Here is a 71,401-nt window from a genome sequence, read left to right as displayed (position 1 = left end):
ACGACGACAACCGTGTTTTTCATCAATTTTTCAGCGTCAGCAAAATAATTACATGTTTTTGTGATAAGCTGTGATATGCTGTGGTGTTCCTGATTGTTCGTCTTCATTCTTTGTGAACTATCATTAAACGTGAGTGTATAATTGCAAGACTTTTGGTGGGTGTCTGTTGCTTCAATGAACGCGAGTCTGCAAAATTCTGCACTGTGTTTTAAGCTTACTGACTGACTACCAATTCGTCACCGTCTGCACAATGTGTCGAGTTACCTATAAACCAGATCACCTAAAAAGCATTAATAACAATCAGTTAAAGCCATCAGCTGAGCTTCAGGCTTGCCTCGATGAACTTGATCTTTTTAAATATACTAAGCCTAAGAAAAAAACCATACGTGGATGCCGTGCTGGGCGATATAAACAACGTCAAATCAATGTTGTTAATTCTCACCGCTATCAACCCTCTCAACACAGCATTAAGAGAGGTGTAGACTTTGATAATCTTGTCAAAATCCAGCCTGCAAGCTGTCTTCCCACGGACAATACAGTTCCGGTAGTAGGTGGTCAAATGTGGTCACCTGATGGACCGAACCCCACACCCTTTCCCACAGCCAACCAAGAGGAAAAGGCGACAGAAAGCCAACTCCCAGTTATCTTCATGACTAATGCCCAATCACTTGGTAACAAGTTTGATGATATTAGTGTGGTATTTGATCAGAACAATGTTGACATCGGCGCACAGTGGGCCAGGTCAACGTCAAAGTATGCCAAAACCCTAGATAGGTGACTGTCAATGTTCAAACTTTTTTCATGCGATTTGGAAAGAGGATGAACATATAAATATTTTCTGAAAATATTTCACCCTTAGTTTATTCTTAAAGGTGATATTTTTTATAATAAACATGCAAAATCGCCACAATCTGCTTCTCATTTATAGAAAAATCATGATTTGGGGGGTAAAACTTCATAACTTTTTAAAGACAATTTTGATGCATCTGTGCTTTTACAGATACCTGAGAAACTATTTTTAGAACATAACACTGGGATATGAAGAATATGAAAACCGTCAGTCAATAAATATTTTTGCTTAAACGTCCCCAAAACTAAGGAAAAATCACGTTTTATCAAATTTGATCCCGAAAGTTTAGATTTCCGTTGATTTCCGCCTTAAAACTTATACAGTCACCTGCAAAAAAGATTAATCTTTGTGTTGGTACCAAATTTAGCTGCGATATTCTGCGATCTTCTGCAGTGGAGTCAGTTTTATGAGGCCCTTTGCCAGTTAAATAGGCGACAAAATCGTTTAAAAGTTCATGTGAAAAGAGATATGCATCCTACCGCTTACCGTGCTGCAGTGTACAAACAGCCACACCTTGTTCTATAAATAGACTGATGGGAGACCTAACCGCATAAGTTTTAAATACACTGGCTGAAATTGCATCGTTTACCTGTGTGAAGGATCATTTTAAGCTTTTGTCATGGCTTATAATCATGTTTTATCCAGGAAACAATTATGTCATTTATTCATTCGATTCATTTATTCACACGTGATTTCACATTTAATTGCAATATTTTCAAAATCATATATACGTATAGACAAAATTGAAGCATTAACAACAACATAAATAATTTAATTAAGTAGGTACATAATGAAATGTATTTGAAGCATAATACAAAATTGCATTTAATTTGCATTAATGATATTGATGTATCGAACAGAGTCAACAGACATTGCATGAACTTCTTAATTAGCCATCAATGCATAGAAAGTTCCTTTTCAGAAGAACTTTATCAACAGGCAGTTTCAACGTCAAAAACGTTTCTTTACAAACTGAGAAAAATGTGGAATAAGAGTTCGCAAACGGAATACGCATCCCTCGCGAAGAACAAGGAAATGGCTCGATGGATAACTGACCTTTTCTGATGATGTTAGCAACTTTTTAACACAAAAAGAAACTCAATTACATACAAGAACCCCGCGGTCTGCCAGTTTTAAACGTGATATCTAGATTTGGGATTAGTCTACTCTAAGGGATCTGGAATGAGCGTTTTGAGCGTTTCGACAGTATTTTTTGTTTGATCAAAATTATTTGATATCAGAAGAACATTCTTCATATTCAGAATGCAAATTCGATATGTCTGATGTTCTTTAATGTCCCACAATAAATACTGTCCAAACGTTCATATCCCATCCCTTAATAAAATTCTAATTCACATTTCAGTAAAAGACCTGATTGCGAAGCGTCAAAAGGCTTTCATTTCCGGCTCTGATCAAGAGTGGCGTAAACTGAGAAACGAGGTCAAGCGTAAAATTGAGAAGGCGAAAATAGATTACCATGCCAATAGAATCAGAGGTCTACAAAAAACGGAGTCTAAAAAATGGTATCAACAAATAAAAGAGGTTACTAACTCCGGCAGATCTGAGCTCAGATTGGACATCCCAGGTGTTTGTGGTGATGATGAGAAGGGTAAGGCTGATGCGGTTAATGACATGTTTGCTAAAGTATCTGCGCATGTACCGCCATTGGATACATCTAAGCTACCTGCGTATTTACCAGCCAAAGACCCTGCTCCCAAACTGCACCCTTGGGAGGTTTATTCTGAGTTAAATAAAATTAACCCCAACAAATCTGGTGGATCTGATCGTATCCCTGGTAAAATCATCAAGGAATTTGCCTATGAGATGAGCATCCCCTTGACAAATATTCTTAATTCCTCATTTGCTGAAGGTATCGTACCAAGTCAATGGAAACAAGGTATCGTTGTGCCTATACCAAAACAACGACCCCCTACTCTCGACAAGTTACGGCCAATTTCTTTGACCTCAATCTTCGCCAAAGTAGCTGAGGGTTTTGTATCAAGATGGGTAATTGACGATATCAGCCACAAGTTAGACATTAGGCAATTTGGAAATGTAGCAGGCGTGTCAACTAATCACTATCTAGTCAATATGATGCATTACCTTCATAATGGTGCTGAAGTGAGTCACAATACCGGAATGATTGTCCTGACTGATTTTTCTAAAGCCTTTGATTTGGTCAACCACACCATTCTCATCACCAAAATAATTCAAATGGGTGTGCGTAGGAACATAGTACCTTGGCTTTGTGACTTTCTTCAGCAACGACAGCAATGTGTACGATACAACAACATGCTTTCAGACTTTGTGCAACTCACAGCTGGTGTACCGCAGGGCACCAAGCTTGGCCCAATTGGTTTTCAAATCCTCATCAATGATGCTGCCGATGATGCACATGCAGAAGTCTGGAAGTATGTTGATGATCTCACATTTGCTGAAAACTCTACTAGTGATAGCAATAGTCATATCCAGGAAGATCTGAATAAGTTCGCAGACTGGGCAGCTACTAATGGCCTAAATCTTAATGCCAAGAAATGCCAGGCACTTGAGGTTAATTTCAGTAAAACCAAACCACATCATGCTGACTTGAGCATTGGTTCTGACAAGCTTGAATATGTTGACAAAGCCAAAATCCTGGGTATCTGTATTCAAAGTGACCTGAAATGGCAATCTCAGGTTGATATTATGATCAAGAAAGCTAACACTCGTCTTTTTATGCCTAGATCCCTGAAAAGATTTGGCTTTGACCAGGATGAACTTACGGTCATTTACAAAAGCTATGTCAGACCAGTACTCGAGTATGCTGATGTGGTTTGGCATTCGGGGCTCACATGTAAACAAGCTGGTGATCTTGAGCGCATACAAAGAAGAGCAATTAGAACCATACTTGGCTATAAATACATCTCATATTCAAAGTCAATACAACAGTGCAATATTAAAAAACTAGCAGACAGAAGGGTTGAGCATTGCCGAACTTTTGCCAATGGACTGAGTGACAGTGTAAGAACTTGTCATTTATTACCCCCACCAGAATCGCGGTCCATGGCAGAAGTTTGCGCAATGCTCATGATCATACACAACTCAGGGCCAACACGAAACGTTTCAAACAGAGCCCGATCCCCTTTTATGTCACACTTTTAAACATGCATTAATTGCCCCCATGCACTTGCTTTTATCTAAATTCAATTTGTACACATCCATGTCAGGGGGGTGCGCCTGTCGGGTGCTGCATGTGTCTCATTTCGCATGGTAGCTGGGAGTAGATGCCGGACTTGTCTCGAGTGGGGGTCGCTTTGGGTCATCCCTAGGTCACATGGTTTGGGAGTGCAGAGAACATTCCTTGGCCGTGTCGCGTGCGGATGATTTGAGGTGGCCTCCGCTTGGGATGGGTCTGGTGTTTGTTCCTGGCTGTTGTGTGGAGTGATGCGCGTGTGGCGGCTGACGGGTGCATCATTCTGATATGGATGTACACTTTTTTCATTATGGTTTTATCCTGCTGGCAGGTTTAAATTTTGATTTTTAGTGCTTTTTAACCAAATCTTTTGGTGATTTTTACATTGTAATTGGCCTATTTTATTTGTGCAAATTTCATATATTTGTGTCCGTGTAATATTTTCCATGTCATGTTTATTTATACTATAATGTGCAATACTTGTGTAATTATAAATGTTTTAAATTTTGTGTGTTTTTCTATGTATATTTAATTATAATTATTTGTAATATTTCTCTGTAATTTGGCCCATGGCCACGAATGTGAAATAAAAATATATATATATGAATAAATCCAGGCAGTGACACACAGTGATGATGGGCACACCAAGTATTGCGATGTCAGCAGAAAGAGTTCATGAGATAAGTCAAAGATAAGTAAAGGGTAGCAAAGTTGGAAGTCGAAGGAGTAAAATAAGGTTAATGGTTAAGTAAACAGAGCACATCGGTGTCCTTTGTCTTGATTGCGTGTTGTGTGGGTGTGTGGGGGTGTGGGGGGGGGGGAGTGTACACGACGAACGCATTTGGCTTGAATATGAGCTAAGTGCAACTTTCAAAAACCGACTTGAAGCCACTCAAGCGCCCATAACTCGACCAAATGATATCGTAGAGCAACAAAAGAGGTATCAAAATGCGCAGGAGACAGCTGCGCTTTATATACATTAAATAAATTTTTGCTATATATTTCAGTTCCCGATATATCTGACCATCTGAGTTTATGTGATTTGTTTAGGATTAGCAAGATGGATAACAGTGATGAATAAGCCTTGTGAATATCCACAAAATGTTCAGAAGAGTCTGGAGAATCTTTTCAACCATGATGTCAAATTTGTAACTCGCATGTTCTTTTCCGTTTTGTCATTTTTTACACAAACATGTCACATTTTAACTAGCTATTTCTGTAACATTAATTAATGGAGCAGAAACATCATATTTGGTGTGCAGAATACATGACACGTAGATATCTAATATTTATGAACAAAATCATTACTCAATTCTGATTTTCAACCAAAATATGTGATATTTACATGTGATATATTTTTTGCGTCATGGAAAGTATATTACGTGTAATTTACTAAGATGGATGTAATTTCTTGCATAACAAAAGTTTGAATTTAATTTATATCATCAATATCTTTTTTAATTTTAAGCTTTTAAGGGAATTCAAAGAGAAGACGGTTTCCATGAAAACGGCAATTTTTGTCAATTTTACTGGGAAATTTGCTCAACTTTACATGGGAAATTTGCTTAAAAACAGCATAAATGGCCGCTAAATGTGACGTTTTTAAGTAAAAAATGACAAAACTCCTTAAATAGCGTGACCGTTGGCATGGAAATGGAATAGAACCCTTTGCAGAAACGGTTCTCTCGACTCTTTTATACATTTTGATATATGATTTGTCGATTTGAAGCATCTGTCCCACGAAACCTTTAAATAGAATTTGGCTTCATGGCTCCTATACTGTTAGATTCCTATTTAAATGTTAGTTTTCACTGATCACATTGTCCCCTTTTAATTTAAATGAATAAAATTTCATTCCAGAGCCTACAAATTCTTGTATCAGCTCGCCGATCATAATATTATTACATGTATTATTGCGCGGAGCTTCACGCATAACATCAACTGTGCGAAGAATAGCGATATGCGCACAATTTGTTCGGCACTGATTCGATGATACGTGTACTCATGATTGTTGTTAGCAACCCCTCAATCGGTGATCTACGAATAAACCCGGATTTCATATAGCACTTAAATTTTTACTGTAATAAAGGCTTAGTCGAAAGCCAAGAATTTTCTGCTTTACAAATGCTAAATTCCGCTTTTCTCCGCTTTGTAGTTTATATCACATTTCTGACATAATAAAATTTCACAAGAATCTTACTTTTTAGTCGGGCGCGCAAAGGATTGTGGGATACTCGAGTGTTGTACGGTAAATCTATGACGGATTTTACTTAAATATGTTGATGAATTTTGAAGACCCATTTCATTTAGTATTTTATTTATTTCTTTTCAATTGTATTTTTTTTTTTTTTTTAGGTCATTTTGCTTATTTTTTAAATTTTTTTCTCAGAAATGTGTTTTCCGCTTTACCTCCGAATTCCGCGATTTTCGCGGAATTTCCGCAACGCGGAGAATTCTTGGCCTTAGACTTTAGTCTTTCACGGTGTTACACCGATGGGCATTATAATCATGCAAAAAGTAGAAATTCGAGAAAAATTGAGGGCGTCGTTGTGGAGGAAATCACACATAACTTTAATTAACTGATATAAATATAAGTTAGTGGGGTTCACTGTCGAACCCCAACGATTACAGATTGTAACAATATTACTTATTAACATACTTAACATTTTGTTATGCCTGGAGCGTTTTTAAGTTGCAAAATAAAAAACAACTATTGGCAAATGGTGGTCATAGACCACAAACTTAGCTGGGGCATGTTGGTGTTGTATAGGTATCTGACCCCTGCAAAATGTTCCAAAAATGCTCCCCTGGTCATGAGGTTTGTTGTCACCGAGTTTTGAGTCCTGTACTCCTTACAGATAGATGTCCAGGAAATGCAATTCTAAGATTTGACCCCAGATTACCTTCATATCCATAATTCCCCCCTGGTCATGAGTTGTCACCGAGTTTGAGCCCTCTACCTCTTACAGATGTACAGATAACGCAATTCTAAGATTTGGCCCCAGAATGATGTCCTTTGACCTGGCCCTGCAAAATATTCCAACATGTTCCCCTGGTCATGAGGTTGTCACCGAGATGTGACATTCCATATGCAGAACTGAGAACAGGGAATACCACATACATAACTTATCATTTAGTTTTGTTACTGCATGTCATGACCTCAATTAAACAATCATAGTGCAAAATGTGACCTCCAGTTACAGAGTATGAGTTTTTTTGTACCCAAATTGTCAAAGGTTATTCAATGAATATACAAATACTAGAGCCACATCGTGGTGATAGTCTACTGATAGACTTAAAATTAAGTCGGGGGAGGTAGACCCCAGTTGACATTTGACACGACTCCTGCAAAATGTTCCAAACTGTTCCCTGGTGATGAGGTTTGTTGATCGGAGCAACTTTAAATTTGACCTGACCTTTGACCTGGGATGACCTTTTCGGTTTCATACTCCCCGAGGGTCAGGGATTATTTTCCGCAAGTTACAGCCCAATCGGAGCAGCTTTAAATTTGACCTGACCTTTGACATCGGATGACCTTTGCAGTTTTGTAAGATTAATTTCCCCGAGTTACAGCCCGATCGGAGCGACTTTGTATTTGACCTGACCTTTGACCTCAGATGACCTTTGCAGTTTCATACTCCAGGAGTGTCGTGGATCATTATCCCCGAGTTACAACCCAATTGGAGCAACTTTAAAAATTGCATTATCGGTAAACAACCACTTCACATTGCATTATGGGTAGGCTTACACAACCACTTCCATACCCAGACTAACAGACAGAAATGACAAATCTCTACCATTCGCAGACCATTCGGACAAAGTTTGAAATTCAAAAATAATTTGCAGCAATGAATTCTGGGTAGACAGTATGGTGCATGTTCTCTAGTGACTGCTAGAAGTATGTGTTAGTTGAACTGCTAATCACGGTTTATTCAAAAATAATTTGCAGCAATGAATTCTGGGTAGACATTATGGTGCATACTTGAACTACATGTATTCTCTAGTGATTGATAGAGGTATGTGTTTTTGCTTGGTTTATTTGTGACAGACAGACAAAGTCTGCCTGCTTATTGTATAGATATTGGGGTTCAAGAACTGTGCTCTATAGATGAGCAAAACGACATGTGCATTTTCAATTTGTTGGCAACGGAAGCAGAAACACAACAGATTCTAATACCTAGGTGGGGGATGGAGCTAGGTAATTACCCGGCCAGCAACAGAAAATCCTTGAATCTAATAAATTCGCTACGTATGTCTTGTTCACGATTGAGCCACGTGCAGTTTGGGCCCGACCTAGTGCGTGGGGCAAAGGTCAAATTGGGAAAGATCGTTGGTATAAAGATTCTTCACGGACATATCATCCGTTCTAAAGCAAGGTAATAGTCAAATGTATTGAATACATTAAATATACATGAATGAGAGTGTGGGGAAACTAAGGGTGGTGCAATAATTATGTGTACCCCGGGGTGAATTCTCAAAATGGTCTGCCAAAATCGCTTGCCCCCCCTTTGGCCGTGCCAAAAACCTTTGCCTCCCCTTTCGACATGCCAAAAACCTTTGCCCCCCTTTGACGTGCCAAAAATCTTTGCCCCCCTTACACATGCAAGATTTTGGGAACCCGAATTTGAAAACCTTAAATTGTCTTAACATATATTGCGAGCGCAGCGAGCAGGAAATTTTGCATATTTGAACGTGTTCGTAACGTTTTCCTACGCCTTTTTAGGGCGTATATAGAAACGGTGCCCAAAATATCTGTGCCAAAAATTGCTTGCCCCCCCTTTCGACCTGCCAAAATCGCTTGACCCCCCTTTCGACCTGCCAAAAATGCTTGCCCCCCTTTGGCCTGCCAAAAATCTTTGCCCCCCTATAATTCACCCCCAGGGTACACATAATTATTGCACCACCCCTAAAGTGGACCCAGATCAAAGTTTATATCAAAATCACGATTGGGAAGTCGCAATAACGTTGGTGACGGTATGAATTGATGAATCGTGAGAGGGTAATTGATGGAACTGGGTTACGAATAGCATGAATAGGGTTGTGCATCATGCAATTAATTAATCTGGTCATGGATATTACCTTCAACTTATGTGGAGGTAAAAACCATAAAAGAAAGAAGAAGCTGCACAGACCATTGTGACAAATTCAGCCAAAATGCTCCTAAAAGTAACCGGTCTGGCCTAAATGCAACCCGTCCATATATTTTATGTGTAAACTTAGTTTTCTTGTATCGGTGCTCTTATTAGTGTCTAGTTATCAGTGGACAAAATTTCTAAAATGGGAAAATTGCAAAATTGCTCGGCTGATACCAACATGCAATTTTAAAGCTGACATTTTCCGAAATAAAGATGATAATTGTGGCCCAAAAGGTCAAATGGAAGATAAACACACATATTTGGGCATCCGACGACAAAGTAGCCCGTCTCGGACGTACTGACCATGCTGACGGACTCTTTTTTACACACTGGGACTGTATACCAACACTTGTTTCCCGATGTACCAAAACTCTCTAATATATCACCATAGTGGTATTGAGTGCAAACATGATTTTTGTATTAGAATAGTGTCTCGTCATGTTGAAATTAGCAACATTTGCATGGTTTTAGCAAAATATCTATTATATTTGGTACATATAAGTTTTTATATACCAATTTTGCGAGTGCGAACTCACATTATGAAATTATAGCGCCATAATGTCAATAATGTTAGTAATTTTTTTTTTATTGAGATCAACGAAGAGAAGAGACCTATCGAGGAGAGAAATGGGCCATTAAGAGGAACACGGAGCAGAAGCTCAAACCTCTCAAAAAACTGTAGAAGTTTAGAAAAAATGTATGATTGGCGTTTGTTAAAGAGACAAGAACACATGCTTATGGATAAACATTAATGAGAATCAAGACATCTTCAAACATATCAAAAACAAGAAATGGATAAATTTGCACTGAATTAATGGAGGCCGATAAGGCGTACACACTTAAAAATAGGTAGTCAAAAATGACCCTTAAGTAGTCATTTTTGACCCCATATGCAGGGTCAACTATGCACCAAACCCATTGAAGTCATTTTTGACCCGGTACATGAAGTCAAATATTTGACCCAAATTGTAGTTAAAAATGACGACATTTAGGGTCAAAAAATGATTTGACCCCTAACAGAGTCAGTTGAAAAATAACCCTATTAATGTCAAAAAATAACTATATCCGGGGGTCATGATTAGAAAATTACCCCTAACGTAGTTGAAATGACTACATTCAGGGGTCACGGTATAAAAATGACCCCGGAACGTGGGTCAAGAAATGACTATATTTGGGGTCATTTAAATATGACCCTTTTAGGGGTCAATTTAATATGATGTCAACAACTGAAAATGACCTCTAAGGTGGTCAAATTTGACTTCATCAGGGTTATTTCAAATTGACCCCCTAAATTAGTCAAAATTTTGACTACCTATTTTTAAGTGTGTAATGTCTAGAGTGTCATGGGGTAACCTGCCCCACCCCTGACTCGAAATGCCAGGGCAAAATTGACCAAAGTTGTAATGTGCATCATCCTTTGGCCTGATTTGAGGTCGCAATTGTCGAAATTATGAACAATATTAGCATTAAAGTGGCTGGGAATGCCCAATGAGAGCATGGAATAGACATGTGGAGCCCCGTATACGCTGAACGCCATACGTCAAACGTCGAGCTGTAATTCACCCTTCCGACATCTTATTCACAGTATAGTTGTATGCCATACAACCAAGAATTGCATTGGATAAGCATTCTTGCATAAGCAGTAGGGTGATTCACAAAAAATGAAATTGGTATTTTTCAACGGGACACCCCCTCATTTTGTTCATTTTGATAATAAAATCATACCTGCAAAATATGAAAAAATTCAAAAAAGTTTAGGGGTGCTACCGGTCAATGAACTTTTGTACACAAAGTCAATGGGATTTATGAGCCATTTTCTTTACAACACAAAAAAGCCATGTTAATTGTCCCTGATTGTGCCAAAAATATTTGATCATAGTGTGAGTAATGTCCTTAAAATAAATGCTAAAGAAAATTGTAAAAATGTTAACCCGCTTTCCAGACAATTGCATTTTTGTGAAAACTGTTACATTTGGGGCAAGGCAGTTGCTGGAACAGCCAAAATATTATGGTACTTGGCTAATATAAAGTTGTGTTTATGGGGCTCTAGTTCTTTCCTTTTTTTTTAAATGTATGTAGGTTTGTAACTGTAAATTATGTTATTCAAGTGTTGAATGTGTGTAGGTTTGTAATTTTATGTAAGTGTAGTGTAATGTTTAATGTGTAATCCAGTAGTAAATGTGTCTTAGCCACTCTAGCTCTTGTCACAAGTACCTTGCACAAGGTGTAGTTTTGAACTGGCCACTATCCAATGTTGTGACCCCAATTTATATACATTTCTTTTCAACCATGGTGAATCTAATCCTTCCTGTGGTCATTCAATTCAAACAATACAAATCTTCATCAGGTATGGCCATAATGACCACCCCTGATACAGATGTATGGATTTTGATAGTTACTATTACATAAGATTTCAAAAGCTGGTATCACCATTGGGGTAAACTAATATGTGAAGAATTTTAATCTTTTTTTTATCAACAGTTCAGTTCAATAAGGTATAAATTTGGGGTGCCTGGTGGGATTCAGGGATATCCCAGGGTATTCTTTTCTTGAGCTACACTCCCTCTGTCACTTTTGAAACATTTTTATTATTACAGTCAACTATGAACTTTAATTTGGTAAAAACCCATGTTTTCACAAAGTTAGGTATATCATTGAACATTTACTTCAGTTTTGCAAGCCTGGTAGACTTTTTAGGCCCTGAAATAAGTGTTTGAAATTTTTGACAAAAAATCCCATTGACTTTGTGTACAAAAGTTCATTGACCGGTAGCACCAACTAAACTTTTTTGAATTTTTTCATATTTTGCAGGTATAATTTTATTACCAAAATGAACAAAATGAGGGGGTGTCCCGTTGAAAAATACCAATTTCATTTTTTGTGAATCACCCTAATAAGCAGGCTTGTTCTTTATTGTGCACAAAGGTATCCGAACATAATAATAAAAAAGCCATTTCTTAAGGGCTGGGGTATGAACGTTTGGACAGTATTTATTTTGGGACATTAGAGCACATCAGACATATCGAATTGCATTCTGAATACGAAGAATGTCATTCTGATATCAAATAATTTTGATTTTTGAAATTCGCAATTTAATACACATTTTATGGCAAATCATTAAAATTGATATTTTTGATATTTAACAGTACTTGAAGTAAACTTTATAAATCTGATGATTTATACTTAAAGTGTATGTAGGTGGGATGAAAAGCCGACGATCAATTGAAAATTTTGACCTTTCGTATTGAAGATATGGATTTTTTCCCAAAACACCAAAAAAAATTAGGTCTTTTTGGGAAAAAATCCATATCTTCAATATGAAATGTGAAAATTTTCAATTGACCGTCGGATTTTCCTTCCTGCTACATACACTTTAAGAATATATCATTAGATTTATATAATTTACTTCGAGGACTGTTATATATCAAAATTTGAAAAATATCAAATTTTTATAATTTGTCATAAAATTTGTATTATATTGTGATTTTCAAAAAATGAAAATTATTTGATATCAGAAAGACATGCTTCGTATTCAGAATGCAATTCGATAGGTCTGAGATGCTCTCATGTCCCACAAAAAAAATACTGTCGAAACGCAATAAACGCTCATTTTAGATCCCTTAATGACACTAAAACTAAATTAAAAAATAAAATAGTTGTTGATAGATGGAGAATTATTTTCTGCGTATTTTGATATTTCATTCGGCACCACTATCTGTAAATTGCTGAATCTGAAAGAAAACTAAAGAAAGAGGCTATCAGAACAAAGCAAACAGTTCTCCCTCAGTGGCTGATTTAAGCTGTGTTGCTTTAATTGTTTTCTGCAAGGTTCAAAGGTCCGGTGGGTAGAATAGTACTGAAAAGGTTATATATGCCCGTGCATGCAAGAGGACATTCTATTTATGCCTGCATTTATGATTCTTGAAAAGTTTCATTAAATTTTGCCCGTTTTGGCCACAGCAAGAGATCAAAAGTCAAGGGCCCTAGCTGCCAAAATTTAATATTTGGGAATACAATTTCTATAGAATCAGGACTACGAATTGGTGCATTACACATTCTCAAAATACAAGTAGGTCATTTAGTATGGGTCCAGGGCCCCCAATGTTAGATATAAGCGTATCATCAAAGCTGGCTCTAAAACTACAAAGGACCCCGTATGTGGGCCGTGATGCACTTAAGCCTGAAGGTGTTTCCCCTTAGATTTGAATTTTGCCAATTTTGGCCCGGATACCCAAGATCAAGAGTTCCCGGGGGCCCAAATGTCAATACAAAGGGCCTGTCGTTTCTCAATAACTATTCATGCGTTCCAAAGGTCAAATATTATAGGTCCCCGGGGCCTAAAATGTTTTTAAAAAGTAATTTAAAGCAATAACAGTTCATGGTTCGGCACTTGGGCAGTGTACCTTTACATGGGTATATGAGCCTCATAATGTCAAATATTATTGGGTACAGAGCCCAAATGGGCCCAGACCCAGGGCCCCCAAAATGTGCCTCCCTCCCAATTGCCCTGTGCACCTTCCTTTTTAGACCTAAAACACCATGTTTTGGGCCAAAATAGGGTAAAATTACATAATTTTGCCCGCGCGAAGCGCGCACTGGCCCTATATTATATAGCAAAATTCACCTTCAGTTTTTTGCCTGCTTCACCCGTAAATGTCATAGTAAAATCGAAAACAAAATATGCCCGACTCTCTCTAAATTGTTATGCTTCTGCCGCAATCTTATACGTAATCAAATTAAATTAAGCCACTTGAGTGCATATATGCCTTCCTTACAGTGAGTTTGGGGCCCTCCAAATTTGGCCGGGCCCAAGGCCCCCAAAAAGGCAAATCCGGCCCTAAGGTGCATAGGCGTAGATCCGGGGGTGTGGGGATGGGAATAAATCCCCCCTTTAGCACCATATTTTAACAGTTTAGTTTCAAAATGGCAACATTTTTCGCGCGCTTCGCGCGCATTTGTGTCATAAACATAATTTGTCGCCAAAAAGTCCTGGATTTAAGATTTTTTCCAACCCCATTCCCCCAAATGTCAAAATTCACGCGTACCAACGTATTGGCTTCGTATTCCTTGAGATCAGATTATAATGACCATTAATCTGGGATTTTGCTTGCTTCTTGACTATCAAGCAAAAACAGAAAAGGAAATATTCCTTGTTCTTTAGTACCGTTTAAACATTCATAAATCTGATAAACCCTCGAATTGGGTATAGACTAGTGTGAAATTGCAAATTGCGAAAATTAACCGAAATAATATAGGCGTACATCAACTTTTACTTATGAAATGGAATGAATGTTTGCGCAGTACGCGCACGTATCTCATAACATTGGGCCGAACTAATGATCACTATCAAATTTTGTTCTTACTCTCCTCCCGACAAAAATTCAGGTACGTTCCTGATTTTAACTCTTTACCATTGGGCCCCAGGATATTTTGCTGACAGGGCCCTTTTCCTTAAATCCGCCTCTGTAAATCAGCAATTAAAGATCGCATTGACAGGAACAAATGCCACCAGATTGATTGGGAAAACGTAACTTCCCTCGTAGGATCTTTGAAGCAATTCATAATTAAAAGACCCAGACTGAGTCGGGACAAAGGGTTATACCTTGACCATGTCTGGGACAACCACCTGGTCCTCAGAATCAAGGCGCTACAACATCTTCTTTTACGTCATCTTAATCTGTGACATAATCGGAGGTATCTCAACATCACTAGGAACTAGCAGCAACAAATCTTCAGATCAATAACATCTGCTGAAAACGCCGGTTGAGCCAGCGAAAGCACTCCGGTGAGAATACTATAAATTTGAGTAGCGTAGAAGCTTTTAAGCAAAATTAAAATTTTGCTTCCTATCTTCAAGTTTGCTGTCGATTACTGAATGCTAGAATTTGAACGTTCAAAATGGTAAAGGGTATTTTGGCACACCCTGTACATGTATTATATTCGTGGTCCCACTTTTCACACTAGGCTTATTGCGTGTGTACTTTGACTTTTATATATAATTTACTTTGTATACAATAACCGCATAATATCAATATTAAAACTAGACTTTTGACACTAGTTAGATAATAAAAGTTCAGTTTTGAGTATCTACTACCATGGCATAGAAGATAATGCTCATTTTGTACCTGCCTATTATTTGCGACACTATAGTAAATGTTATTGCAAACAGACAACCTACTATTTTGGCGCCTAAATAGACAGACCGTTTCAAAATGTCAAAAACGTGAAAAATTATTCTTAAAAATAGGATGATAGGAACATGAACAATTATCTGTGAAGATTTCACTGCATTTAAATGTGTTAAATGTAATATATATATTTAACATGTTTGAGATATTTTTTTGATTACATTGCAATATGTTTGTAGGCTACATTAACGCGTACTTTGACTTTGTAAATGTTTGCAGTGTATATTGCGCTTATGAACTTAAACTATATAGTATGTGGCACGAAACTAATGGATGTTCAGCTCTCTCTTATTTGTCTGGCTCTAGCTCTGCCTCGTCTCTTGCCACACATATATGACATCCACCCACCCCATCCCACTCCACCCCCGTGTATCGAATGGGGACACACAATTCTAGCCTAAAATCCACCAATTACGGACATTTGTCTGTCCAATGTCATGTCAACTGGGGATAGTAGAAAGGCCACATCGCTCTATCTGCTCTAAGATATACCGGTAGGCCTACATGCAACAGTTTTGGACAAAGCTTCTTATGGTATTAAAATGTGTCTAAACTCTCTGATCTTTTCATTTTACTCAGCTGTTATTTCTGAAATTGACATGAGCTGAGATATTTGTGTTGAAAATGAAGTTTTTGTGATTTTTTAATTTTAAAACAGCTATAACTTTGAAAGCAAATAAAGTATGAACTTCACATTTGTGTATTCAATATTCGTTAACAGAAAAATGCATCTTTATTTCTTGATGCAATTTTTGGACGGAAATGCATTATTTTGATGATATTGTTCACTTTTGACCATAAAAGGTTAATTACACATGCTAAAAAGGTGGATTAAAAAAATAAATTGAAAATATTTAAAATGAAAAAAATGATTTGAAAGTGTACAATGTACATCCAAAGAGTCAATAATGACAATTTCCTGAAACTAAAGGTTTTGACCCATGACCTCTTCAAAATCAAAAATTAACATAAAATGTTCGTTTTGGCAGTTTGTCATTCTTGGCTATAACTTGTTTTGCCTTTTTCATCCCAAGTATGGTGTTTTTGCTATACAAAAGTTGTCATTACAATTTAAATAATTTATACAAACTGGTACTTCAGTTTGAGGGGAGTCGTAGAAGTCGCATGTGTGACGTTTACCATAACAACAACCATAAATGCAATTTTTTTTGTAATTTTCACTGAAATAAGTGACATCAAAATCGACTGAAAACTGGCGGGATATGTGATTGCTATTGTAACTGATCAACCTGTGACTTCTGCAACTTCCTAAAATACTGCAAATTGCAATTAAACTTTTGTATAGCAACAAAACAATGAAAAGTATGAAAAGACAAAAAATGCCATTTGACCCCAAAACAAATATTTTATGCTGACCTTTGATTTTTAAGAGGTCATATTTAAAAAGCTTTGGTTTCAGGAAGTTGTCATGACTGACTATTTGATGCGCACATTCATAATAATACATGGGTATGCTTTTTATTTTAAATATCTTAAATTTTACAATTTTGTTTAAATTACTTTTTTGATCAAAATTGCACAATTGAACACAAATCACCAAATAATGCATTTGCCTTCAGATTCTCATCAAGATTATAAAGATGCAATTTATTTGTTAATAAATATTGAATATACAAGTCATATGTATTCTCCACAGTAAATATGAAGTTCATACTTATTTTGCTGTCAAAGTTCTACCTATTTTCATATTCACATTAGTTGGTAAAACAGCATTTTTCAACCCAAATATCTCGAGCCCTATTACATTTTCAAAAAATTTGTTCATAAATGTCATCCATTTAGAATAAAAAGATCAGAGTGTGTAGGTTAATTTTAACACAATTAAAAGCTTTGTCCAACAATGTTGTACAAAAACTTAAATCACATCCAGCTCAATACATTAATATTCTTGTCAAATAAATACATTTTCATTCTAAACACAAAAAATGGGCATTTTTGGTTTAAAAAAATGATACAAATCATGAGAAAATCATGTTTTAACCGACATTTTGCTTCAATATGATATGATGGAATATTTGTGTTTACTATTATATACATCTATGAAAATATATGACGCACTCTGTTATTCAGAGCACAAATTAAAGTTGCAGTCAATTTTTTCCATTGTTATGACTACACGAATTAACACTTACTAGTATTTTGTGTGTTACCTGTGTAAGAGTTTCAACTCTATGTCAAGTGTAAGAGATTCGTTGCATGGTGGGGAATTCCCCAGCAGTGTAATCACGTCATAACACGTCATAACTGCAATACATGTATATACACGGACCGTATACTGTATACGTATATAGCTGACCGTTGTGTGTGCAAGACGAAATAAATGCCAATTCACAAGATTTCTTCGATATTCCGGGTATTATTTGCAGAGATTGTTATTATAAACATTCAGGTGGAAACCTTATACAAGGTAGGTCTCAAAATGTGTGATCGTTTTGCATTGAAAACATGGAATATGAATGAAAATGAGAAATCAAAGGTTGCACCAGAATTGTGATTATAATATGCTCATGCACTGACTTACCACAACACACTGTCATTCCGGGCCGTCATTGACTGGGGATGGATAAATGGCGAGTTAAGTGACGGTAAGTTATGGGCGAGTTACTGTTAGACCATTGGGTGAGTTACTGTTAGACCATTGGGCGAGTTACTGTTAGACCATTAGACGAGTTAATGTACTGTTAGACCATTGGGCGAGTTACTGTTAGACCATTGGGTGAGTTACTGTTAGACCAATGGGTGAGTTACTGTTAGACCAATGGGCGAGTTACTGTTAGACCATTGGGCGAGTTACTGTTAGGCCAATTGGCGAGTTACGGTTAGACCATTGGGTGGATAATTATTAGTCCGAATAATCAGACCCAGAACAAAATATTAATTTCTGACATGATCGTGTACTGGGTCTGAACTGTTTCCATATGAAATCTTGATGGCAAATTGGACAATAGAAGCACATGGTTCTACGTGACAGCTTTTAATCCCTATTCAGGTTACGTGAATCACGCTATTGTGGACCATCCTTCTGATACTTGAGTGTTTGGACAAGCGGAACGGTTTTTTGTCTACCTCTCTGTTTGTAAACAAACCAGGAGGTCGAAATCGTCCTCCTCGCCGAATACGAAAGTCAGCGTAATAGTACGGCACTGGATAATTATATGCTAAGATGGTGGTGGTGTAGTGCAGGAAAGCAGTTATACTGTAGCTTGGGGTGGGTTAAGGTGTGGTGGGCAGGGTAGAGCATGGGAGTTGGTAATTTTGGTGTCATTCAGGGTCATCTGCGGTCAAATCACTATAGATTGGCGCAGGTTTATGAAATTTGTTGGGAACGAACACTGAAGCAAGACAAAAAATGTCAAGGTCATTTTAGGACCATCCAAGGTCAAATCGCCATAGATCGTTGTATGTTCATGACATTTGGTGGGAATGATTACAGAACGAAGACAAGAAATGGCATGGTCATTTTGGGGTCATTCTGACTATATGACTAAACTAAGCATCAGACCTCTATCAAAAAGAAAAAAAAAAAGTTGTTTTGTGTGGGGGGGTGCAGGGGGGTGAGATTCACTAAACCCAAATAGCTTCTTGTGTTTTCATGGCACAGATCATGGGAATCAATAACATCAATATGATCAAATTAACTTTTACTGTAATTAAAGCTCTTCCAGGTTAGTCTAAAGTTCACGTATGCTGTACACCATTGAGTATTACAATTAATCAAAAACTAGAAATTCAACTTCAAAAAATTTTTTAATTTAAATTACAAATTAAATTCGCCAAATGGTCTAACCATAACTCGCCAATTGGTCTAACAGTAACTCGCCCAATGGTCTAACAGTAACTCGCCCATTGGTCTAAAAGTAACTCGCCCAATGGTCTAACAGTAACTCGCCCATTGGTCTAACAGTACAGTAACTCACCCAATGGTCTAACAGTAACTCGCCCAATGGTCTAACAGTAACTCGCCCTTAACTTACCGCCACATAACTCGCCAACTAACCATTCCCTCATTGACTGATACGTGAACTTTAATATAAGAGTTAGTCACAATAAGGGACCGTTCACAAATACTTGTAAGGGGGGGGGGGGCCTGATGCAAAAAAAGTTATCGCGAAAAATTTTCGGGGCCCCCCTTTACAGACCTCGAAAATTTCAGGGCCCCCCTTTTTCGACATGAAAATTATCGGTCAACCCCATAGAAAAGCATATAAACTCCATTTTCCCAGGAAAAATCGTGGTCATTTTTTTCAGGCCCCCCTTAGGAGGGTGAAAAAATTTCCGGGCCCCCCTTTTTGCATCAGGCCCACCCTACAAGTGTTTGTGAACGGTCCCTAATTCATTGTATTATTAATTTAATTAAAGGCGCAAGCAAGGTTTTAAACTGTTTATCTGAAAAACGTAACAATACATTTATATCGCTAGAGCACTACCATTAAATCTGATTACTGTTAACAATTAAAGGGCTGTGCAATAATCATGACGGGGGGGGGGGGTAAACCGGCAAGCAGGTTGAAATGTAGGCCCTATAGAAACATATGTGTAAATAGTAATAGGTAATTCCACTTTTTTAAACCATCATAAAATATATTTAGGCTGACAGAATCAACACCTTTTTCATTCCAAGGATTCTACAGGGCCAATAACAAAAATACAATATAATTTATGGGCTTTCATCTGGTACCAAAATCTTGTTGGGACGAGGTTGGTCAGACTATCGTTCTTAAGTATCAAATAATAATAAGGGCTCTGCAATAATTATGAGCCGGGGGTAGCATTTCCAAACGGCATGCCCCTCTTACTGTTTTGATCTGCCAAAAATAATTGTTGGGCCCCTTTTAACGTGCCACAATTTAACCCTCCCACATGGCTCAAAATTATTGCTAAACTACCTTTTGCCAACTTGATTGCTAGGTATCATCGTCGACATCATCATCATCACCAATGACACCATCATAAAAATAATATTATTAGTTTTCGGTAATTTTGTTGATTTTTATTTTATTTTATAGGTAGCAGAGATGTCTGATTCTATACCAGTGAAGCAATTTGCCGACGATGACCTTATCCAATGTGGCATCTGCCACATTGATATCGAGCATCCAAGAAGCCTCCTTTATTTACACACGTACTGCTTAAGATGCCTAAGAGAATGGAACAAGAATAGAAAAGATGAAGTCATCTGTCCTCTATGTCGTGAGCCAACACCTCTTCCAGCTAATGGCGTAGATGGTTTGAGAAGCAACTTCTTTGTCACAAAGCTGAAGGACAGGAAGGCCTTAAGTCGTCAGTTAATGGATAAGGATGTGAAGATTATGTGTACGTCTTGTGATGTCTCAGATGGCAATGAAGCGGTGGCCAGATGCTTGGAATGCGATGACTTCCTCTGCAAACGTTGTTTTCAGGTATTTATTTACATTCATCGTTATATCAGTTACACGTAGTAAAATATACCAATCAGTGGCGGCGGAAGTATTAAAGTTTAGGAGAGGACGAACATATTTTGTGCCTGTTTTTATGTGGTAAGGGTGGGGGGGGGGGATAGAGTTACGCAATCTAATGTTCAGATAATCGGTAGGCCTATATTTTAAGAGAATAGATGGGTATAGCTATATATTTTACCTTTATGCAAATTAATTGCTAAGTTTTAGGTAAAAAGAAGCTATGTTTTTGCTATGCAAAAAATGCGTATAGAGGTTGTAATATGGGTGGTTGTGAAGAAATTCCAACCAAATGGCCATTAATTCCGTGTAGGAATAAAAGACACTTGAGTTTCTCTATTTTTGAGAAACTTATAGAAAGCTATCGTAGGACGCGTTTCGATTAATGGTGATCAAGGCTTAGTTGATCTTTTTATTAATCTCATCAGCTACATTTTGCTCAGCTTAATTTTAAGATCACCTAGTATTTTGGTATATTTGTCCACAGTAGAAACATGGATCTGCATACCTAATTAACTTAGGTCTAAAGTGCCTAACTTTTTGACATTTGCAGTTTGGTCCATTTTTAGTGACAGAGATTTTCTCTAAAATGGCAAATGCAATGTCTATTATGACATTGTGAAGGCCTATGCTAATATTTAGTGACAGAAATCATGTTCTACTATGAAAATTAAGCATGAGTGGTTTTGATTTCATTAAAATGGATGTCTTTTCTTTATTAGAAAAGAGTAGACCTATTACTGTGAACAAATATACCAAAATACTAGGTGATCAATAAATTAAGCTGAGCAAAATGTAGCTGATGAGATTAATAAAAAGATCAACTAAGTTTTGATCACCATTAATCGAAACGCGTCCTACGATAGCTTTCTATAGTTTCTAAAAAATAGAGAAACTCAAGTGTCTCTTTTTTTCCTATACGGAATTAGTGGCCTTTTGGTTGGAATTTCTTCACAACCACCCATATTACAACCTCTATACGCATTTTTTGCAAAGCAAAACTTAGCTTCTTTTTACCTAAAACTTTGCAATTAATTTGCATAAAGGTAAAATATATAGCTATACCATTCTTTTCTCTAAAAAAATATAGGCCTACCGATATCTGAACATTAGATTGCGTAACTCTATCACCCCCTTACCGCCTGTTTTTATGGGACATTTGTGTGTGAAGTGCGCCAAAATGTTCCAATTTCAGGCTATTATAGGAAATATGAAGAGGCACAGGGCAATTATTTTGCCTTATTTTTCTTCTACTAGGATTTTTAGGGGAGACGTCCCCCATGAAAAAATTAGTTTCACCACGCTTTTCCCGCCTATGATACTGATGTGTGTTTCACTACGATATTGCATATCAGAGTGCACAAATGAATCACCAACATAAGAACGCCAACACTGTTCATTACCTACCAACGTCTTCCTTTGTCTCGGTATCTTTTCTCTATATTTTTCTGTCACATTTTCTAGGTTTTTTTTGTACCCGATTCCGCCAATCGTCCGTATGCTTGGTTTTTTTTATCTCCTCTCCCTTTCTTCATTTGACATTTCAGGGGCACAAGTCTTTCCGCCTGACGAAAAATCACAGTGTTTACACAATTGTGGAGTTGAGGTCAGGAGAGGTCAACTTGATTAAGAAGTCCAGAGTAGATCATTGTCAGGAACACCCCGGTCAGGTACTATGGTTCTATTGTAAATCATGCGACGTTCCAATATGTAGGGATTGTACCGTGGTGGAACATCCAGCAGGAAGTCATGATTTGGTGAAACTGAATGCAGCTACATCAGGACAGAGGGAAGAGATCCAGAAGTGGGTTGCCAATTGTCAGATGGTAAAGAAAGAGGTTGATGAGGCCTTTAAGGATGTCCAACAAAAGCGGCAGAATCTGGAGTCTAGTTGTAAAAAAGTGTATCAGACCATTGATGAAGCTAAAAGGAAGATTAAGGAATCATTCCTTGACAATTTGGAGAAAGATTATGCTGATTTGAAGAAGAACATAGATGATATGATGTCAGCCCGTGAGAAGTCTGCGTCTGCCCATGAGGATGAGCTCCAGATGCTGAATTCGCGTCTGAATACAGCTCTTGAAATGGCGACACAAGTTTCTTCTGAAGGATCAGATTGTGACGTAGCATCAGCCTATAAATCCCTTCTCGCAACCTTGATGCAGTTGGCGAAGATCAAGACACCTTCTGTCGATTTGGGAGAAGTGACATTTGTGGAAGAATTTGCACCGAAGAAAAGTGGTAGCATGATTGGTAGGATAGAAGAAAAACAGATTACTCGCAAAGAACAGGGGAGGTCAACTCGTAAATGGAATGCAGAGCAATGGAATGCACCATGGAAAATGGTAAAGAAGTTTGGCGATACTGGCGAAGGAAAACTGAAGGATGCTAGAGGCGTCGCAATTAATCAAGACGGTGATGTAGCTGTGGTAGATTATAACGCATCAAGAGTGTACATCTACGACATCAATGATTGGAAGATGAAAATAGCTATTGATACCATCAAAAGTCTGCACTCAAATCCATCACATTTCATATCAGAACCTGAAGAGGTCGCTGCAAGTCAAGACAAATACGTTGTTTGTGACCGTACCTACTTCCCCACTGTTTATGATAGTTGCGGTAACTACCTCACGCAATTCCAAGTAGAAACAAAATATAAAGAAAAACGCACACTGGCTATTGCTTCCAATTCTCAAGGTCAGGTGTTAGTAGGTCATTACCAGGCAAATCATATCGGTGTATACAATCTCAATGACGGTAAGCTCGTATCTTCCTTTGATATCCCATTCCGTGCGTGGTACATAACAGTATCCTCAGATGATAACAAAATCATCATAAGCGCAGGTGGCTCTGCAGGTGTTCGAGTCATAGATTCCAATGGTAGCACCATCCACGTCTTGCGTCCTCCCACAGATGTCACATCTGCTTGGTCTCCACATGGTGTCTGCACCAGTGGTGAAGGTGAAGACGAAGAGATATTGGTCTGTAATTACCACAACACGGCAGGAGTGTATCGCTTCTCTCTTACTGGCAAGTATCTGAGCTGCGTAACTACAGCTGTGAGCGGCCCGCGAGGCATTGCGTTTACAGATAACGGAAGGATCGTTGTAGCAGAGGCAACCTGTGTCAAAGTGTTTGCTCCTTGCACCTAAATACTGGATTAAAAATAAATATCATCTCTCCAGTAAACATGTATATACTATACTGTACTGAACTATAATATTAAGTAACAGATATTCCTGGGTCCCAACTGGTGTGTGCACTATTGGTGAAGGTGAATACGAGGAGATATGGAGTGCTGCCGAAATGAATACATAAATCTTCAACATACTTCGATCCTACCTGAACACCAACGCAAGTTGAGGCAACGTCGGATAACTTCGTCACCAGATTACCGTTTAGGCACTACTGATGTCGAAAGTATCGTTATAGGCATAGCAGAGGTGTCATGTTTGCTCAAGAACACTGTATTAATCTACTTGTTACTGTATAATTTTTAGAAGCTTGCCTTGTGAGAGGTTGTTGAAGCTCCGTCCGGATGATTTTCTATAGCAATCACCGGATACTTGGCATCGTGTGAGATAAAGGGTTCACAAAAATAACTCCTCCCCCTAACCTAAAATTACAAAACATTTCTTTGCCTAACTTGACATACATTTCGTTGATTTGAAAAACTTAAAAACCTGTGAATAAAGGAATCATTTTCCTATCCTCCCAAAATTTATTATTTAACAAATCTTTTTGTTTTGGCCAAAAATAATCACATTTTCCAAAAATGATGCTTTCAGAAAAAGTTGGGAATTTTGAGGTGGTGGATCTGTGGGAGCTGCGAACAAATAAAGGGAGGTCTTTTGGAGCTGCAAACAGTCAAAATCATGGGTCTTTTTTTGGCTTTTTGGTTGAAAAGAAACTGCAAAAAACCCAGAAATTTGAGGTATGAGCAATTAAGGGTCTTTTAGAGCTGAATATCAAAATCAAGGGTATTTTAGAGCTCTATAATTGTGGTCAAATTTAGAGTTCTTTCGGAGCTGCGAAATCCAAAAAGGGGGTCTTTCCGGGGGAACCTACCCGTATGGTCATTTGTGTTAAGTGCCACCCGGGGCCACAATTGACACATGTTGGCAATCTCAGTACACAAAGTTAAAGGATCCAAATTGCTCTAATTTTGATAGAACTTAAATAAAATATGAATCTATTACAGCAAAATGCGCGAGTTGTCGTGTGTAAATTAAGGCTGGTCTTAACCCTGGAATTATGGAAACTTTCGGGCCACATAACTGCTAAATTGTTGGTCTAAAGTATATAAAAGTTTACATAATGACAAAGACTTGATAAATTCATCTGTGAGGTCAACTTTGGCCCACTTTTTTTTCGTTCAACGTAACAAAAAAAGCATTGGGCCAAATGTGGTTTTTTTTAATTTTTAAACAGTAGATACAAATTTCTAGGAACCGTTTGTTATTTTTTTGAATTTTGACCAACTTCATTAAAAATATATTGAAATTATGAGAGGGCGAAAATCAAAGTTGGTCAAAATAAAAAAAAAATAAAAAAAACGGTTCCTAGATATTTTATCTAGTTTTTAAAAATTAATAATAAAAAAAAGGCCCAATAACGTTTGAACGAAAAAGGCCGTTTTAGGAGATTTTGGCCCAAATTTGACATCACAGATGAATTTATCAAGTCTTTGCCATTCTAAATATGTATACTTTTATATACTTTAGACAAACAATTTAGCAGTTATGAGGCCCAAAAGCTTCCACAATTGCAGGGTTAAGACCAACCTTAAGACTCTTTTTTTCTCGGTTATTCTAGACTGAAACGGTATTCTAAGATGGAATGACAAAAACATGACTTGAAATGTTGAATGACCAACGTTGTGTTTAATACCTAATTTGATGTGTATTTAATGGACTGGTAAAGATAATTTGATACTATGAATTGTTTGCACACTATAATTTGTACTTTGACTTTTCATGTTTGTAGTCTCAGTTATCAACGTTAAAAAGTTAATTGACACTATACGTAGTGACGCTTTATAAACACAAGAAATAAAGAAATATGCCGAATATCCCAAGTACCCGTACAATGATGAAAATGAAGATATAGCACATCGAAAGGCAAAGTACTAGAAAGCAACTTGTTATGATAACAGGGAAAATCCAAGTAAAATTAAGTCAAAATAAGGTCAAAATCCAGGTTAAAGTTTAAACAGCCTTACATATTCTAGCCAAATTAAAACCATAATACCCGCGCTGTAGAACTGTTTCAAGAAATGAAGTCAAAATAAGGTCAAAGTTTAAACATCCTTACCCGTGCTAGCCAAATTAAAACCATAATACCCGTAGAACTGTTTCAACTGGTTATTAACAAGTTGCTTTGTTCCATTTAAGACAGTATGGTACATACAATTCAAAAACACGTTAAAAGATTCGGGGTAGCATGTTTTCAGATTTTATTAAAACAGTGAAAACATAATAATGAATCAGTTCGTAAAAGATTATCTATCCGTTTCAAAATTTTTTGGCGAGCCGAAAGGGGGGAAAACAATTTTTGGCAAGCCGGGAAGGGGGGCAGGGGTTTTTGCACACATTCATGGGGCGCCTTTTAAATAAAACGCTCTCAAACGCTTTAATATGCACATTTTCCTGCTCGCTGCGCTCGCAACATATGTCTAGACCATTTAAGGTTTGGAAATTTGGATCCCAAAAATATGGCATGTGTAAAGAAGGGAGAGGGGACTTTTGACGGGTCGAGGGGGGGGGGGGGGAGCAATTTTTGGCAGGCCGAGAGAGGGGGGGGGGCAAGCGATTTTTGGCGGGCCGTTCGGAAATTTTACCCCCGGGGGCTCATAATTATTGCACAGCCCCTAAGATTAGCGTAGGTAATGTGAGCGTTTTAGAGCACGGAAATCTATTTCCACCCCATTTCATAGTAAAATGAGGAATAATCAATCACAAACACAAATTATTTTATTAAAAATAAAATAAAATAAACTCTATTTTCATAATGCGTATAATAACTAAAGATGCTGCGCAGTGCCACATCGGCATGTTTTTTTCCGAATTTTGTTTAGCTTCAAATATGACAGTTTAAATGCTTAATTCTGGAGCTTTATGTGTACATCAGAAGAGATAAATGGAAATAGTAGACGTATTTTCAAACTGTATTATCTGTATTTTATATTTGGACAAGAGTTTTATGGAATGTTAATGCACATAATAAAAGCTTTATAGAAGAACGTGTTGTTAAACCATATTTAACATTACAGTAGTGACGCTTTATAAGCACAAGAAATAAAGAATATGCCGAATATCCCAAGTACCCGTACAATGATGAAAATGAAGATATAGCACATCGAAAGGCAAAGTACTAGAAAGCAACTTGTTATGATAACAGGGAAAATCCAAGTAAAATTAAGTCAAAATAAGGTCAAAATCCAGGTTAAAGTTTAAACAGCCTTACATATTCTAGCCAAATTAAAACCATAATACCCGCGCTGTAGAACTGTTTCAAGAAATGAAGTCAAAATAAGGTCAAAGTTTAAACATCCTTACCCGTGCTAGCCAAATTAAAACCATAATACCCGTAGAACTGTTTCAACTGGTTATTAACAAGTTGCTTTGTTCCATTTAAGACAGTATGGTACATACAATTCAAAAACACGTTAAAAGATTCGGGGTAGCATGTTTTCAGATTTTATTAAAACAGTGAAAACATAATAATGAATCAGTTCGTAAAAGATTATCTATCCGTTTCAAAATTTTTGGCGAGCCGAAAGGGGGGGGGGGCAATTGTTGGCCAGCCGAGGGGGGGAGCAATTTTTGCACACATTCATGGGGCGCCTTTTAAATAAAACGCTCTCAAACGCTTTAATATGCACATTTTCCTGCTCGCTGCGCTCGCAACATATGTCTAGACCATTTAAGGTTTGGAAATTTGGATCCCAAAAATATGGCATGTGTAAAGAAGGGAGAGGGACTTTTGACGGGTCGAGGGGGGAGCAATTTTGGCAGGCCGAGAGAGGGGGGTGGGGCAAGCGATTTTTGGCGGGCCGTTCGGAAATTTTACCCCCGGGGGCTCATAATTATTGCACAGCCCCTAAGATTAGCGTAGGTAATGTGAGCGTTTTAGAGCACGGGAAATCTATTTCCACCCCATTTCATAGTAAAATGAGGAATAATCAATCACAAACACAAATTATTTTATTAAAAATAAAATAAAATAAACTCTATTTTCATAATGCGTATAATAACTAAAGATGCTGCGCAGTGCCACATCGGCATGTTTTTTTCCGAATTTTGTTTAGCTTCAAATATGACAGTTTAAATGCTTAATTCTGGAGCTTTATGTACATCAGAAGAGATAAATGGAAATAGTAGACGTATTTTCAAACTGTATTATCTGTATTTTATATTTGGACAAGAGTTTTATGGAATGTTAATGCACATAATAAAAGCTTTATAGAAGAACGTGTTGTTAAACCATATTTAACATTACAAAATGAAGATTGAGCAAGGATTATTTAATATGGGTGCTGTTATGTCTATGTGACAAATGTATCTATTAGGAAAAAATTGAACGAAATACAATTCATGTATATGACCTACTGCCAATATCAATACCACTTCCGGGTAACGAAGGTGTGTCGGCAGGAATTAAGTTTCTTGGGAAAAGCAGTAAACCAGATCATCTGTGATCAAGCCATCAGCGAAGATGGGCAAAGTTCAGATTCGTGAGTAATATTTATTTGGATTTGGCAAACAAAACTTTTTATATTTTGGTAACATCTTAAATGTGTTATAGGCCCTAGGACCATAAAAGTCAGCTACAAAAGTTGGTTTGGTAGAGTCCTGGGGGATGCACAATTGCACATCAAACCCTAGTCAAGCAGCAAAAGTAAATTCTGTGGCCTTTTTTTGAATACAATGTGCCACCTATCCTAACATGTTATTTGGGTCCTAATATGTATACATGTTTACAAAAATCCAGATGCAGCTGATGGCGGCCATCTTGTTTTTCAAAATGGCGAACATTTTGGCAATAATTTTCCAATATTTTTCAAACTGATCCTTCCCATTGTAAATTTATTGGTACAATAGCTATTGTTTTAGATCTAGGATATTATCTATGATATTTATGCACTAATATTGATGATTTTGACATACAAAATGGCCGCCAAATTCAACTTATTTCCTCTAAACATACAATGAGCATTGTAAAATATACATTTAAGCAAGTAACATGTTAATTAATATACCAACACATACACAAATTCCATACTACACTGCAAATACACTCCACACCACCCACATACACCCACCCCCACATTCAAATGCTTACCTATAATTATGAATGGCGTTTAATTAAGCGAAGTCGAATTAAAACCAGATTGTCAATGGGGAGAAAATTTTGGCCAGGCGTATAAATGGGTTTTTACCCTTGTGTATAATATGGGTTAAGCCGTTGATCCACTTGGGAGTTACGCACATCAGTGATTTCAGATATGCGTTCACCCATGTAAAACAGGTGCAGGGTTTTGATGCAATCATAATGGTTTTGTTAAAGGGTTTTGTTGTTGCTATGATACAACCAATCACTTGGCATAATTGTAGCTGGTCAAATGCAAGTGGGTTTTTGACTCTCATCCATGTTTTATCATCGAGAGATCAACTTCTATTGAAAAATGGTTAAAGCATCTATGGTTAAATAGCTGCATGTCAATATAAAACAGTGGCATGTTTGATGCTTGCATTCGCTCTATGGCAATGTATAGGAATCTCCTAACAGGATATTAACAAAATGGCAACAGTAAAACAATCAGTGTATCGAGTGCAAGTAGAATGTTACATAGATTGTGATTGAAAAGCAGGACGGACGGGGCGTCATCATGGTGGAATTCTTGTCTTTCGGCGGTATGGAAGAGACAGAGGACTTGAGTAGGCAAGTTATGATTATAATCTGTTAATTTATACTATGAAATAATAATGATAATAATAAATAACAGAAATAGCAATAAGGAGGATCACCACGAAGGACAGCGATTAAGTTATACGGGTAACATACATATAGCAAAAGAGTAAGCAACTATTATACTTTATCTCGTATCTTTTGAAAATTTTATTAAATGTAAGCCTTACGTATAACATATTAAAATACGCGTATAACATCTTTAAGCAGTGCCAAGAAATGAGTGCGTAAAGGCATAAGATAGGAGGCGAGTTAATTAAAACATTAAATAGTGCCAGCGGGGGCATTTCAGTTGATCGAATAATTATGAATAATATGAATTAATATTATTATGTGGTTAAATAGATTAATTTCAAACATGCTCAATATACACGAGCACATGGATGTGTAAGACGGAGGGCAAGTAGTAGGACCTATGGTACCTTCTGTATACTGGGGGATCAATTTATATACAAATGCACGGTCAGATTCATCTTCGAGTTATTGCGAGTTGATAGAGTACGTAAAAACCCCGAATTAGTATCACACAAGTTCGAATTAATGACGCTTCAGATTGACATGGTTTCGTCAAAAAATAATAGGCCTAAACACGAATATTTCAGGATATAAAAGTTGTATTAATTATGGTAGGCAATAAGTACAAGCAGGACTAGCGGGGAACAAATGTAATTAAGCAACAAATGGTAGGGTCAAGGAGGTTGCACTAAATTCATGGTTCTATTTATAATGAAAAACAGATTAAGGAGAAAGAAAAACTATTGTTTATCAAGAGAGATAGACCAGCTCTATATAATGGCAGAGTCTGGATCTTATCAAGTAAATGAAAGGATAAAAAAGCTACTAGAACTGACATCTGAATAACATAAGAAACTAACCAGATTAACAATAGATGTGAACAATTGCTGTACAAACGGGAAGTAAAGAAGGCAAACAAGAAAATATATCTTATTTTCTGGAGGTAAACAAATAGAGATGGTCACTTAAGTCGCAAATAAGGAAAATGGAAGTATAAGTAATAGGCCTAATAAAAATATAAAAATAATAAGCATACCAGATACAGTAATAGCAAAATGAAACCCCATTTGTAAGGATAATGATAGACATAATATAGATATGCAGTAAAATACAAAAACGGGAAGTAAGGAAGGCCAACAAGAAAAAATATCTTATTTTTCTGGAGGTTAAACAAATAGGGATGGTCACTTAGGTCACAAATAAGGAAAATGAAGTATAGGTAATATATAAAAATAATAAGCATACCAGATACAGTAATAGCATCTAGTAGATTAAAATGAAACAAAATTGTAAGGGTAATGATATAATATAGATATGCAGTAAAATATATAAATAGTCTTTCAAAAACATAAATTAGTAACAAGGTAGAAATGACCGATTAGTGGATCAGCATTATACAATTTAATGCAACTATATCAAAGAATACATACAGGTAATATAGTGCAAGAAGAAAAAATAAATAAAAAATAAATGGAATTGAGTATAGTAGGCCTTATGAGTATAGTAGGCCTTAGGCCTAATATCAAAAAATTATAAATTACATGCGTTTAAAGAGATTCTTTGGGTGGTTGCCAATTAATACGAGTTATGTTGAATTCGTGCATTCACACAACTCCACCGATGGTTTAGGACGTTTGGAGTGCAAGTATCGGGTAAAGCGCGAGAGGCTTGGTTAAAAAGAATGATAAGAACAAAAATTGTCTTGTACAATTGTAAAATTTGAGAACCCTTAAATGCTTATTACAGTGTGTAGCAAATACCTTAGCCACTGGCTGATAATATGGAACATAGGCATATCAAAATATTGTAGTGGCATGCATTAAAATTCTTTGAGGTGGTTGTCAATCTAATACCAGTTATACTCCATCGATGGTTATGACGTTTGGAGTGCAAGTATAGGGTAAATAACGAGAGGCCTAGTTAAAAAGAATGAAAAACAAAACAAAAAACAAACAAACAAAAACAAATTGACTTGTGCAAATGTAAAATCTGAGAAACCTTATGCTTATTACAGGGTTAGGAAATACCTTAGGTACTGGCTAATAATGCGGAACATATAGGCATACCACATGGCATATTCGTACAGGCAAGAAATATATTTTGAGTATAGGCCTATACTAAAAAGGTGAACTGTGTATATAGGCATTCATGTTTATACTGAGGTGGTATTATAAAGTATGCGGACACATCAAATATGCTATAAGATATGTATGTAGGCAACAGGCAAGGAATACATGATTATACAAAGTAGATGAGAAACATGTTGATTTTAGTAAACAAAGTAGGAGGAGCAGTTATATGAGGAAGCCACTAATTGCATAGTGCGTTGTGATGTTGGCCACCATTTACATTATAGTTAAACAACTAATGTAGTAAGACAAGCCTAAGTTGAAAGGGCGAAGGTCACGCTTGCGAATCCACATGCATACAATGAGCTACAATGGTAAACAATTTTATAACAAATAGGCGTTTTAAAAATAAAAACAAAGGAGTAGGCCTATATTTACAAGTTACAGATGTCCAAAAGAAACATGGCAGAACAGACACTAACAGACAAATCATATCTGCATATCATAAAACAGTAGTATAAGACATACAGTGTATAGCATCAGTTGTCTCTTGCTGTGTATTTTCTTTCATTTCAGAAATTCATAGTGTTGAAGTTGTGGAATTAGCATATACATTGTAGGCCACTTGTGAACATTACGAACATGAACAATATCGAGTGGGATATGGCCAAATGTGTAGTGGACATCATGCAGGGTATAAAGTTCAGTCTACAACAAGCGACAATTGACAGTACATGTACTTCACAAGGCGAAGTTCATGATCTCATGGAAATTAAAAACAATTTCACGCAGGAACGCTTGGACATGCATGAACACTTGGATATATATTGATTCGTTATCTAAATCAATATATCATGGAAAAATAACACGTTGATGTTTGGCAAAGTTCATTCTACAAATCATATACCGTGAAAACGTGTTGGATTATTGTATTGTTGTTAAGGAGTTGGTAAGTCCACACGTCTTACAAAAGTGTTGTTGTTTCAACATTCTTTACAACATAACTCAAGAACCACATGACCTATGTGTATCTGTGATATTTAAATTCTTCTACCAAATCGCAAGGACCGGATGTGCGAACGTCTCTCACATATGCAGGAATTATTACGTGTTTAGATGAACGATGTTGTAAACCGTTAAAATCGATGCACAGTCGATTATAATATTAATAGTCGCATCACCGCATCATCAACATAATTGTCAGGGGTGTGACAGCATGGAATTGGCAATTGATGGAAGCTCAGATGAAAACAAAAACCAATGCAAGTAGTTTGTAGTCACAAAACAAAGTCAAGCAAACTTTATTTGGAAATGGCATGATCATCACCAGAGTAAAACAATGTCCAAAAAAGGACAATGAACTACAAGTATACAGTACAGGATTAAGCAGTCTAAAATGCATTTAATTTGGTTTCCTTGGGGATACAAATTGAAACGTAATTCGTGAAATGCATAATAAAGCCAGTAGGTAACATATATTGATATAACTCTCTTGCTATGAACCTCACAGTTGGCAAAGGCGAAATGATAAACCAAGTTCATAAAAGAAAAAATGTTATAGATCCTGTATGAAAATCCTTTGTAAATATTGAAACGATACACGCTGCAATTGGAAGGTTTTCCTGCTTTTATCCCACGAAGGTTTTGATTAGGTTTTTCTACGTTCCAATTGCATCTATTCGGTATCAGTGACAGTATTAAAGCCAACGGATTGGTATAAATATGAAGTTGTGTTTGATATGTATGATTTCAAAGTATGGGTTTAATTTATTCAACAATTAATTGAAAACCGTGTAAGAAATAAAATATACTGTAAAGCATTTAGACACTTCAATGCTTAAAATCAGTTCTCGTGATGCTAATCGCTTAACCCAAAAGTACTGAATTTGTGTAATTATGTTGGCCAATCTTGTGCCACTCTAAAATCACAATCATCAACTCAAGCTCCACAAGTGAAATAATTCTTTATCCTATAAAGCCGAATAGCGCCCGCCAACTAACTTCATGCTGCATGTTCCATGTTGCATCCATTGCAATCATTGAAATTGAAAAAAAAAAGGGCGGGTGTTAAGCAAGTTCCTTTTGAAATGAAGGAACTTGTTTGGCAGTTATTTTTCGGCTTTCAATGATATTCTGCATTAATTATATGCATTTATGACAAATCATGGCAAATGACATGGTCATTATTTGAAATCTGCGTAAAGTGTTGAATTGAGTGTTATAAAATACACACGATAATGATTCCATATGGCGATGGCCTTTCAATTAGCGCGTGATAGTTTTGTCTGCGTTTTGGGACCTTTTTGGGCTCAATTATAGGCCTATGGTATAAGATATATAGTGCTAATTAGCGAATATTAGAAATATGATGAACCCCGGGGATGATGAACAATGGTATATGGTAACTTGTGCCCTTAATTAGCGCAAATTATGGTCATATTTGGCTTTGGGGCATTTATCATAGGGAATAACATGTGCCCGGAAATGGCTGCGGATTATGGTCTTGTCCGGGTCATGGGTCACTTTCCCATGGAATCTAGAAGTTGTTAGATTACTATAGTGCTAATAACGTCATAAGAAATAATGTGCCTTTAAATACGCGCAGATTATGGTTGTGTCTGGTGTCAGGGCATTTTTCTTTGGTGTGAGATACTTAAGAAATCCCATAGAGGATATTCTTTATAAATAAACCAAATGATCTCTCGGTTGGTATAGAACATGACCACCACAAAAAGTGTTGTCTCCCATGTTTGTTGTTTTTGAGTTCATTGACAATGGCGTTTAATTAAGCGAAGTCGAATTAAAACCAGATTGTCAATGGGGAGAAAAATTTTGGCCAGGCGTATAAATGGGTTTTTACCCTTGTGTATAATATGGGTTAAGCCGTTGATCCACTTGGGAGTTACGCACATCAGTGATTTCAGATATGCGTTCACCCATGTAAAACAGGTGCAGGGTTTTGATGCAATCATAATGGTTTTGTTAAAGGGTTTTGTTGTTGCTATGATACAACCAATCACTTGGCATAATTGTAGCTGGTCAAATGCAAGTGGGTTTTTTTTCTTATTTATATCATGTTTTATCATCGAGAGATCAACTTCTATTGAAAAACCCACCCTCCACGCCCAATAAATGTACATGTTAAGTGAAAGTAAAGTAACAGTGAGTCATGTATAAGTTTACAGGTTTTAGTGGAAAGTAAGAATAATCAATTGGTTATAAGTTTTACGTAACTTTGAAAACATGTTTAATGCTAAATTATGCGGTTTAAATTAACACAAACATTAAATGTTTTATCAGAGCGTTAAACGTTTTCAAGTTAATCATTTGAAACAGAAATATCATAATAAATGTCAAATGTTCACTTCGAATTCATGCATAACAATATAAGAATTGAAGTAAATATAATCAAGCCTTGCAGGCTTAATTGAATTGAATTTAATGGCTTAACATGTTTAATAAAACATGTTTATCATAACAAGGGGGTACACGGATAAGATAATAACTCGCAAGTCAGCAAGTGATTATAAATGTGAACTCAAGTTTAAGTCTATAAAAACTTTCAATCGTATATACAGAAATATCACAATAAATGTCAAATGTTCACAAAATGAGGTAACTTCGAATTCATGCATAACATAAGAATTGAAGTAAATATTATCAAGCCTTGCAGGCTTAATTGAACTTAATTTAATGGCTTAACATGTTTAATAAAACATGTTTATCATAACAAATGGGGACATGGATAAGATAATAACTCGCAAGTCAGCAAGTGATTATAATTGTGAATTCCAAGTTTAAGTCTAAAAGCTTACAATTGTGTATACAGAAATATCACAATAAATGTCAAAATGTTCACGAAATGAGGTAACTTCGAATTCATGCATAACATAAGAATTGAAGTAAAGATTATCAAGCCTTGCAGGCTTAACTGAAATTAATGGAATGGCTTAACATGTTTAATAAAACATGTTTATCATAACAAGTGGGGACACTAAAGATAACTCGCAAGTCAGCAAGTGATTATAATTTTGCATTCAAGTTTAAGTCTAAAAGTTTTCAATTGTATAGACATGAGCCTTAAACAATGCATAGAGCGGGCGTGTTAAACTAAAGATGTCTCCCAGCACAAAACACTGGAGAAAAATGGTTCACAATGGAAAGGAGAACCAGACGTATAGAAATAAGGTAATAAGTCAACAAGTTCAAAATAAGTTTGATATGACTTTGAATTCATAGCAAATTCTAAAGTCTGAAAATATGTAAGCTAAATAATTCCACAAAAAAGAATGTTTCTGTTGGCGTCAAGTAGGCACTTTATCATAAAATCAAAAAGTAGCCAAAGTTAAAGAAAAAGCACTTTACCACTGTCTACCAGGTTTACTGCATAATCAAAAACAAAAACAAAACAAATCAAAAATGGTTGTTGAAGTTAAAGACATAAGCCTGGTACATGTATGTCAACAGTTTCCTAGGCATTGTGGTAAATACATACCAATTAACTGTACCTATCGGAAATAAATACATGAAATGATTGAAGCAAAACTTTTCATGTCCATAAACGAAGACGCATACATGCAGTTATTTTTCGGCTTTCAATGATATTCTGCATTAATTATATGCATTTATGACAAATCATGGCAAATGACATGGTCATTATTTGAAATCTGCGTAAAGTATTGAATTGAGTGTTATAAAATACACACGATAATGATTCCATATGGCGATGGCCTTTCAATTAGCGCGTGATAGTTTTGTCTGCGTTTTGGGACCTTTTGGGCTCAATTATAGGCCTATGGTATAAGATATATAGTGCTAATTAGCGAATATTAGAAATATGATGAACCCCGGGGATGATGAACAATGGTATATGGTAACTTGTGCCCTTAATTAGCGCAAATTATGGTCATGTTTGGCTTTGGGGCATTTATCATAGGGAATAACATGTGCCCGGAAATGGCTGCGGATTATGGTCTTGTCCGGGTCATGGGTCACTTTCCCATGGAATCTAGAAGTTGTTAGATTACTATAGTGCTAATAACGTCATAAGAAATAATGTGCCTTTAAATACGCGCAGATTATGGTTGTGTCTGGTGTCAGGGCATTTTTCTTTGGTGTGAGATACTTAAGAAATCCCATAGAGGATATTCTTTATAAATAAACCAAATGATCTCTCGGTTGGTATAGAACATGACCACCACAAAAAGTGTTGTCTCCCATGTTTGTTGTTTTTGAGTTCATTGACAATTCGCTCTTTATGAAAACATTTTATTATAAAATAGTTCCTGAATTTAAGATCTGTAACTTCCACATTATATGTCTTCATGTCTCCTCATCTGGATATGATAATAATAATTATGGTACCCGCTAAGTTTGATGTACCGGAGCCAGCCCATACCCATACCCTAACCCGTAATCCTGATCTTTACCCCGATCACCCCTAACTCGGTACCTAACTCATAACCCTGTAGGCCTACCCTGCTAAACGTACATAGTACTCTGATATCTATAACCCATAAAATGTATTCTAAACTAGTACCCGTACACACAGAAAAATCGGACCTTCATTATAAATGTAAAAAAATACCAAGTATAATGATGTTGTGTATAATTTCGACAATTTTTTACACGGGTTAAGTAAAATTTCATCAAAATGTTTTACCAGTTGTTATGTAATTTTAAAATGCACCTATTCGAAAGGCAAAACATACATTGGCCAGATATTTTGCCGAGTTTATGTAGTTTTTACCTATTTCAGGTAAGAAATATAGCGCCGACCGAAAGCAATCATGGCGGACACGACGTGTATGTGATCGTGTAGCGCATGCCTCCTGAAACATCATTCAAATAGGTAGGTTTCGAAGTCATACGTTGGAACCAAACTGGAGATTCGTTCGATAAGCTCATGTATGGATATCTTTGAGACATTAAAAATGGTTATTTATGGGTTCATTTACTAGATTTATCAACATTGGAATTGACATTGCAGCGTACGTATTGCCGCGATCATGATTACGTGCTACGATATTCATTACAGTACGATACTGTACGTACGCCTACTGTATACTGCGCCCGGACACTGCGTGTATACATGGTACATAGTAGACTATGCCATAGCCGAATTTTATTAAAAATATGTATGAACCCATTTCGTTGAACTCAAAATTATACTGATGTTTATTAAAATCAAAGTATTCAATAGTAAAATGGTCATAAAGAGTTAAAAATATCAGATGATTAGTGACAATAAAAGTAATTGAATGCAACATTATCTTGCATAATTATAATGGCTCACTTTAATACTGAACAATTCTGATTTTGGAATCTACCAGTTTATTGATAGCGAACCCCGAAAATCCGTCTATGGACTTTGAATTTTAAGCAGAACTTTACCCCCTGGACTTTGCTCTCTAAAACACACATTGTCAAGCATACTTGTTTATCAGTCTATTAACCACAAGTACTAAGCATGCAGCTGCATGCTATAGTACAAGACGCGCTTGATGTTTGATGAGAGATTAACTTTCGGTCAACACAAAAGCGCCGCAAATACCACAGATACTATGTGTACGGTGTAGTTAATTGTAATGACGCGGGCCCGGCAGATTTAAACCATAGCGAGATATGGGCGACCAATCACAAGGCAGATCCATAAAGATGCATTACATCATGCCCAATTTTAGTTAGGCCAGAAATTGGCCTAACTCTCCATAGAGTCCCGTGTTAAAAATCTTAACCGCAAGGCAAAGTCAGTAGTACACTTGGGAAGCTAACAAACAGAGGGAGTGCGGTGACTGTAAAGATCAGATACAGATGTGAAAATCTATCAGTTGCACACAAATGACAAATCAATATAAATCAGAGTTTTATGCTTTAATGTAATAGCCAGAGTATGAAGTCTAGGTACATAGCAATGTGTGTGTTGAGATAGATAGCGATGTAATACGGTGTAGACGTGATAATGCATTGAAATGACTTTGGTAGGTAGTCCTACAGTACCAAATATGGGAATTAGGCTTGAAGCATTTCAGTGGTGTATTATTATAGCATTGTATCGTACATGTAATACATGCGAGAGAGAAATGCTTTACACATTACATTGAACATTCACTAGATAGCGGGTTGAACTGATAAAAAAGAAAACAAAAACAAAATAAAATATTTCATGCATGAAATTGTATTGTTGAACGAATCTGACAGTTGACCAAGATCTGATGACTTCAAATCTATCATGAATTATGTTTCAGCATAAAATAAAACAGAAAGAAAGAAAGAAAGAAAGAAAGCCCCAATCCTACCTAATAATGAAGTATTTTTTTGCTTAACTGGTATGTTTTTTTACAAATTCAAGGTTGTGTGAAAAAAACCTATTTGTTATGGGGTTCATATGCTACATAAATGTTATGTATGTTTTACATAAGTTGTGTAACAAATACATAACAATTATGTAGTAAAATACCTAATAGCTGAGGTAAAAAATTCTACATAAAAGTTATGTAAATATTTTACTTAATAGCCATAGCATTTTTTTACTTATCTGCTATGTTATTTTTACATAATTCATGGTTATGTAAAAAATACCTATTTGTTTTGGAGTTCATATGCTACCTAATGTTATGTATATTTTTTACATAACCTGTGTAAAAATTTTTCTGTGTGTATATCCTACCCTTATACCCTCCTCGGTTCGCATAACCCTGTATTCTTGGTACCCCTAACCCCATCCGTGGCCAGTAGCCCTACCCATCCCTGGGACTCCTAGACCCATCCAAGGGACCCCTTAACACAACCCCGGGACCCATAATCCACTGCCCAGTGGCCCATAACCTGAAATGTTCCGACTAAGTTTGATGTACTCGGACCAGCCCATAACCACATCCTTGACACCCTAACCGTATCCGTAGTACCCTAAGCATGCTAAGTCTCTTACTCCAGTACCCTTACACATTCCTCGGTACCCCTAACACCATCCCTGGGACTCCTAACGCCAAACCTGGAAACCCGAAACTCCACCCCCAGTACCCTAACCATATCCCCGGGACACCTAATACCAACTATGGGACCTTTAACTCCATTCCTAGAACCCCTGACTCCTTCCCCGAGACCCATGAACCGTCCCTGGGACCCTAATCCCATCTTTGGTACCTGTAACCCCACATCCGGTACCCCTTACCCAATGCTGGTACCCTTAACCCCTTTCCTGGTACCCATTACCGCAACGCTGGGACCCCTAACTCCATCCCATTATCCCTTACCTTATTCCCTGGGACCTCTAACACCAACTTTGGGACTTTTAAACTTCGTTCCTGGAACCTGGAACTCTCGCAAGACCCATAACACGTCACTTGGACCCTAATCCCACCTTTGGTACATGCAACCCCACAACCTGTTTACCCTTAACCAATGCCCAGTACCCTTTACTCTGTTCCTGGTACCCGTTACCCCAACCTGGGACCCCTAAGTCTATCCTCATTATCCCTTACCCTATTCCCTGGGACCTCTAACACTGCACTAACTGTGGGACTTTAAACTCTATTCCTGGAACCTGGATCTCCGTTCCCGAGACCCATGACCCGTCCCTGGGACCCTAATTCCATCTTTGATACCTGTAACACCAACTATGTCACCTTTAACTGAATTCATGGAACACCAAACTCCGTCCCTGAGACCCATGAAGCATCCCTGGGACACTAATCCCATCTTCGGAACCTGTTAGCCCACATACAGTTCACTTTACCCAATGTCCAGTACCCCTTACCCAATTCCTGGTACCCATTGCCCCAACCCTGGGGCCCCTAATTCAATCCCAGTAACCCATATCCTATCCCTGGGACCTCAAATATGATCATGTGACCTCTAACCCCATTCCTGGAACCCATGACCAATCATCCCTGGAGTGAAACCCATTGCCCCTTCACCGGGGACCCATAACCCGTTGTACCGTTTACCCTGTCCTCAGTACACCTAGCCCTTCCTCAGTGCACCTAACTCTGTCCCCGGTACCCATTATCCAAACCCTGGGACCCTTAACTACATCCTCAGTACCCCTCTCCCTATCCAATATTTTTCAAACTAACCTTCCCATTGTTTTAGGTGCCCTAACACCGACCATTGGACTCTCCCCATTCCTGGACCATTCCTCCGGGACCCATAACCCATTTCTGGGACCACTCGGTACCTTTTACCATATTCCCAATACCCCTCAATACGTAATGTCTGGCCAATGTCATGTCCGGGGGGCTTTCTCTTTGATGGTGTACAGGAAGGTGCCTTGGTTTTGGGGTACCCTTTTCAGCGATTTTGGTATATTGATGGGTGGGTTTTCAGTGGAGACCAGTGAAACCAACCACCTGGGCACATTTGGACAAAAGTGCCCTTAAAATCCTTAAATGTGTTCAATTTTTTTTTTGATTTTTGAAGAACCTATACAACCTGTAGCCCAAACTAGCACCACCAAGTGTTCTTGTTCTTGTATAAAGGATACCCGTATGAGCCAAGAAAATGTTTTTTATACATTTCTATGGCACTTTAAAATGTTATAATATACGAAATGAAATCATCATCTCAATGTGATAAACATATATAGGTCGCGGGGGTTGGAGGGGTGTGTGGGGTGCATTAAGTATGGGATTTGTGTGTGTTATTATATTAATATTCATGTCACTTGTCCAATCTCCCATGTTACCAGATTGATGTAGGCTTATTGTATGTTTGAAGGAAATAAAGTGATTTCGGTGGCCATTTTGAATTTTGGCGGCCCTTTTTGTAAATCATTAATATTGGTGCTACTGTATGCCAACTTGACAGAACTACTATTTCAAGCCTAAAACAATCACTACTGTGCCAATAAAATCGCATTGGGAAGGGGCAGTTTGACATATATTGGAAATATTTTGCCAAAATAGACGCCATTTTGAAAAACAAGATGGCCGCCTTCTGCTGCTTCTGGATTTTTGTAAACATGTATAAATATGTTACTTGGGACCCAAACAACATGCTAGGATAGGTGGCACATTTTCTTCATCGAAAGGCCACGGGCCTTAAAAACTGGGTAGTTTGCTGCCCGACTACCCCGTATATACTGGACTATTGAGACGATTGACAGTGGTAGGCCTATTATAATAATAGTGGCCACTCCCACCGAGGTTGATCAGGTCTCACGTAAGCTGCAAAGCATAGTGAGTGCTTTTAATAAAGGTTTTATATTGCCACTTTACACATATACAGAGAGAAATTAGAAACATCTCTCGTTACGCCTACCCCACCCCCACACAGGTGTGCCCCACAATAAACTTAGTCTTGCTTGGTAAGGCTTGGTTCTAGCTTCTCCTGTCCCCACTAGGTAATTTTAATAAAATGCAGCTGTTGCAAATTCTTGCAGCTCCCCGTCGATGCGTTTCAAGATAGACTCAAAGCTGTAAATGTAGGTCAATAAAAGTGAATGAATATACAACAATAATGCAAAAGATTAATAATTACTAATATGCCTGCTGGTAGGCATAGATATAGTAGATTCAGTCGCTTGATTAAAGTGTTTGATTTTTGTAATTTGTAATTTCATTAAATGTGCTTTGCAACTTATACAGCCTGCCAGCCTGCCTCAAAAAATTAGTTAAAAGCGCCCTGTTTGGCAATTAGAAAATACCATTGTGGCATGATGTTTACATCGGCGTCAAAGGCGTAGTCTTAACTCCAAATATACCGTTTGTTCTGTTCAATTTGCTTGTTTTAATCTCGAAATATGTTTAGTTAACAACGAAAGAGTAAAATCACAATTGTGCCACTTTGGCCTCTCCCAAGCAACCGTTGGAGGTGCATTATATTGTGAATCGACATAATTACAATAATTGTGAGCCTTACCTGAACATTGTGACCTGCTGGTCTTGGTTGTCATTCCACTTGCTGACACCGTAGACCCAGATGACTCCGTATTCCTCACCAAAGTTGACGGGCTCAATAAACGCTTCATCAAGTTCGGGATTTGCAGTAAAGAAGTCTCTCATGTGCTCTGAAAAGACTAGGATGAATGGAAGAATAGCAGAAAATGCACGAAGGTAAAGAATAACCAATGAGCTGGTGTGTTCCAAGAGCTTTACATAACAACAGTAGTTAGTGAATTCGTTCCAAGAGCTGTGGTTGGTTTGTGTGTGTAAAAAGTGAGTGAGTAAGTGAGTGAGTGAGTGAGTGAGTGAGTGAGTGAGTGAGTGAGTGAGTGAGTGAGTGAGTGAGTGAGTGAGTTAGGGTGTGAGTGAGTGAGTGAGTGAGTGAGGGGGTGAGTGGGTGGGGGTGTGTTTGAGGGGGTGAGTAGTGAGTAGTGAGTGAGTGACTGAGTGAGTAAGTAAATTAGCGATCAAACGAGCGAATGAAGGAATAAATAATATAATAAATGAATAAATTAATGAACGAGTCGTTGAACTGACGTTGGTCAGTCAGCTAGCTATACTTACCAGCTCGTCCTATGACAGGCTTCTCGTTATCCACAAGTATCAAACAGTTTTCAGCATATGTAGCAGCTACACCTTCTACATCTTTTGCTGAGAGCAAATCTGATCTCCTTACGTAAAACTCCTCTATCTCTCTTTGGAGTAGTGCGGATGGCTTGGTTATTACACTGAGAAAAGATTTCCTCCCTTTGATAGGCAAATAACACAAAAGAAGTACAATTGTGACGTGCTATATCAAAAAAAGACATTTTTGGGCAGGTTATCAATTTTAGGTGTTGTACATATATCTTAAATATAGATATATTTTGCTCCACAACGCCGTTTTGCCCAATGAAATCGGACATTCCTAAGCGAAGATATTGAGTTCGTAAGTTATGGTATTATAAAATTAGAAATTGAGATATCAGCCCTTAAAAATATTTTTACAATGTTGAGAGTAGGAATGACCTTACAATGTCTGAAAAAATACAATATGCCAGTTATATTCCGGTCTGAAACTATCAGACAATATTTTAAACATTATTAAGGGATCTAGAATGAGCGTTTTGAGCGTTTCGACAGTATTTTTTGTGGGACATGAGAGCACATCAGACATATTGAATTGCATTCTGAATACGAAAAATGTCTTTCTGATATCAAATAATTTTCATTTTTTGCAATTCACGATATGATACAAATTTTATGACAAATTATTAAAATTTGATATTTTTCACATTTTTGATATATGTGCAACAGTTGAGTTATAACGTACGGATGTGAAGCCCGGACCATAACTCCCAAACTATCTAAAGAGCTGGACGGCTGTTACACCCGTATGCTTAGGGCAGTGTACAACATCCATTGGAAACAGCACATAAGCAACAAAGAGTTGTATGGAGAAGATCAGAGAAAGGAGAACACGCTTCGCTGGCCACTGCTTCAGAAGCAAGTGTGAACCTGTCGCCAACCTGATAAACTGGGCACCCAAACATGGAACAAGAAACCCTGGTAGACCACTCCTTACATATGTAGATGTACCCAAGCAAGACACCGGACTGGAAGCATCTGACTTGGGAACAGCGATGCAGGACAGGAGGATATGGAGAGCTGTCGTGGTTCGAGAAAACCACCCGAAATAAGCAAAAAGTAAGCAAGATATATAACAACAGCCCTCGAAGTAAATTTTATAAATCTAATGATATATTCTTAAAGTGTATGTAGCTGGGAGGAAAAGCCGACGATCAATTGAATATGTTGACCTTTCTAATTGACAATCATGGATCTGCCCCTGACTTGATGTCTATGTTGGAGTTGGTGGGGCACAATTTATTGGCAGAACTAATATATTCAGCAGGTCAATGGAAAGTAAATTAGAAAAACAGACTGCTATACTAATGTAGATAGTATAACTGGTCGAGTATTATATGCCAATTTGTAAAAAGCATTAGAAGTACAATACATTTCTGCGCATTATGACACTTCATTTGTTACAATGGTTCCAGTATTGATGACACTGCGCACATTTAATTGGATGTAACCCCGGATTTGAATGTTGCAACAAAATCATATAGCCTTGTATTCAGCATCCGCGGAAGGAAATGTTATCGGCTCATGTTGAATTGTTCGTTTTGTTTCGTTTTTGTTTCGAGGTCAAACTTATAATAATCAATAAAAATCGTCATTTTTCAGTAGTCATTGTTTACTTAAACCCATATTGAAACTTGACAAGTTCCGCATATTTCTGTGACCAACAAACTCTTTTGGTAACACCTACAATTAAGGGAGTAATAACCACTGATGTGAATAATGACGATTGTTATTGATTATCACATAACATATCATAACATAACATAACATAACATAACATAACATAACATAACATAACATAACATAACATAACATAACATAACATAACATAACATTATATATTTATAAAGCGCATAAGACGGAAGTTTCGATTCACATGTGTTTAAACCCTCCAAATGCATGAAACAAAAAGAATAATCCAATACAAGCCGAATAGATTTCCTTCGATGGATACTAAAAACAAGGCAATATGATTTTGCTGCAACGTTCAAATTTCGGGTTACTTTCATTTTAATTATTTTCGCGGCGACATCAATATTGGGACCATTGCAACAGATGAGATGTCATAATAAGCAGAAAACATTTAGTTTACGATAAACTGTTTTGGAATAATGGCCCTCCATTATTTAACTTTTTTGATGTGTTTTAACCCCCTGGACACTACTGGTCATCTAACTGCATTTCTGATTGGTTGATAACTTGAAATGCTTATTTCAATGACCAATTATGACGAGGCTTTAAACTATTTATGGTCAAACTTGAATTTACAGATGATTTTATTAATGCCCTCCTTGGTTGGCTTAAAATTGGACACAATATTCATTTTGGCCAATCGGCATGTAGTTCTCATGGGGTTAATATCATTTGTTATTTATGAAGATTACCTGGGCAGAAAAAGTGGTCTGCTCCTTCTTCAATGCATTTCTCCAAGCATCCCATCCGTTGTAATGAATCATCACGGTTAGCGAAGCATTCTTGGCAAGTTGCCTCACATTGCTGCTCATTCATTTTACTCCTGAAGTTGCTATGTAATTCACTCTGTACTCCATAGATCATCACCGTGATCAACAAGATGTGGTGGATTTCCATTTTTTACTGAGTTAAGTTGGCGAAGACGTATAAATGGATATATACCACGTAGTTTTATAGCGCCCTATTTATGGCCAAAAAATTCAAAACAACCTTCTTGAAGATTTTTTTTCTGTAGTAGCACAGCGGTTAAAAATGATTAATAACTACATGATATTAGCAACGCTATAACTCACAGCTTAGCCCAAATAGCGAAATGAGCTGAACTGAAGCGATTTATATTATATTTATATCATATAATCCGTGAACCGGGAAGGTCGCGGTAATATTATTAAAAATAATTAATATGAATAATATAACATGCCATATGGGCCTCAGAGACATCTGCAGAGGCGATTTTCAGCCTAATGGACAAATTACCATGCACTGAAGTGATTCTTTTGATATTAGTCAAAGAACCAGGATCGTAAGTGATCGAATAATTTGCATATATTAATACTAGTTGATATAAACTTTTGATAAACTATATTAAAATTAAAATTAATTATCATAAACGAGCAGGTGATCAATGTATGCATTGTATTGCAATTTAATTGAATGTTAATAAAATATATTTTTGATAAGCTTGATAACCACTATAAATAATTCAATAATGCAAATATTGTAAGGGTTATCGAGTGTGTGAACCATTTTACTTGTCAAACGACATATACGAAGGGCGGTCAATTTCTAATGAGAGTTGACCTTTGACCCCATATATTGAATATTTGGATATAATTTATTTATGACCACATAAAGACTGTACCTTTGTCTTTCAAACCACATATGTGAAAATGATGCCATATACTTGATTACGGTGTAAGGGGTGCTCAAGCGCTTTGCATCACAGCCAGTGATGTTGAGATCAGCTAGCCTAGTATGGGTGAAAAGCGAAAAGTAGTAGTCTGCTGATGAACCGTAGAACACTCAAGTCAACCTCACCTCCAAGATGGTGCACCCTGGAAACTAGTTCCTCGCGGTTCTAGGCTAACGAGGATATGGTTGAGGGAAGGAAAAACCCGAAAATAAACCTACTGAACCCGTCCAGTTCAAACAATTGTTACGGAAACTGCAAGAATTAAGTTACCAAAGAAAGGAGATCTCACAGAATGTGGAAATTGGCGAGGCATTACATTGACTTCTGTCCCAAGTAAAGTATTTGGAAGAGTGCTTATTGCTAGAATTAGAGATGGAGTAGACAAGTTGAGAGATGAACAGGCTGGATTTAGAAGTGGAAAAAGTACAGTGGAGCAGATTTTTGTTTTGCGGAATATTATTGAGCAAGTTGTAGAGTGGCAATCAACCTTATACAACCTTACACTCCGTACACCGAGAAAGCCTGTGGAAAATTATGGCTAGCTATGGAATTCCATCAAAGATAATCCAGATCTTGTATGAAGATAGCGAGTGCGCAGTATTAGATGAAGGGGAGGAGTCAGAATGGTTTAAGGTGAAAAGCGGTGTGAAGCAAGGAGATGTAATGTCTGGCTTTATTTTCTTGATTGTGGTTGATTGGATTATGAAACATGCAACAGAGGGAAATAACACAGGAATCAGATGGAAATTTATGACAAAATTAGAGGATTTGGACTTTGCGGATGATATGGCTCTTCTATCATCTACCATCCAACACATGCAGGATAAGGCAACAAAGCTATGTGAATTTGCAGCAAGAACTGGATTAAAAATGAATACCAAGAAAACTGAAGTGCTTAGAATAAACAGCAAATCCAACACCAGGATAGTCTTAGCAGTCCAGCAACTAAATGAGGTAGAAAAGTATACATACTTAGGTGCAAATGTCAGCAATCAAGGTGGAGGGGAGAAGACATGAGGAACAGAATTTGCAAGGCAATGGGATCATTGATGAAGCTCAAACAAATCTGGAATGCAAGCAAACTTACTTTAGGAACCAAACTGAAGCTGTTCAAATCTCTGGTAATGTCAGTATTATTATACGGCTGTGAAACTTGGAAGATCAATGATAGTGATAACAGGAAGTTTTTCAATTCAAATGTCTCAGGAGAATACTGAAGATTAGATGGCCATATGTCATTTCAAACAATGACTTACTAAAGAAAACCAAAATGAAAAGGACAAGTGAAGAAGTAAAAAGAAGGAGGTGGAAATGGATTGGCCATGTGGTAAGAATGGAAGATAATAGCCACTGCATGACAGCACTTTCCTGGGCTCCAGAAGGCAGAAGGAAAGTTGGTCGCCCTAAGACAACATGGAGGCGGACAGTGGAAAAAGAAAGGAAGAAATTAGGGTGGAGGTCATGGAGTGAAGCCAAGCCAGTAGCTAGAGAAAGGGACAGCTGGAGGAGGATACTTGCAGCCTTATGGGCCACAGGGCCCGAAGAGGATAGGTAGGTAGGTAGACTTGATTACGTAACATCATTAGCATAAAATCAACAGACTAGGGACACTGCCAAATCACGCAAAAAGGTGGGCCTTTTAAATTACAGAAAAGTCATGTGTTTAAAACGTTCAATAACAGCAAAAGTACATGGTGCATATGACTAGTTTTAAGAAGGAATAAACATTAGGTCCTGTGTCTGCTTTTGGTAAAATCTGATACTTGCCATTAAACTTCGGTAAAAATGTGACATCTTTGAACTTCAGAAATGGCGAAAATGAAAAAGCAGTAATGACATGAATTATATCAAAAATGAAACAGATAAAATAAAATGACTGGTCACATGCGCGAGCTAGTACTCAATACGATGATTACTGATGCAAATCAAACAACATTCTGCGAATGCGTAGGTGGGATGACCGATGTTAGTAGGGTTTGAAATATTAAAAGATGCTATGTAAATAGAAATTTATTGATTTATGTGATTTTTTTTATGGATGATATCAACCTCAAATGAACAGAATTTTTCAAAAAATAAATTTCTCACTCTCCTCCCTCTCTCTGTATCACTACTTTTTGTATAAATGTTACAATAGTAGAATAACAGTTATATTTTAATCACGATTTCAAATATTTTCTAGGGAGACCACCTTTTTAACGGTAGGGGATTAGTGAACATTAGTCAACAGAACTGGGGAAAAATCTCCACGTTTGCTATTGTTGACAATATCAAAATATTTGTACAAAGAAAAGCCTTGTTGTTGTCAAAAATATCACATATTTCACCACACATTATAAATAAACTAAAACATTTCCAGCCCGAAAAAGATGGTGTTATGAGCTGAAAGTTTATGTTCTGTTATTATTCCAAAAGGCAGCACTCTCCATACTTTAATTCCCGAGAAAATCTATAATATACAACAATACCTCATTTCAGCCTCTTATTTCCCATAACAAAAACGACTCATTTTCAGCCAGTGACTGTAGACCATTGATTTTATGCCAAAGCTGTTACGTAACCAAGTGTGTGATATAATTTCACATGTGTTGTTTGAACGACAAAGGTACAGTGTTTATGTGATCATAGAGAAATGCCATGAAAATAACCCATATATGGGGTTACAAATCAACTCTCATTACATACTGATCACACCTCGTAATTCGCCGTGGAAGTGATGATGTAACAGGATTAACTGCCATAGCAATAGATGGATACAATTTTTGAATATATCGCCCGCACTAAAAGCAGGATATGTACTCATCACCTGTGTATATCTGCAATCATAGATTGAATAAAATACCGCTCTTTTCAAAGATACTAATCTTAAAGGTGCGAGTGATCAGCATGATATGAGTATTCTATAGAAGTATGTAACGTTCTTTGACATCTCTGGTTCAATGCATAGATACCGCTAGAACGTAATAGTGCAGGGCGATATATTTCAAAATTGTAGTCATATATTGCTATGGTAGTTAATCCTGTTACATCATCACTTCTGTGCGGCGAATAGGAAGAAATAATTTTTGAATTGAAAAGTAAATAAGCACGAGACCAAATTATGCGAAATTTATATGTACTATTAATATCGTTGCGCACTCTGCATACTGACGAATAATGCTGGTTTCATACTTTTTGCCGCTTGCCGCTGAGCGGCGTGACGCTTCATCATGCCGCTTGCACTTGTCTGCAAGCGGAGCGGCACACCGCTGACCCGGACCGCTGAGTGGCAGCGATGGAGTGATCGATATATCGGCTTGCCGCTGGTCACCGCTAGCGTTTCTGTGCGACTGCGCAATGAACTAAAATCACCTTCAGAGCGGCAAGCGAGAGGAAAGTATGAAACCAGCATCAAGGTTACTTTATACTCAATCGGCCTTTCAGAAACCCGAATCATACGCATGCTCAATGTGCAAAATCGACGTCGTGTATGCACAATAATCATCATTCATGCGTGCGATACGCTTTTCTTTAAATATTTTGAGTATAAATCCAGCTTTAGATAATTATGCACATTTTTTATTTGTTGCCAGGGTAACGATAGACTTTCCCGGGTTAGTATTACTTGACTGTGAAGAGAAACTTTAATAGAAGACCTTTCATGCACGCGGGATCTGTCTCAGACAATGGATTAGTGCTCTTTAAGCGCCGTCGACCAGACGCACTTTTTTTTCTGCAAAACACAATTTGGCACAAATGTTCCGATTTTTACTCCTCGGATCTCACTTTGCCAAACCCAGGATATATTCCAATTAAACTCCAACTTCGATTTTATTTTACATTTTTTATTTCTAAGTATGAGCATCTTGTGGTCTAAATAACGTAAAGAAAAGGCTATGTGAATGTGGTTCTTTGACGGAGCATCCGAAACCCTCGTTGGCTAATAACAGAGGCGCACTGTGCCTTGGTATTTGTTAAATGTGCCGATTGTTATTTCTTTTTGTCCTTATTTCCTCTTCTTCGATTACCAAGAAGGACGTCTTCAAGACTACCAGTAGGTCCTTCAACGAGGAGCACAAATATGAAAGCGACTGCGTAGGAGAATACTAGGTTAGCAACGTAGAAGTAGCTCTGAAATAAAAGAAGACAAAGTTAAAGGATGTCTCCGGCAATCACAGCATTAAGACCTGTAATTATTATAAAAATAACTATAAAAACGAATTAATACAGCCATCTCTCAACACGCGACATTGAAAGTTCCCGGGCACCGAAATTGTCCAGGGCAATGCAGTCTTAGTAATACATTGAAGGCTGAAAAGAATTGAGCACAAGTAACCACGTAGTAATTGCACTAGACAATTTCGGCGCGGTAATTTTTAATATCGCGTGTTAAGAGCCGACTGTTTTTATTCGTTTTTATGATCAATATGAGTTTGTTTCAAATAAAACCACGTGATTCGTGCTTGCCGGAATCGTCATTTAAAGGAAGTGTCCAGCAATCACAACATTATGTCTTATACGTTAGAGAAATAATTATCAATTAATACGAAACACGTAGTTTTATTTAAAAGAAACTCATATTAATCATAAAAACGAATAAAAACAGCCATCTCTCAAGACACGATGTTCAAGAGCAATGACGTCATCATGGTTATTTGTGCTCATTTGTCGTCAGGCTTCATTGAATTATTGGGACGTCATTGCTCTAGATTTAATATTCTGTACGAGACTTGACAGTGCATGTTGAATTTGTTGGCTTCAGAATATCACGTGTTTGAAATGTTGACTTCAGAATATCATGTGTTTGAAATGATGCAACGACTTCCGACTTTTAGTGAAAATATCTCACACACATAGTAACCTTCGAGGGAGAACAATGATGCAACTTACGATTTCCACATACGTCCAATGAAACGCGATCTTCTTGGTATTGATGACCCACATTATGATGATTGGATGGAAAAGATATGCTCCAAATGTGAGCCGACCCAGAGGAATCCAGATGGACCACGACAGAAATTGGTTCACAAGACCTTGCGAAGAGGAAACAAAATCCACAAGATGATTTAATACTTGCTTCATTATATATAGAGACACTATTTGACACAGAATGGTCAATGAGTTACAGGGGCGTAGCAAGGTCTCATGTCCCACGGACTAGGAGCAGTGTGGGCCCTTTTAAGCTCTCATTTATCAGTCCCCGAACCATCGAGGCCAATGGACTTGGCCCAGTCTGTCCACCCGCTTGCTACGCCCTGATGAGTTACATAAAAAGAATTTGTGTGGTGTTTGTAGTTCCCAGGAAGTGAGCTTTGCCAGAGGCAATTTGTGGTTAAATTTTGGTAGCAAACTACAAGAGTTATAACAGCCGATTTGTTGTAAAAGGATATGAGATAAACTACGCAAAAAAAGTTTCTTTATGGTTAGGAAATTTACCCACTATTAAATTCTAGCGACCAATTTTCAGATTTTGTATGTTTGCTAAATAATCGCATGCGGGAGATTGTCCTGCGCATTTTGACACCTCAATCACTACCCTACGACACTCCTGAGGAAAGATATGAATGTTTAAGTAACACGAGGTCGAAAAATTAAAAGAAAATTGCAAAGAAGCCTATTCAATGGTTTTAGAGCTGATTCACTGATCCAAGACGGTTTCATTATTCCCGCCTTTTCAATTTTAATTTAAAGCATTTTAATTGATGCATGTTGGATAATCCTTTGCTTATTTTGCAGATGAATGATCAAAGACAAAGACGTTTTGAGAGATGGATTTGGAAAAGGGATTCAAAACAGGTCATGATTACAGCTGCATTCCTGGAAGCAGAAGGAATTGAGACACTTGAGTGGCCCTCCAGAAGCCCTGATCTTAACCCCTTGGAGAACCTTTGGGATCAGCACAAGAGACGAGTCAACAAGAAGATAAAGGCAGATACAACTCTGGTGGGATTGCTTCGCATCGTTATCAACGAGTGGAACGGGGTTGAGCCCCGGGGGAGGCACTCCCTATCTGAAATGGCAGGGATGTGCCTCGGCCATGTTAAGAGTAGGGGGCATTCAGGTCAAATGTACAATTACAAAAATATGGGGTCATTCAGTACACAACCTGAATAAAAATGGGGTCATTCGGTATGAAACTTTGAAAAAAGGATGGTCATTGAAGTAACAAAAAGTAAAATGGGAGTCATTGAGTACAGGATTGCCAAAAGAGTATCATTAAGTACATATAAATAAGTGCCAAACTGCGTAAAAACAACTTGGCCACCTTGGAAATGTGAAAAATCTCATTATTTCTGGAGGAGAACACAAATACCACCTAAATTTGGGAATTTGGGTATAACAGGAAATACAAAAAGGGGGTCATTGAGTACATGAATTTTTTTAAAGGGGGTCATTGGGTAATAGGTAGGACCATAACACAAAAGGGGGTCATTGGGTACAAGCCGGTTTGAAAAAGGGGGTCTTTCCCGAGGCACATGATGCATATCTGTCATGGAAGTGCCCCCCCTTCGGGGTTGAGCAGGTAACATTCGACGCCTCATTAGGAGCATGAGACGTCGCGTGGTTGCCAACGGAAGCCAACGGTGGACACACAAAGTATTGAAAGACTGGTAAAGAAAGAGATTAATCTCAAGAGAAGTTGGGAGCGGCAGTATAATGCCTGAAATGTGCTCGGCAATTAAACAAAAAATGTTATCTGCATGTTTGTTGGTTTTTTTTGTGTGTGTGTTCTTTTATGCTGAAAACTTGAATAGGCTATTTTGCAATTTTCATTTTTCGACCTCGTGTTACTTAAACATTCATATCTTTTCTCAGGAGTGTCGTAGAGTAGCGATTGAGGTATCAAAATGCGCAGATTTTAATAGTGGGTAAATGTTCTAACCATAAAGAAACTTTTTTTGCGTAGTGTATAATCAATTCTGTTCGGGCATTTGAACCTAATGATACAAGTAATTTACCAAAGTTGAATACACAAAATGTAATTACATTTTGATTCGATTGATACACGTAACGGGCAACGCACTATTGCTGCTTCGTCATTCTGTTGTTTCCTTTTTTTGACATCATTTAGCACTATGTTCTAAACGTAGCAGCACTATATAAATGTGTAATACATGTATGTATGAATCCCAGTTAGAACAAAGTATTCTTGTTCTGAATCTCTGAACCTTATCATACTGATGCTGCTGCTGCTGCTGCTGCCTATGATGATGATGAAGATGCCCATGATGGTGATGAAGATGATGATGATGATAATAATAATGAAAATGTACAATACCTCCATATCCCATGATGCAAGAAAACGTTACCCAGGCAACGGACAGAGCAAACATTGTACGACTAAAAGTATTATATAACACGGCTGCCCACTGTGGTGTGTCCTCCGACGTAGCTTGACCAATGTATACAACGGTCAATGCTGTGGCCGTCGCGATAAACCAACCCAGAAGATTCTTCCACTTAAAAAGAATAAATAAATAAATAAATAAGTGAATAAATAAATAAATAAATAGTAAGAAATTATAGTGAAACCATCACTAGATAAAGTGCTCAACTATAAAATATAGGAGCGAAATATATTATTATTAGTGAAATTACCACATCGTAATACAAATTTGTTTCGGGTGAAACCATCCATACGAAACAAATTTGTATTACGATGTGGTAATTTCACTAATAATAATAAATAAATAAATAAATAAATAAATAAGTGAATAAATAAATAAATAAATAAATAAATAAATAAATAAATAAATAAATAAATAAATAAATATAGTGTATTGTGTTGCGCAACTTTAAGATACGCGGTTGCGTTAATTCCTCTTGCCCGCGCATCAAAACTCAAGTATATTCTTTGTCATTTTCCACATGGCAACTGACGAGTGTGGATGGGTCAAACCATCTATACGAAACAGATTTGTATTGCTATGTGCTAATTTCACTAGTACAATAATAATATATTTCGCTCCTATATTTTATAGTTGAGCACTGTATCTAGTTATGGTTTCATTGTAATTTCTTACTATAAATAAACAAATAAATAAATAAATAAATAAATAAATAAATAAATAAATAAATAAATAAATAAATAAATAAATAAATAAATAAATAAATAAATAATAAATAAATGAACAGCAAATGGGATGAGTCCTAAATTTATAAAGTCGAGCAGTATACATGCTATTATGATAAGATGACCTTATTTTATGTACTTCTTACTGTACTCCATCTGTTTTAGTGCAATAGTTATATTAGGCAAAGAAATATATGTAGTAGAAATCGGAGAAAGTGACCAAATTTAAACGCCTTGGTTCAAACACTATAATTAATATGGCTGTCAACTGATCAACGGGAGATTTGACTCCCGAAAACAGCCCCCATTGTATACATGGGCGTAGTGAAGCAAGCATGGATACAGCATAATTGCCGCGATATTGCTCGAACCCATAACCTTTTGATCATCAGTGTGATCACTTTACCGCCAAAGGATATATAATTTTAAGAAAATCACTCCATTTTCAAAAATATCGGTAAAATATGTTACATTCACCAAAATATCGGTAAAATAAGAAGCATTATGTTGGAAGAATTGTGCTATTTCACATCAGTTAAGTGGAAATGTAAGTTTGAAAGATTTGGACATCTCAAACCTATTTTGACTGAATTTCAATCGGGGAAAAAGAAACGTGAAACCGAATTCCGCATTTGATTTCAAATACTTCACCACCTCATAGAAATACAATTTATTGGAACAATAACATGACAAAGCTCAGTACTTTATGCTCTTATATATTACTGACATAAATTAAAATCATGAATAGAGATGAAGGGACCGCTTTACTGAGTTTAAAGTATCTTACCCAACCAATTTCAATGGTGCGTCCTTTCAATTTATAAAGCATGTAACCAAATAGAATGCCAATCAGGTATGGAGGAATACGATGCCACGGTTTACCATATATATAGTCATCTCCAGGACGAGTATCATTGGCTGCACGGTCATTATAATAGCTGTGAAAGTACAAATAAAATCGGGTCATGATGATGTCAACGATAAGCTATTAGCCCGAGGATTTCGAAGCAGGTTTTACCAATTACGAATCCATGTTTATTGATTGGATAAATAATTCTTGTTTTTAATTTTTCAAAGGCGAAATTGTCTTTTTTCAAATACTTGGCTTCTGAAGTCGAAAAGACCCGCATGTAATAAAAATTCCTTTAAAAAGGAATGGCAGCTTTGATATGATGTCCTGAAATGTAACCTTTTGGATATAATTTTCTTCTTTAAAACAATAATGCAACATTAGCATAGTAAGCAAAGAAAAATTAGGAAATGTAAAGCATATATATGCAGTGAGTGAGGTGCTGCATGGGATGTAAGAGGATTGGTTTCAAATAAAAAGGAATTGTACCGGTATTCTCTGATTTCCATTACATCTAGACAATCAAATGAAGGAACATTTCCCCTGTATTATGAAAAGAGCCTATGTCTTGTTTCTGTTTTTGTTTCTGAACTCAATGAATGACGTATTAAAATTTCTATTGCCATCTATCAAGTCTGGAACTCATTGGATTTGGAATCGTTAACGCTGCCACGCTGGTGTAGACTACAGAAGAGAGGTTTCAATTTTATTTCAATTCAATAATTTCAGAATTGTAAATTTTCATGACCATGTACTAAAACGAGTACAAACAAGACTAGTAATTAGTTAAATGGTTTAAAGATAACTTGGTATTGTTATTTTTTTTTAACTTGGACTTTTTATATGTTGAAGCCTATGGCCAACACGCATAGCATACCCTGTGTTCGCAAAACCAAGCCCCCAGTAAAGACACAAATAGATAGTAGACCCGAACGATATAAGAAACAACACAACAATGGCTAAAATTCCGGCCTTCCAAAATCTGTACGACAAAGAAAGAAATCAAAAGAGAATTATGAATAACATTTATAAGATGCAATTTTATTCGTACTTACTACTTTTATGTATCGTTCTAAGGGCAAATAGTGGTGCGATAGAAAAACTTTAGTCTATGTGCCTTTTACCATTATTAACATTACGGTAGAGTCCAAAGTTTACCGTTTTCTAAAATCCATTTTCCGTGTTGTAATCCGTGTTGTAAAATTGGTAAATCCGTGTCATTAATAAAGCTTAAAATGTATAAACAACTATATTAATATCTCAATAAAGTGTTCAATATCGCGATCAATATGCTCTGATTGGAATATTCTCCCGATAATAGGCCAACTATTACGATGTTTGGAGGGATATAGGGGGTTCATGCCTTGGTAATATTCCTTTATTTCGGTATATTAAACAGTATTTTTACCATAAAAATTGACATACACAACTCATGATTGTTTTTAACATTTATTTCTCTTATCTTTTAACATTTTTTGTCACATCGTACAAAAATGTCATTTTCCGTTTGTACCTCCGATTCCGTGATTTTCTTCAGTTTTCCGTAAACGGAAAACTTCGGACTCTACTACGGTAATAAACATTACTAATAATTGACGTAATTAACATTACGTTTCTAAAATAATAACGGTATTTTTGTGCAGATGGAGCTCGAAATAATTTAATAAAATTGATAGGCTTATATACTATTTTCAAATAGACAAAAAAAGATTTCAATTTTTAAAAATGGGTTTCATACCTGTATAACAGGTAGAGAATGAACGGTGAAATGATGAAGAACTGCATATCATTGGCCAAATACCACGTCCATCCCATACACTGTAATAGAATATACAGGGTTTATGTAAAAAGGGCCATGAAGCCATAGGCCTGTGTATGTGTTTGTTTAGAATGGCCTGAGGTACAAGTTTTAAAACGGGCTCCTTTTACATAATGCACAATTGACAACAAATGTTGATAAGTAAGGTTACTCGTAGTAACATCTTTACATTTCATTTGACTCATTCAAAATTGTCAGGGGAAACGTGTAAGTTGTGGATGCTACATGTATATTTTATAAATAAATATCCTATATTTAAAGTGTACTGCCACTGACTACTAGCCGTCCAGCGCGTACTGCTTTGCATAAGGGGTTGTGCAAAAAAAAAAATATGAGCCCTGGGGGGGTAAATTGGGGGGGGCAAGCAATTTTGGCAAGCCGCGAGGGGAGGGGGCAAGCGATTTTTGGCATACACTAAGGCTCAGATAAACCGTACGGAAACTCTTAAATATGCAAATTATCCTGCTCGCTGCGCTCGCAACATGTATATAGACCATTTAAAGCTTGCAAATTGGGATCCAAACAAAAAAAAATGGAGGGGGGCAGAGATTTTTGGCGGGCCGAGAGAGGGGGGCAAGCAATATTTGGCGAGCCGTTTGGAAATTTGAATTCAATGATAAGTTATTGCACAGCCCCTAAGGTCCTATATGCATCCACTTGACGTGGCGCGTGCACTCTACGAGGACGTTTTTTTGGCAAAGGGATTTGGCAAATCATTATGGATGGATTCAAGCTTACCGAGTCGGTTACACTTCCAGGGAATGGATACAGGTTGTTAATATAGAGTAGGTGAGTCCACCATAATCTTTGACAGTCATCGTGTATGCCTTGACTGGTGCTATCGTGATCCGGTCCGTGTCCCCATTTTAAAAACAAGTTCATCCATACCGCTAGTGCGACCATGTATAATGGCGTTATCCGCCAGAATCGATGGAAATAATATACAACCCAGTTGATTTTGCCGTTGCCTTTAGCAAGTTGTTTTAGTGTCAAGAAAGAGAGCAGCAGACCGCTGTTTGAAATAGATAGCGAGAATTATTGGTCAGAGCTTATAGCCAATGTAAAGATAAGGCCAAAAGAAATGTTGTTAATTTGTGTTGCCCTACACTGCTTCTCCAAGACTTCTAGCCCGTCCGTTTCATTTTCGTTGTTAACCACAGGGTTAACCATAGAACTACTGAGCCATATTTTGTAACACGGACTACGAAGCGGGGGGGTTCAATTATACATGTTATATACCGTTATATTTGGTACCAATATATAGCTATGAGTCGTCGCTATCCAGTGATGCTAGAATGAAATGCCCTACATAATGTCGTTATGACGTCATAATTTGACCTCGTCCATGCACATTTTGAAAATTCTGCCTATGTACAAAAGTATATGCAAAATTGATTTCGGCTAAAAAGTCTACGATCATGGGAGTTCCACCGAATTTTCTACCAAATATAAACAAATGACTATTTCAACCAAAAACAAATTCAGTACCTCTTGGAATTGTTTTGCAAGAGTGAAATGAAAATCATGGAATGGTAGGCTTCATGGTCCTACCCCGCGTAAGGTGCTGTGGTAAAAATTTTATCACTAAAATGAGCGCAAAGGATGGATCTACGATTATGTTAGAGCGTTTGGGCGTAAACAGGTGCGTTTTTATGATGGATAAAAAATCTTAGCTTAAGAATTGTCGGAGAAATCGTGGTAATGCAACTCCAAAAGAAAAGTCTGTTTTCATTGTTTAGACTGGCATATTTGAATGGATTTGAATGTTGGAGAGTATTGGTATCTGTGTATTGCAGCAAGAAGACCCTGTGTGCAATAGCTGCCCTGTAGATATTCTGCCTTGTCTATGTTGTAAACATCTGGTACTTGGCACCTATTTCAGATGTGATCTTCTTGCACTACCCTTTGGGAAAATGTTTGAGAAGAATTCATAGAAATAACATGGCGAAATGAACAGCGAAATGTTTACCTTAAAAAGAAAAAAGTGTCGACGCCAAAAGCTGACTCTGCTACGGCCCGAAAAGTGAATTTGTCGAATTGCTCGACCAAGCGCCAGTTGTTGTCTGTATAAAGTACGTTAACAGAAAATATTAACTGAAAAAATATTCATCACAGTGACTAAAAACCAAGGTTAACATGCTGCTTAAAATTAATTGAATTTCAGTTCTTCCCAAATATTATGGTTGCCACTGCATGCATATCTAATGACATTATTTTCAAAATGATACTTTTTCGTGGTGAAAATTAGTCGTGTTGCATGAACCTTCGTAATGGAGTTCAAAATGTCAATTTCAACGTGGACCATGCGTATATTATACTGTGCGTTTGTACCAACAAGGAAAATCGCATTTCACGCATTTGAATAGACAATAAAATAAAACAAACGAATACGGGAAACAGTTGTACAGCAAATTTTCGGTACTGGGCGTACCTTCATCAGGCTTTGTTACATAATGAAATAGACAATATGTACGTGTGAACCACGCGTATGAATGAAGTCAGATTTTACCTCACTCTTGGTTTATTATAAAGAATTCTTAAAAGGATCATATTAGTCAGACTTTCCTTCTCATGCTCATTATCCTTGACTATCTTTAATATATTGTTACATGGCCAAATTTGTTGCATCTTCAACGTTGTCTCCACGTTCATATCGTACGTTCAAAATCTTCAAAACTGGCTAAATACGCGAGCTCGCTTCGATACAGGAGAGTGATTTTGAATAAATAGACGGGCGTAAGATCACGGCGTTTGGAAATCGCAATTTCTCTATTGTGCCCTTTGTTCCATGACGAACCTTTAATCTGGGTAGGACAGGGAAAGAAATCTGTTGGGAACTGGCTATTGCAGTTGTAATCCATACACCACCTATGGAAAACATGAAGATTTATATTGGAGTCACCCCTCAGGTAACCCCATCCTATATGGAAGATTATGGCCACGTATTCAATAGGGGTGTATGGATTTCAACTGGAATATCCCATTACTAAATCTGTCAAGAAGAATAATATGGTACGTACGTATATGAACATACTAATTATTCGAATGAAAAAAAAAAAGTTCATACTGAGACCACTTTTACTTGTTCTTGGGGCTCGGTACAAGCCTTTATAATGAAATACATATTGACAATTTTGTTTGTACAATTCGTGACAATTACTTTCATTTTAGATATTTCAATTTCCGCACGTAATACTGATGCGTTGAGATGGGTCTCAACATTCCGTAAAAGGAAATGTTAACAGGTATACCGAGTATCCGAACCAATGACACATTTTTACAAGCCTCACCTTAACTTGCCGGAATACGTGCTCTCATTAAAGTTAACGAAGCCTCTATTACAGAAGGGGGAACTAATATATATACAATTAAATAAAATATACTAAATTGTCGTTAAAAAAAGGAGTGTGAGTGACACATCCTTTGGAGTGAAATTTACTCATATAAAAAGATTGAGGAAAGTCACTTACCTAATCGAACAAACAATAAAAGTTGATTGCAATGTCCAAGAATAATCCAAAACATACTGATAACACGAAGTCCGTTGAGGCAAAGAGTAGTTGGTGACGTCACAGTACAGTCCATGTATTTGTTGGCATTATAGACAGCGGATGATGACAATATCAGCTTATCAATAAAGGCTGGGCATAAGAACAATAACAACTAGATGGCACAGCTGTGTTTGAGCAAACACGAACATCTATGCCCGTGGCTCCTTCCCCTGCTCAAACACAGACAAACAAGCATGTATATGTGCTAACGAAAACTTGGTGACCGTCATGTAGAAGCCCTTGTTAAAAGCTTTAATTGATATAAGTATCATCCTCCTAGCACATAGATTAAAAAAAGCGCCCAATTTTGGCGCTAATTCCAAAAACTGGTGACTAAATGTGTAAGCCCTTGTTATAAGCTTTAATTGATATAAGAATCATCCTCATAAAAAAGCGCCAATTCCAAAAATTGGTAACCACCATGTGCAAGCACATGGTATAAGCTTCAATGATATAAGTACCATCGTCATAGCACTTAAAATAAAAACCCGCCTAATTGGGTGCCAAATTCAAAAAGTTAGTGACCATCATGTGAAAGCCCTTGCTATAAACTTTAATTGATATAAGTATCATCCTCATAGCACCTAAAATAAAAAAGCGCCCAATTGGGCTCCAAATCCAAAAGTTGTTGACTACCATGTGGAAGCCCTTGTTATAAACTTTAATTGATATAAGTATCATCCACATAGCACCTAATTTTTTTAAAGCCCCCAATTGGGCGCCAAATCCAAAAGTGACAACCCTTTACCCTCCTAACAGCCATTAACCAACCACATCCCATGTCCCACAATGACAACCGTTTGAAGTGGTCCAAGGCACCAATATCAAAATGCCTACACATTCCCTTTTAAGGGAGTTTTTGTCAAGTGATCAATTTCCTTGACATTCGATTCGGGCCGCTATCATTGCAAACACAGGTAGCTAATAAAATGATACCTATTGCGCAACACTGTGTTAATAGGTCGTACTTATTCTGCTTTTTAAAGCCTTTGAACTTTGACCTCATGGTCATGGGCCATTATTGTACCAAGTATGAAATCTGAGGGCGCTGTAGTTCTTGAGCAGCTAGATCTGTTTAAAATTTTACACATATTGCTCCCTGTAGCCCATGACCTTTGACCTCTGTGGTCGATGTTGCTGCAGTAAATATCTAAGGGTCATGGGCCATCATTGTACCAAGTATGAACCATGAGGATGCTATAGTTCTTGAGCTAAAGGTGTTTTAAAAGTTTACACATATTGCTCCCTGTAGCCTGGAACCTTTGACCTCTGGGGTCGTGGCTACCATAAGTTACTTTTAGGGGTCATGGGCCATCATTAATTATACTAAGTATGAACCCTGAGGGCGCTATAGTTCTTGAGCTAGAGATGCTTCAAATTTTACACATATTGCCCCCTGTAGCCCATGACCTATGACCTCTGGGGTGATGCTAGGGGTCACGGGCCATCACTATACCAAGTTTGGGCTCCGAGGCTACTTTGGTTCTTGAGCTAGAGAAGTGCAAAAAAGTGGTCTTGAGAAGAAGGAGAAGCCGAAGACTGAACACAACAAATACAATATCTATGCCCCGTTGCACGGGCATAGATAACAACAGTATCAAAAGCAATTAAAGTATAGTAACAATGGTCATCATCAGCATCATTGCCATTCATTGCTTCACTGAATAATAATAATTATATCAGTTTTCAGTTCTCTGCAGCAATTGGTGGTTCTCCGGTGTGATTTACCGCTAAATTTGAAAGCACGGAGAACACTTTTGAGAAGTGCATGGAAGGGAAATCTCTATCAGACTTTGAGGGTTCGTAATTTGGGTTAATTAAAAATGGTATAGTCTACTTTACCAGTGGAAAGAAAAGGATCAAGGTACACTAGTCCTTACCCCCAAACCTAAGGCAGAGTCTATGTTTGTCGCTGAAACACGCCACTGCAAATGGAAGCAAATTTGCGGCTGCTCTGACGCAACAGATAAATGCCACCAAAACGTTTCTGTATGTCCGCTGCGCCCTTCTTTCTTACTGTTCAAACAATTGTGCAGCAGAACAAACTACGCAAAAGTTTCGACGTTGCGGAGAAGCTACTGGAAATTACTATTGGACTACATCTCAGGCTTTGAACTACACAATGGAAGGTATTTCCGACATCTTACCAGTACTTTTGCGGGGAGCACCATCAATTGTTTGGTGGGTATGCTCCCACAGGAATAGGAGATGGGGGCTCTTTGGGATCTGACGGCGTGCCGGTATTTGGCACCTGCGAACGGTCAGATTTTCTGGTTGAATTATATGTACTGCTTGGAAAACCCAGAAATGAGCAACTTGGAGCTCTTCAAGAACAGAGATGATCAAAATCAAGGACCTTTCTGGTTTGGTCAAATTCAGGACTATTTCGGAGCATTTGCATGGATTTTCTCATTTTTTGCTTGTCTGTTTAACTTTAATTTAATGTTTTTTAACGCGTCGCAGAAATTGAATCAAAAATGGCTCAAGTAAGGTTTTCATCTTATTTAAGAGTACTAGTTCACACTTGACGATCTCATTATATCTCCTTACCAAATCGTTTTTACTTTTGTCAATTTCAGAACCATTTTTATTTTCGATATTTGTAGTCCCTTCTTCAGATGCCACATGTTTTACAGAGCCATAATCCTTCGCTGGTTCTTCCAAGGACAACTTAAAATCATTCTGCCCTTCCTTGTTCTTTAAAATATATTCCATGTCTGCAAGAATAGGAAAAATACGACGAGTGAAGTTATTTACAGGAGCCTTATGGCTAATCACTGAAATCAGTCACTACTCGTATGTCATGTGGATGGTGAAATCATCAGTGTACAGTACAATACACTGATTTAGGGTTTATCTACCGGAAGTCAATTTGTGCCGAAATTGATTCCCACAATGCAATAAGCGTTCTGCATAATACAGTTCGGAGTTTAATCAGTATCCTTTGTTATGCAATAGGCATATTGCATTGTGGGAAGGAATTTCGGCACAAATTGACTTCCGGTAGAGAAACCCTAAATCCCCGTATTAACAGGCGCTTCTTGGTAAATTAGCTGGCCCACATTTTACAGTAGCACTTGATTCTAGAATACATCGTGTATTTCTATCTACCTATTTCATTTTTAAGCAAAGTTGAAAATTGATGGCGCTATTTATCTTAAATCTTGTCTGCATCTTTACAAGGGGTAGGCACTAATGGCATTAAAATATCTTAAAAATTAGTAACATATAGCAAGGAAATATCCAAACTACTTTTTATTATGAAATGAAAGGAATAACAGTACTCATATTATTAGGCTAAATTAAATTTAAAATATATGTAAATAGCTCCCTCAATTTGCACACAAATATACAAAGTATGTGACAACAATGACATCCTATATCTGAATAGCAGGTGCGAAGTTAAAAGGCGCACAAAGGTAGATAAATTAAGACAAAAGGTAAATAAAAAGTACAAATTCCACCCGTATGCTGTACCTTCTCCTGCATCTGCGGGTATTTTTGTCTTCTCAGTAACAAACTGGGTAGACTCCTCTTCAGCAGATATTTCTACATTATTTGAATACGCATGGTGCTTTGTCTGGGTTTCCAAGGTCTGACGTTGTTGTCTCTTCGATAGCTTGGAACGTTTCGCTATCACATAGTAATGAGCGATGAGATGGTATACTGTGGCAGCGACTACAATTGTAGCGAAAATGCTTATAATGGTTCTGTAACGAGGAATAATTTGCTGAATATTTTCATCTTATAATTTATTTGCAGATTAATGAAGCACATCATATATTTGCTAAGCACCCAAAATGGGTACATGGTGGCCTTAAACCGGTATTTAATTATCTCACGACCCATTAGTGAAAATCATGCATTGCGATTTATCCAAACGCGTCACATGAGAGCACTATGATTGAAATAGGGGGCTCTGACTGCGCATGGAACACAGTAAAGTAATACACGCAAGTACATGCAATATAGCCTTTCTTTACTAGCTGCTTCAGATACCGTGGTATCACTTAAAACGTAGATGCTTTAATTTGCGCACCGAATATTGGTTTGTAAGGTATATCTACTAATAAAGTTCAGGAGAAAATGCTCTTATCCTATTCGTTCTGAATGCGCTATAGCGATATCGCAATTTTTGACGTCGCCATTGGATTAACACATCATGAAATCTTCACAAACAATTCTAAATTTGTTATGTGGTGTCAAAGCAAAATTATCTTACTCTAAAACCGTTGGGGTACGACAATGTACCACACTGTACGTATGTTATTTTTCAATTTATAAATGCTAACCGTGTATTTTGAATGGGGCTGTCAGCCTTGTATTTTCGCCAGCCTCGAACGTCACGTGCCGCGTGACCTATGCCGCCTGATATAACCCAAATGGAAAACTACGCCCCCTGTGTGTGAGATAACTAAAATAATATCCCACAAAGGGGTGTGGATTTCAAATTGAGTCACACATTCAGGTAACCACATTTGCAATTCACACTCCCTGAGTGGAAGATTAAAGTTATAGGTTCCATAGAGGGTGTATGAATTTCAAATGGAGTAGCCCAATGCAGGTTATTCTGTCATCCTTGTACAGCACCCTAATGTATGTTTACACTTTAATATTTTATGAATATAACAAAGCCTTTGGTGTAGCCTATAGCTACTGGCTGAAGAACCAGGGGTCTCTACCTCAAGAGTTTTAACTTAGCGTTTAAGTTGAGCCTGCTACGCTAATTGCTTGAGTATTTTTTTGTTGTTGTAATTTTGAGAACAAAGAACAAAGAACTAATTATTTCGGATTATTCCCTTTCATTTGAGTCATTATCATTTTGTTCTTGTGCAAAGATTGGTGAATAAATATGTTTAAATGCATGCTTGAACCATATTCTGTACTTTGTTCTCAAAATTACAAAAAATGACTTTGGCAAAAAGCGTAGCAGGCTGACGTTATTTAGTTTTGATCCTACTTACATTGTGGCGATCGCTCCAGAAAACCAAGGCACCTCACGTAGCTCACATACATAAAATGGAAGATATATTTTCCCTAGCCAGCCAAGATCTATAGCGACAATTCATATAAAATATCAGGTATTTCAATCGCTGGTACAAGTAAATGTAAAACTAATCTCGGTCACATTGGTCACTTGATTCAATTTGATCAAAAAGATATTATGTATATAGTAGCCCTACCCAATATTAAATAAATGTTACTTTAAGCTTTATATTATGATCTCTTATTAGCTCTGATTATGATTGGAATATTTCTCTATTTTTGAATGTGACATACATCCATACTTTGCCCCCCTTATTGAGAATATAGGCTATGTCGAAATAGTTCTTATCACCGATTCTCCTTCCACGTTTGGTGCATTTGAAATGTCTGCCTCTTCAAACCGACCAATAAATGCACTTGAAATGACCAGACTTATATGAAGTGTAAAGTATAAAATCTAGTCAAAGTGTATCCAATAGTGCAATGGGAAGAGGTATACTTTTTCAGAAACACCAAAAACGGAAGGATGTCTCTGTATCTCGCTAAGTACCCTAAGTTATTCGTTGGGCACGTGTAGCAATTCGATAATATCGCCCTCAACAGTCAGTATAGTACAAAGGGGCGGTTTATAGTTATATGGGATTCATCACTAGGCGAAAACCACAACAATACATGTTTTATATCACGCAACAGTTTATTATTTTCAAAACGACCAATGCTATGAGACAGCAACTTGCGCATCCCAAGGACCCTATTCCAAGGATCTCCAACCAGAGGCCATTGTATACCTTATGGATCTTGTGAATAAGTTAACATTGATGAAACTGGTAGAACTTTGAAGAAAATAATAACAAAGATATTCTGACAACACTTAAAAATCAGCAGTTGCTGAACATAATGTGGTGAAACTAAAATGACATTGACTGGGACAGTACTACATTTGGACATGAGCACAAAGTGGTCTGCAAATAAGTTCATAGAATCTTGGTATATCCATTCTACTCCAGACAATTTCAATAGGGACAAAGGAGTATACATTCCTCCTGGATGGAATACGTTATTCAAAAGGGCCTCTGGCCAAGTTAATAAACTTGTATTGTTCTCCAAACAGGAAGTTTCCTTTTGGCTCATTCGCTCATTGACAACCTCCCTCTTGACACTTCCTGTCAATCATTTGACCCTAAGGCGCTTCATCATGTTTATTTATATAGTTGCTCTAAAGATACACTCGCCAGTGTTCCTAAAGCTCGGCCCTCTGAAATCTACTTCTCTAGGGAAAGATTACACCCTACCCAACACTCACATGTATTAGCCATGGTGGTAAGGTCTTGTTCACTGCAGCTAGTTGACCAACAAGTTCCCGTCTTAATAACTCCGGACTATCAACAAAACATAATTATTATACTTGTGTTTAAAGCGATCTCCGTTTATATCGAATTATGTCACACCAGTCTTGGCTTCACCTGAACCCCCATCGATTCCGTGGATAAGGACTGACAACCTATAATCATTCTAAATTAACCCAAAGTGCCGTAGCGGTTGGTATATTTAGCAATTCTAGTCTATACCTTGGACATCGTGCTGTCCTGTTCTCTTCATCTGAACTTTTTAACATTCCACCGGACTTTTTTACACCAAACAGTTCAAATCTGTTTTAAAAACCCATCTTTGCGCGGAAATGCGCGGAAAAAACAGCCAATTGCGCGGAACTTAAAAACATAAACATACATATAAAACATAGGAAGAAAAAAACATGTCAAAATATGAAATTATATACCGTGTCATGTAAGGAATACGTATTTTTGGCATTTTGATATCTAAATCACACAATTTGTGGCAAATTTTGACCATTTTAGTCATTTTGGAGGCCATTTTGAAAAGGGCCCTCTATCTACAGTTTCCCACCATTTGACCATTTCATACTTTTTACATGCTTCAAAGTACAAAAAAAAATCATATTTCCCGTGATTTGGTCACGGAATCACTATTTTCACCCCTACTATACGTACATCCCACAGAATTACAGAAGTACCCCCAATACGCGAAAGTAAACAACACGAGACAAACTAGCAAGTGGTTACATTCATGTGTTTGTTAATATATCGTTACATTACTGTGACGCTTCAAACAAGGCTAATATATTTCAATATAGACAAACAAAAGACCATTTTTGATCACATTTCATGGTGAATTGAGCGGAAAAACACGAATTTCGCGGGGAAAACGAAATTGCACGGAGAAAGGAAATTTTGTGGCGCGTCACGCGATTTCGCGCCGCGAAAATTGCTGGACCCTGCAGATGACGTCAGACGCGATAAAATATTTTTATCTCTGTTTTTCATTATAATTCTTGTTGACTCTTACCAAAATGTTTAGCTGACAGTATTGCGTTTGGAATGGATACGGTGCACTTAGATCATCAGATAATATATTGTCGACACATAACTCCCATATACCAAACTCTGAGCGTTGACCAACAAGTGTACCTTTCTCGATCAAGTAGTCAAAACTGCCCCATGAAGCTGCAACTGAAAAAAAAAATAATTAAAAAACACGAGATGAGAATGTGTAATGCGGTTATCTAATGGAAGTCGGGATCTATTTTATTCGATGAGTTTGATTGTCGGGAGTTTGGGACAAAAATATGTAGGATTTCATGCACTCAAGCGACTGAAGTAGACGTTGGAAAACATGAGTTATTACCATTACTAACGTGCTCATTACCTAGTTTACTTATGTTGAAATCCTTAATTCCATGGCGTACAATAATTACCCTCACAACATGGCTTTCATTCTAACCATTATGTTAAACTGTTTACTCTTAAAGAAAGAAATTATGACTAGACAACTTGGAGGGAAACCAAATCCGTACAGCATTGTACAGTACTCTCAAACTTATGTAATAACTGTTACCATTGTCCAGGATTATAATTTGAAATTTAAAATAAGTGTTATCAGGTCTTGCCGTTTGAGGCGAGCGATCGCTCTCGCCACCGCTCGCCCAAACGCGATTGCTAGTGAACGTTTTTCCACTCGCCATATCACTGGTTGCGAATCTCTCAAAATCAACCATCAAGTCAGCCAAAACCAAAATCGCTCAAAACAAAGATATCTTAGTTTTGATTTTCAAATCTTTGTATTTTTCTCAGACTAAAAATAACAACTTACTACGCACTGCGTACTCCTGTCCCGATTCTGCATCTAGCACCATTCTAATCGTATCATTGTAGCATTGTTCCGATATGTTTCCCAACGGCGTATCCACGTAGCTTCCTGCTAGACGTTGTACTGGATAATCTGCGAAAGGAACAATAACACGAAGTAATGCTGTGGCTGCATGATGACTTCTGGATGGCTTTAACCTTGATGACCCTCTTTGATTGTGTGACATGTTCTCCTGAGGAATCTTTTTACCATGTTTAAGCCCAATCGGCCAAACTTTAATATTTGACACCAAAATTACATGACCTGGCGACCTGACTTTTTTCATGTTCATCTCATATCGAGTTTTACTTGCCCCAGGTTTATGCCCACTTGGACACATTTTAAAATTTTAAAATTGGCCCCCATGACATTTGTTACCCCAACCATTGCGAACTGTCCCCTATCAAAGTGAGTTCCATAGTCTTAGCATGTTGTTTGGTTAAGTTTCCGCTATAGTCCTTTTGAGACGTTTGATTATATTATTCAATGGCTCAAATCGATGCCATCGTTATATAATAAATGACAATTTATGAAAATAACACAATCCATAAAAACAACATAAAAAGTCCAATCGGGCCCAACTAACGCTATCGTGAACATGAAAATGCGATTGCTTTCTTGCACGTAAAAAGTAAAGTTAATATCACACAGGATAGAAAAATCATAAAACGCTCTTACCTGTTTGTTGTTTAACTGCTATGACTTGATCTCGCAACCATTGGTTAAATGGGCGCAACTGCGACATTTCTTCACTCAGTCTCTTAACATCAGTCTGTGCCAACTGTTCAAGGGCTTTCATCCCCTTATCCTCCCGCGGGTCTTTTGGCGGCATAACACCGTCATGGTCACTCCTATAAGCCTGCTGTTTCACCAGGTGGTTTGCTCTAATGACGTCGATAAGTTGTCGCGCTAAATATCCATTTGAATCCGCCGTTACAGTTTGTGGAATGGGTAAAACCGAGCTGCATATTGCAAACAGCAATACATAGTAGGAAATGCTGGTTAAGATACGTTCCCCTAACATGGCTTGATATTATGCTATGAGCAGCCGTGCGGAATCAGGTGCGAGTCCTGGTAGGTCTTACCACTGTCGATATAAGTGTGAACTATGTCCGAAAGTTCTCAAGTACTAGCAGATCCAAGCTTAGCCTTGGGAATCAATTTAAAGTAATTGCCTTGAATAGAATGGTTCTAAACGCCGTATATGGTACCATAAATGCCATATATGGTGCCCTAAATGCCATATAACCTATGTTGCCTAACTGCAGCGTAAACACTTTGTACCATAGGCCGTCATTTATCCGCCTATTCTACCCTACAAGAAAACCACTAAAATTACGATAATTATTGTCTTCTACAATTTGATAATTACACAGTAATCACTACTCATTGAACTGTTGTTAGTTTGATGCTCTTGTGTGGTTGACTTATATATCGGGTAATAATTATGAGGCTATTGGTTATTTATAACCTGTAAACAAATTTCAGACAAATACGTACAACACCGACCAAAGGGCACTCTATTTATAAATTTATAACACTGATTCAATACCGCCTGACTTGGATTTGTGTTTGCATTTCTTTTCGCTGGCTATTTGAGATGGAAATTGGCTTTGTGGACATTAAAGATTATAGAATACCAATATTGGTTTTAATTTTTTTTGTAAGTACTAGACTACCCCGTAGTCCACTTGCCCATTGTGCATACTCTGGATATTGTATTTAAGCTTAAAACTCTGATTTAATTAATGTGTGCACAATTGATAGATTTTCACATCTGATCTTTTCAGTCACCCTGCTCCCTCTGTTTGTTAGCTTCCCAAGTGGACTACTGACTTTGGATTGTGGTTTACATGCTTAACACGGCTGTCTATGAGCCTCTATGGATGAGATTGTCGGAAATCTGGCCTACTAAAATTGGCCATGATGTAATGCATCTGTAAATGGATCTGGCTTGTGATTGGTCGTCCAGATCTTGTTATTGTTTAAATCCTCCCGACACGTACCATTACCATTAACTATACATGGTACACAATTATCTATGGAATGCGGCGCTTTTGTGCTGGCGCGAAAGTTAGTGGATGAACGTACGCATCTAGCGCGTATTGTACCACCATATGCATGCTTAGTCTTGTGGTTAGATCCCGGGTTAGATTTGATTGATAAACAAGTATGATTGACAGTG

At 37.3% G+C, this 71,401-nt stretch overlaps 1 protein-coding gene and 1 long non-coding RNA gene across 2 annotated transcripts; one reads left to right on the top strand and one right to left on the bottom strand.

Moving 5' to 3' along the window:
• The first annotated feature begins 17,654 nt into the window (after window positions 1-17,654).
• On the top strand, window positions 17,655-24,137 carry LOC140163109 (uncharacterized). The gene is made up of 3 exons (XM_072186486.1): window positions 17,655-17,777; window positions 20,377-20,765; window positions 22,349-24,137. The coding sequence occupies exons 1-3, from the start codon at window positions 17,687-17,689 to the stop codon at window positions 23,954-23,956; spliced, it is 2,088 nt and encodes a 695-aa protein (XP_072042587.1). The 5' UTR covers window positions 17,655-17,686; the 3' UTR covers window positions 23,957-24,137.
• Window positions 24,138-42,183: 18,046 nt separating this feature from the next.
• LOC140162341 (uncharacterized) lies at window positions 42,184-43,473 on the bottom strand. The gene is made up of 3 exons (XR_011860245.1): window positions 43,306-43,473; window positions 42,719-42,875; window positions 42,184-42,273 (listed from the first exon to the last, which is right to left on the bottom strand). It is a non-coding gene; the product is annotated as an uncharacterized lncRNA (long non-coding RNA).
• Window positions 43,474-71,401: the final 27,928 nt, after the last annotated feature.

This window comes from Amphiura filiformis, chromosome 10 (assembly GCF_039555335.1).
Source record: "Amphiura filiformis chromosome 10, Afil_fr2py, whole genome shotgun sequence".
Classification (NCBI taxonomy): domain Eukaryota; kingdom Metazoa; phylum Echinodermata; class Ophiuroidea; order Amphilepidida; family Amphiuridae; genus Amphiura; species Amphiura filiformis.
The sequence above is the reverse complement of the archived record's forward strand: the minus strand, read 5'-3'. Positions and strand labels throughout refer to the sequence as shown.

Excerpts from the sequence above, each read along its gene's own strand:
- LOC140163109 (XM_072186486.1), top strand. The coding sequence starts at position 17,687 with ATGCCAATTCACAAGATTTCTTCGATATTCCGGGTATTATTTGCAGAG. Across the intron at positions 17,778-20,376 it reads GGAAACCTTATACAAGGTAG|CAGAGATGTCTGATTCTATA; the intron begins GTCTCAAAATGT and ends TTTTATAGGTAG. Across the intron at positions 20,766-22,348 it reads TCTGCAAACGTTGTTTTCAG|GGGCACAAGTCTTTCCGCCT; the intron begins GTATTTATTTAC and ends TTGACATTTCAG.